This window comes from Acanthaster planci, unplaced genomic scaffold (genome assembly GCF_054643075.1).
Source record: "Acanthaster planci isolate LZ-2023a unplaced genomic scaffold, COTS_SCS Contig114, whole genome shotgun sequence".
Classification (NCBI taxonomy): domain Eukaryota; kingdom Metazoa; phylum Echinodermata; class Asteroidea; order Valvatida; family Acanthasteridae; genus Acanthaster; species Acanthaster planci.
Window position 1 is genome coordinate 1 of NW_028257736.1, and position 53,224 is coordinate 53,224.

The 53,224-nt window shown below is 39.3% G+C and overlaps 1 protein-coding gene and 1 long non-coding RNA gene across 3 annotated transcripts; one reads left to right on the forward strand and one right to left on the reverse strand.

Annotated features, from left to right (window-relative positions):
- Nucleotides 1-1,982: 1,982 nt before the first annotated feature.
- Nucleotides 1,983-7,485, forward strand: LOC147795236 (uncharacterized). Its single transcript, XR_015424052.1, has 2 exons — nucleotides 1,983-2,988; nucleotides 4,528-7,485. It is a non-coding gene; the product is annotated as an uncharacterized LOC147795236 (long non-coding RNA).
- On the reverse strand, nucleotides 7,378-41,117 carry LOC147795237 (tubulin delta chain-like). 2 transcript variants are annotated; one of them, XR_015424051.1, is made up of 12 exons: nucleotides 40,960-41,117; nucleotides 39,376-39,471; nucleotides 36,860-36,918; nucleotides 36,253-36,372; nucleotides 29,953-30,094; nucleotides 29,275-29,460; nucleotides 19,697-19,810; nucleotides 18,597-18,669; nucleotides 17,601-17,739; nucleotides 16,111-16,268; nucleotides 14,835-14,978; nucleotides 7,378-8,026 (listed from the first exon to the last, which is right to left on the reverse strand). XR_015424051.1 is itself a non-coding variant. In XM_087132174.1 (11 exons), the coding sequence occupies exons 1-11, from the start codon at nucleotides 41,046-41,048 to the stop codon at nucleotides 14,904-14,906; spliced, it is 1,251 nt and encodes a 416-aa protein (XP_086988300.1). In that variant the 5' UTR covers nucleotides 41,049-41,117; the 3' UTR covers nucleotides 13,784-14,903. The 2 variants fall into 2 exon arrangements, 1 of the variants encoding a protein (XP_086988300.1); XM_087132174.1 differs by lacking the exon at nucleotides 7,378-8,026 and having other exon boundaries at nucleotides 13,784-14,978.
- Nucleotides 41,118-53,224: the final 12,107 nt, after the last annotated feature.

Genomic DNA, 53,224 nt, shown 5'->3' on the forward strand with positions numbered 1-53,224 from the left:
AACAAAGTTGGTCAAACCCATTAGTCAAAAGTTTATTAACCTATATCTCAATAACTAATGTACCAATTGACATGAAAGTTTGGTTCAAGGGGTTTCTCAAGGAATCCAAGTAGCACACTGAATTATGTTCTAATCCGTGACAGTCAGGTCCAAAAGCATGTTCAATTGACACAGAATTACCCTTTTCTGAAATTCTTCATCATAAATTCTGTATTGTGTGGTATTAATATTTTCGTAACTATAGTTTCTTAGCCAGTTGAAGTAGAATTTCAGTTTTTATAGACTAATAAAGAATTGAATCGAATCAATGCCTTCTAAAACATGCATGCATACTGGTGAACAGTAAAAAGGCAGCAAAGCAGCCTACTGATTGAAAGGATGTTGATATGCGGACATATAATCTGTACATGACTGGGTTGATATAGAACACATATTGCTGTTCGGTATGGTTCTGTGTGAAGGACAGTTATGGTTGTGATTACAAAACCAACTGCAAGTGTTGTTGAAAGAGCTAGCCAAGGTTAGGAGCTGTCCACTTTGACAAGACAATACATAACTGATTCCATACCTTGCATGTAACTATGTAGAGGTACTAAGGCTTTTCCTGTTTTCATTCATTGCTTATAAATTCACACAAGTTATTTAAAGTTTGATTCAGTGAATTGCTGATATTTTCAGCCATCAACAGATAATATGACCAAAAGAGAGCGTACTGAATTTTGTATACAAGTACCTGGAGTATGTGCAGACAATTATATTGACATCGCTAATGCCATTTATAACGAATTTGTTCATGTATCGTCTGGTCTGACATCTTTGGACAATACCAACCTCACTGTCTTTTTACTGGCTCCTAGGCCACCTCCTCTTCTGTTCCCATGGGAAGTGTATGATGTATTGAGAAAGGTTAAAACATCCAAAGCCTCTGGTCCGGATGGAATTCTGCCTCAGCTTCTCAAAGAATTTGCATACGAGCTTAATGTTCCATTCACTCATATTCTTAATAGCTCATCTAATGAAGGAATTGTTCCTTTTCAATGGAAAAAGGCAATTGTTACTCCCTTTCCTAAAGACTATCCAGCAAATATTGAAAGGCTGATGCCGGTGTCCATGTCGGATGGCTTGGCCAAAATTGCTGAAGAGTTTACATGTATATCGCCCAGTATAGTAATGATAAAGGGGTTTCCACCTCACACTATCTGGTTAGTTTGATGCATTCTTTACACAGTGGAGGTGACTTTTCAAAAGGTTTCGATCTCAATTTAATAAATTTTAAAGTTAGGGGCAAGGAATAAATTATTCCTTGGATTTGCAGTTTCATTTCTAATAGGCAACAATGTGTCAGATAAAACCAGACATTATCTGAGTTCAAAACACCCAGAGGAGGTCTTCCACAAGGTACAAAAAGGGCCCATTTCAGTGCTTCATCAACGATTTTTTCACCAGATAATAATGTTGCTATTTGGAAGTATGTGGATGACTCTAGCCGAGAATTGTCCTAGTTATATCACTTTTAACCTTCAATTAAATTGAATTAGATCGCTTTATTGAGTGGAAAAAGGAAAATTACTTATGTTTAAATCCATTTAAATGTCAGGCTCTTCAAATTTGTTTCAAGAGAAATCCGCCCATACAAGCATTATATTGATCATAACCCACTTGCGTTAGTGTCTCCAGCAAAGATCCCAGGTGTCAAGATTCAAAACGACTTGAAGTGAAATCTCCAGGTTAGTGATGTGTAAAAGGAACCAAACAGACGTTTACACATGTTACGCACAATTAAAAAATCAACAGATGAATTGACAGTTGTTTATAAAGGATATATCGGACCCACGATAGAATATGCCGACGTGGTGTAGAATTCTCTACTTACCAATAATCAAGTTCATATTTTAGAAAAATTGCAAAAAGAGCGCGTAAAATTATGCTTGGTCATAATTATAATTCGTATCAGGACGCTATGGAAACGTGTAGCATTGAAACCCTTGTTGACCGTCGGCAGGTACATTGTTATAAATTTGCTCAGTCTTTGTCTTAGTGTAAACAAACTGATGAATAATCATCCTTTATGAAAAACTATTTAACTAAACTGTTAGGGAGTTGCTCAACTCCATTCTATTTCATGGCTACCCTGTAGGACTAACCATTTTGATAATAGCCCCATTCCAATTTATATTAATTTATTAAATTCATAATTAGAGAATCCGCACAGGCCTTCTTGTGGCTTACGGAATTATTATTATATAAATTATTATATATATTATTCAACAATAGAGAAACAAAACATAATTCAACCCGCTGAAGAAGGTTTGATGTTTTATTCATTTGTTTATTAGTTTTAATAATAATAATTATGATTTGTGGTTGTTTTTGTGCTTGCTATATTTTGATGTACTTTAAATGTATTTTACATCTATTTTAATTAGAATATGTAACATGCTTGTAATTTAGCTTGGGCCATGGTAAGAATGAAATAAACTAATGAATGAATATTAGAATATTAATATTGTTAATATGAGTAAATATATATGTACACTGTTCCAACTCAAGGTTCAGGTCACTTTAAGACCTGGTTAGATGGAACAGGTTTTCATATGTTACATGTTCTGATCTCTCTTAGGAATTTGATATGGAAAACCAAAACAAAATAAACATTTCAGATGGTTTCTGATTTTGATAATTCATCATCATGACATCACCACAATTTTCACTTTTCATGGTTGATTTGTTGACTAAATTTAGATTACAAGTTACAACATCACCTCTTTGCAAACGCCTCAGTAAAGCGTAATCAATTACTTGAGTTGTCCAAATCCACTCAGTTCCAGGAGCAAGGTTGAAATACCAATAGTGAAATGCCAATTTACTTCTCTTACACAGACTCTGTATTGGGATTAAAAAGCTCCTTGTTTTACTGGAGCTGGTACGACAGACTGAAGAGGGGTTCCGTGTACCAAAGCTTCTGTGTCTACTGGAGGAAGAGGCAGGGTGAGACTCAAGATACATGTCTGTCTATTGTATATGAATGGCTTGTTTTAATCTCCTCGTGCCGGTGTGCCAGAGATGTTGGCTTTATATGCACAGCCGGGGTGCCTGAAATCGGACAAAGGACCTGGGGCCTTGTAACGAAAGACCATACTCGGAGCAAAAAACTGGGCTGCTGGGAATTACCAACATTTTGTCAATACTGGAGGTAATCCGTCATTGTTTTGAAAGAGTATACGGATTATGACTGGGGACAAAAGCGCTCCAGTGATGAGTGATACAATACCACTGCATGCTAGTCTGGCCACATTCGAAAAGACGCCAGCAATGCATTGGGCCAGTTTCAGGAACAAAAAAAATTACATAACACCGCACAATCTGGGCTCTCTTTACAAGGCAGCAGGCCTGGCTGAAATACTCAGGCGTCCATAGATGTTGTGTGTCAGATTCTAATCTGAAAACCAGACAGTCTTTCGTGTGGGCGTAAACATCCAGTAAATGAAGTTAGGAATTTTTGGAAAATTTGGAAAACAGACATCTTGAAAATCCCCCGGGAATTCATCATGTAACTTCAAATCAAACCTGGCAGCAAATGGTTAATAACTACGATTATACAAATTAACAAGTAAAGGAGGGAATTGCAATTCTAGAGTATTCACATGGATATAAAACATCTGTTTCTTAACCCCTCATGACTAACAGCCCCCAAGCATGACCTTTTCTGCCAGTGTTTATAGGCCTTTTTAAAAATTCAAATGGAATTGATGGTACATATCATGTTTACATGGGACCAAATTTCCTGCTAACTTTTCATAGACTAGTAATGTTCTTGTTTACTCACGTGTGTGTGGTCTGTTCGTGGTAGCATACATGTGTATGTTCACAAACCTAGCTGGAAAGGGCCTTGCTAGATTATGTTCATACCTCTCAATGGGTCTTAGACGAAATGCTTATGCACTGTTCCTTTGAAATGAAAAGGTCTAGATAGATCTTCACCCTTAGACCACTTCAAGCCAGATCAGTCAGCTTTGAAGTGCTTATTAAGATTTGTACTTCTGTAGTAACATTCTGGCATTGAATTTCAGTTAAGTTCTATGTGCCACTGAGTGATGATCGAGAGTCATAATTGTTTGTGTTTTATTTCATTTGTCTTATGTACATGAACATGTCTTCCACTTTCTTTTTTTGTTTTAAATAACATGAAAGTTTATTATTTTACAAAAATTCACCTTAAATGATGAATAGTACCCTGGAGAGCATTCTTAAAATGATTGCAGACGTCAGACATGTTTGGATGTATGTACATATCTGCAATAAGACCTATATATTGAATTAACAATCAACCAGAAGCCAATGCATTGCACTCTGCTTGCAACAAATTTGGGAAACAAATATTTCGCTGGATCCAAGGGATTTCATAATAGAGTCAACTGTATATCCACATTCACTACAGTAGTGTCACAAACTGTCACTTTTACATAGACCTGTCCTACATCTTCCACAAACAAAATCATTTTTACTTTCACTTTTTGCTTCTTGCAGGTTGGAATGAAAAGTGGCATGCTGCAGAGCTGACTCACAGGAACAGAGTTGATTTTTGGAAACTGTATTATAATCTTCTTTTTATGAGAAGAAATGAAGCACAGGACCAGTGTCACACAACACCAATTCTGCAGTGCTGTGCAGTATTTTCATATATGCACCACTGAAACATTGTACTTTTAACAGTGCCAATTAGGTTGAAGACGTTTAACAGTTTCACACAGCAATCAGTATGCTTTGTTATACCTGTGTCACGACTTCTTTGCTACAGTTTCCTCTCCAAAATGTCTCCAATGTTGTCAAAACATTGACTATCTGTTGCACAGAAAGTTGTACATCATTATGCATCATTATGATTGCATCAGCTGCATGTGCTTATTTAAAAGCAAAAGAACCCTTGCTGTCATGCTGAGCAGACATCACATTAAGGAACATATTCAAGGAAGCAAACTTTAATTACATTGCAGCACTGGAACAGCTGATTGTAGGTATATTTGTGTGTATGGGTTGTGGCACAGTATATTGCAGTTTGCTGCTCCCATTACAATTTAGTGTGAAAGAAGTGCAGGTACCAGTGAATATGAGTTGTCTAGTTAGAAGTCCCTGTCTTACAGTTTGAACTGTATGGTAGGGTCTATGATGCATTTTTATTGACTGGTCATGTGATCATTCTAGGCCAGTGAACATTTAGTATTTAAGACAGGTGTGCAACAGTAGCCTATATTGTATAGGAGTTCTATGAGAGATTCTACCTGACACACTGTTGCAGAAAGCATGAACATTTGTTCGCAATTTTAATGTGAAAATCTCAGTGTTCTGTGTGATTCATGATGAATAAATTTACAAAGTAGGAGGACATGTATGGTAAAGATAGAATGTGGTGTATAAGATGTACATGTAGTAGTCATAACTACATGCAGAACAAGTCATTTAGGATAGGATGGTTGCTTAACGCTGGATGATGAGTAATCACACACACTTTTCCTTATTTTTTCCATGGAGGACGTGTACACACATTTAAAAATTCTGTTTTCATTTCTGCAATTGATGTATAAATGTGTTTTGCTTGATGGGTCAAAGTACGGAAGATGATCCTACACGCGGATGGACATGTACGCCACAATTTTTACCAGGGCAGTTGAAACACGGCTGAACAGAAGAACTTGGGGAAAAGAAAGAAGTACTGATGCCTAAACTCAGGAGTTGTGTGTCCTTGCTTATTTTATGGGTGCCAGAAAGAATTTGCAAAGAAAAGCCCACCCCCAGCAGTGCTTTCAGGAAAGAAAACCTGACATTAACTGGTTAAACAGTGTATAACTGTCTCAACAGTGTGTTTAAGGATGGTAAGGAATGTGGCAATGAGCACAATATGATACTAATTTTGCAGATGCTGAGTACTAGTAGTAACTTACATTTAAAAAAATGGTATATCCTAATGGTTCAGTTTGTATGGAAATTAATTCAGACAATGAATGATAATTTGCCAGAATTGAAATGTATTAGCATGCTTTAATTCTGGGCAGTAACACAAATTAAACTTTTATTATTTAATTACGGTTTTTAGATCCTCATATTAGTTGTTTAATTCATTTTTTCAGATATTGAAAACATTTGCAATATAAAAAAAAGTACAGAAAGTTGATGGATATTTGACTAGAAATTCTTAATATTTATTAAAGCTTCATTCAATACTTCAATTTCTGTACATTCCTATCATAAAGCATTTGTTCCAAATGAATAAAATTAGGACAAATAACATGAACACTTCATTGTTACAGTACATACATGTGCATGTGCATTGTAGCTTTTCTGTAGTACAGGTACAGGAATTGTAGTCTTCCCATAGAGCTCCCTTTCCATTTCACAGCATCACTTGAAACATGAAAAAAGCAGCTTCTTGCATTTTTCTGTGTACTTGCATCTCTCTTCAAGTCTATTATCCTATTATGGTACATGTAGCCATAACTACTGTTAATTCGTCCAACTTTTGAGACAGATAATCAGGTTGCATGCTAATTGAAATAGTGTAGGTTTATGCAGCATAACTTGCAATGGCTTGTTAATCTTGTTACATGTAGCTGTTTTGGGCAATGGCCAAAGTGGCTTCTTTTCCTTTTCTTTTTTCCACTTAACCACTATATAAAAGGGACTGATCTACATACCAGTGTGGGCCTTTTTCGTACCTGATTCCCTCAAATCTGGAAAACATTCAAACCTGGTTTCCTTCAAACCTAACATCTGAAGATTTATGCCAAACCATGAAAAAGACAGGTCAAATAATGGGCCATAAAATACTGACATTGCGAATCTTTAAAAATCCATATAAAATTAATTGTGAGATACTGCATCTTGCACTTTGTGACGTGATAGAGTAGATACAAGTCTTTCTTTTTTTGTGTATGTACGTGAAATCATGTGGAAGTGTCGGAGCTTGTTGACCAAATGGTATCTTACATTCCTTCTAATGCTTGTTTCATGTGTACTTAATCAAATATGACATGCATATATTTGAATTTGGTAGCTATCCAGAATTGTATTTCATCTTTCTTAATGTTTTCCATTTTTACACATAAGTAACTGAATGACCTTAATATCACTGGCCGAAAGATGTTTCACTTTAATGCAGTAATTACATATACATATAAAAAGACAAAATCCAAAGCTATGTTTCTTTTGTTATAGCATTCATGCCACAAATGTTAAAACCTTCATATTACCCATGTTGGTTTTACTCTTTCAGTAGAGGGGCAGATACAATCTACATATGGCTCAGTTTTTACAGCCCTGGTTATGTCTTTGCTTAACCTTATTTTACAGTTGTGACATTTTGAAAATCTACTCTTTATAAAAATATGTAAAAAGTACATAATGCAAGAAATTCATTCCTGTACTACTTCGATTCTCTTTTAAAATATTCTGTGTTGATAACTGCAAAATAAACAGTATTAAATGTTGAAACTGAAGTCATCAAAACATGAGTGTCTATTTTAGGATGTGTTAAATCTTTAGATAAGAAATTAATTCTGGCATGCAAATGGCCTTTAAAGACTATCTAGTATGGAATTCCATATCTCCCGTCGTCCGTCGCCTTTTGTTTTTTGTTGTGTCCCAATTCTGCCATTTACCAGTTCCAAACATGCCATTTTCCGTCGCCCGTTGTGCGTCGCCCGTCATGCATTGCCCATCAAATGGGTTGATTAAATTTTGAATGTTCAATATTATTTTTATATGGATTTTTACATATTTAACAGTGGCCTCCCGCAGCATTCTCTTTGCAACAGTAGCATAGTAAAATTTCGTCTTTAATTCGTCTCATGTGAGTCAAATCACATGAACCTTCCTTGAGGTTGAAACCGGAAGTGGGGTTATTGTTTCAAAGTGGTAATAGATTTTGACTTGTTTTCAATGGTGTGCATCTCTTGGGGTATTGTACTCTTCAAAACATCTACTGATGACGTCATGCAATTGTCGAGCGCCCTCTAGCAACAGGTTGAAAATTCTGAAAAATGAATTTTGAATAAATGTCTGTGGGAAAAGGTTTTGTAATCACCTGAAATTTGGTGGATATGATGATACTTACCCATTTAACATGTGTGGAGTTTGGGGCCAATTAAATCATCTGACTGGAAATTATAATAAAAAGTCCAATATTATTCAAGACTCTGTAAAAAATCAACCGTGAGAGGTATAAGCGTGAAATGCCCATCACATGATAGCTAAAACATTGGAGTCCATTGCCCCAAGTGCATAACTGGCTCACCTGTTCACACACAAGGCGCCAACAACAAAACACACCTTACTAAAGAAAATCCCATTTGTACTACATGTAAACGCTGCGTATTGGCTTCTATGCGGGGGAACACGTAATGCCTACCTATAACGAAAAAGTCACACAGTGTGGGGGGCATACTGGAGGCCATGAAACAAGAGCATGGCACTGAAGTGAGATCACTTTGTATGGAATGCCAAATGACCAAAATATCATTGCAACATGTGCCACTGATTTGTATGGAGTGCCAAAAGCACAAAATTGTTTAAATCAAACAAAACCCCCCCAAAAATTCCGCACTTTTTCTCAATGAACACACTGTCCACTTGTATTGTACACATCCATTTGGCTGCAACTTTGCAGGCAGTTATGGAGGGATGTGTTACAGACAATCATTAACCTTGCGTACGTGTATAGTACTGACATCAAGAGATGACATTACCTGACATTAAAGGTGCACTCTTTAAAACATCATATCTCGTGAAGTACAAGTCAAATTGAGTGCAAACCTAGTAGATACCTTGAGAAGGGAGTGCTTCAACAGAATACTGACCTGATGTGATGATGACGTCATCAATTAGTGGTAAATTACGTGACATAAAAGTGCACTCTTCACAGCACTATATACCCTGAAGTACATGGCCGATTGGGTTCAAGTCTTGGGCTGAAGCCCAAAACAAACATTAATGACCTGATGTGATGATGACGTCATTACAGGACAAGTGAAGTAATTTTAAAGGTGCAGTCTTCATAGCAATATATCTTGAGAAGGACTTGTCCGATTTGGTTAAAACCTTGCCTTTATCTTGAAAGAGGAGGGCTTTAGAAGAACATTGACCTGAGGTATTGATGATGTCATCATGTGCCAAGTCATGTGACATTAAAGATGCACTCTTTAAAGAACTATATCTCGTGAAATGCATGTCCGATTGGGTTCAAACCTTGCAGATATCTTGAAAGGGAAGAGCTTAATTAGACAAACATTGACCTGATGTTGTAAGAACTTCATCATGTGGCTAGTCATGTGACATTAGAGGTACATTTTTCACAGCCTATATCTTGTGAACTACATGTCTGATAGGGCAGGAATTTCGTAGATAAGTAGAATAGCTAGAATGAGTGTTATAAACAAAGTTACATGATGTAAAGGGTGCAAAAATTAATTCATTATATCTCCCTGATGTCCGAAAAGGTTCGACTATTTTGTCATTAATGTGGTCACCAAAAATATTATTAGAAACTTTGGGAACTCTTGGATAGATGTTTGAGTAAGAAGTGATAAGAATGTGGTAGTATCCCAATTGAAGGGAAAAAAAGAAAATGCGAAAAAGCCCTTTGCTCTGTCCTTAAGACAGACAAAACCTCTAGTTTTCTTTATTTTCCCCCTTTTTTCCCCTTTTTCAGACTATTTCTTCAGCAATCAACTTTGGTACCATAGTGATTCGATTGACTTCAAACTTGGCACAATTTTAAAGATCATCCAAGGACTGTCCTAGAAGAAATTTGGCAAGATGACATCATCAATTTTTTTATTATTGATTTTTGAATATTTAATTTATCCATTAGACTTTGTACACAGATTCAAGGCACCGTTTTTGTCACTGAACAATCTCAGATCTTCATCTAAGTTACAAGAAGGACTACCCTAAAGCTAAGAAGATACTGAAATAATGATGTCATGATGACATCATCATGTGATTTATCTTTGAATTTTGAAGAATTAATTTTTCTCCATAACTTTTGTTTTTTACACGTTTTTCTACTAGGGGTATTGCATATCGATCTTAATGAGAGCAGAACTTTGGCTGAAGATTACTAGGAGAAAGAAAGAGAAATTGTTTTGTCTTCGTTTGGTTACTAATATACCCAAGTGTCCAAATATCAAATAATATTTCATAACATTTTTTCAATATAAACACAAATCACGTGACATGACTATAAAACTGCAGTTTTTCTCCATAGGTTTTGTGCACGTGTTTCAAAAGCCAAACACTGTTGCACTCATACATCTGAGTTACTTTGTATGGGGAGCATACGTAGTCCGTGGGGCCATCAAAATAAATTCATCTCAGTGAAGTTATCGGGAGTCACATGACATGAGATTAAAGTTGCAGTTTTATCCGGAGGTTTTGTACACGTTTTTTCACTTCGCACTTTTATCGATCTTACCAGTGGTCACTTGGGGATTACAATATCAGAAAAATTTCTCTTACAAGTTGATTTGATCTGTTTTTCCAAAATGATAAAGATGAAAAACGAAAATTTAAAAACAGCTCTGTGGTTGTTCACAACCACGTCCCTCTAGTTTTTTATTGATTTTTGGATATTGTGACGCGACAGAGGGCGCTAGTCACTAGGCATAGTGCAAAGATATAGATGGCGCTCTGCCCAGTAACAGAGGCAGATGTTAGGCGCGCATAGCTGTGTGTTAAGCAAGCGCGGCACATAGGCTCCGCCTTGTGGTTGTGCGATAGGGCAGTGGAAGTCACTGCTTAGTCACGTGAGCACGTGCGCGGGCGTGGTCATAGCAGCGCGAAAGCTATAAAAGGCGCGCGTAGGCTAGGCTACGCTTAGTGGTCCTGATAAAGGGCTGATCCTGAGGTAAGGGTCGAGAATCCTGTGCAAGGGTTAAAGTCACCTAGCCTAGTGTGACTGTGCCTAAGTAAGTCCGAGTGGTGCTGTTGAGGGGCTCGGTAGGTTGAGGGGCTGATTGGTGGTGCGGTATAGTTCCTGATAGGAGCTTGCGGTCGATGCAAGGGCGCATTGCTATCTCGTGACGTGAGTTGCGTGTAGCACAGCCCTGACAATAAGCCCCGTAGACTTGCTAAAGTCCCTGATTCGGCACTGGATGCCTGCAATTAATTGTGGTGTTCGCTGCTCTGGGCGAAGTCCGGTCACGTATAATCACGCAGTTTCCCTGTCAATAGCGCCCTCTACTGGTGTATTGGTTGAGTGTTTTGATGAATAAACCAGCCGCTTGTGAATTGTTGTATATAAGTCAGGAGTCCAGGCGAAGTTTATTTCGAGTCAGGTCTGTCCAGGTTACGTCATTAAGTTTCGACCAATCAGATTAGCCATCATCTCGACGAAGACCAATCAGATTAGCCATCATCTCGACGAAGACCAACTTTCTTGGGGGACGGTATACTTCGGTCCCAACGGACTCGTCCCTAGCCGCTCAGGGACTCTCCGGCGTGCCGTCCGACGCACCGCGCCTCGAGGAGGAGGGCGCCCTCGCCTTCGTCGGAGGGGCGCAGTGCCACAATATTTACTTTTCCCCCATAGGTTTTGTACACGTTTTTCAACAGCCAGTCTTCAGCACTCTGGTCAATCTGACTTATTCTATTTATGTACACTCGTAGTCCACCATGGAGAGAGGGTCTCAGGATAAAATCGTCAAAATGACATCATAAGGGTCACATGACATGAGATTAAAGATGCAGGTTTTTTCCATAGGTTTTGTACATGTTTTTAACAGCCAGTTTTTGGCACTTTTCTCAATGTTACTGACTATATATTAGGTGTGCACTCTTACTCCAGCTGCTAGGGTCCAAGAACAACATTGTTACCACTCATAATCATATACAATTATCTGTTATATCTGTGATGCTTTGGTGGTAAAGTTGGGGAACTGAGCGTTCAGACTTATGGAGACTTATCACCATGGAGAGCAACATGTTTTCGCGCATGTTTGGCGAAATTTCCTCAGACAAGAGGCAAGATTCCTTTTAAAAGTCAATTCAAGACCCCAATTGATTGAAAATCTTAAGTTGTGGCACTCAGGTGAGACTGTGTAAAAGATAAATGAAATAATTATGACACTTTTGAGCGAGTTAGGGTTACTGCTTAATTAATGTTTTGGGGCAAATGGCAATTTGCGTGTATAATACATGTAATTCCTTAGGTACATGTATTATAAACCAGGAACCCGGGCTTTTTAATGCATTACACGCATACACCAAAAAAGAAAGTTAATGGATATATTGACCAGTAATCCTTTGAGTAATGCTACTTTCTATCCAAAATGATCAAGTTGCAATGTCATGATAAGTTGTAGAACTGTAGAATAAGTGTACTGACGCCAGAATTTAACATGTTGGATTATTTAATGGTGGATTATTTAATATGAAGTCTGCTTTGATACACCAAATTATTTATGCAAAGACACAAGTCTTTTGTTGAATTGCATATTTTGCTCTTCTCTTACTCTCAGAATTACCTTGTTGTTTTGTGAGTTAACATGGCTAACATGAACTGTACTCTGCAGGAGAGCAATCAGTAGGGCATAAACCAAGAACTGTTTGGGCTGGACCGCTGGATCTACTCTGTATGCCAGAGTGGATCAAGTCATTGGTGATTGGCAATCGGGTGAACTTGTATGTGTCCCCTTCATGAGGACAGGAATTGTTCTATTTGCATGATGTGCAACTCCGTCACTGGACTTTCCTCAAGTCTCCAAGCAGGAGTTATGGTATAGTCCTGGGCCTACTGAACCTGTGTGATTGTCATCAAAACTTCAAATGAAGTCAACTGAACTAGCTACTAGTAGTCTCGCCATGAGTACAGATTTGGGACTTGACTGTACAAGTGAAATCAAGAACTCATATTCTTGAATATAAGGGACCCTAAAGCTTTTTGTAGGCTACCTGTATACCGGTATTATTGGATTTGTGAAAGATAAAGCATTGTTTTTTTCTTGACGTCAGATTATTGGCAAAAATAAATACGTAGGACTATGTGTAAGTTTTTGCCATCCTTGTTGATGTTCTAGATTTTGATAGGGATTTTCCCTGTGCAAGTTTGTTTCAATTAAAGTTTGGCAGTTCAGCATTTTAAAGTGTGATTTATCCATCTGTCTGATACAAAGTGTGTTGACCCCCTCCCATGTGGGCCATGAGGCTTACAATAATAATAATGATAAATTTATAAGGTGCAGATTCCACATACTGTGTTCAAGTTCCCAGAACATTAATACAAAAGATAAAAGTTAAAAATGCCAAACAGACAATAAAATACTAAGCAACAACATAATAACCTCATTACAACTTCACAATATACAAAGCTACTGGTAATTCATTAAAAAGCAGCCTTAAAAAGGATGCGTCTTAAGTTTAGTTTTATAAATGTTAAAAGATTGAAATTTGTTCCATAATTATGGTGCTGGCATAAGAAAATGCCCTCATCCGGTCATCCCTAGTGTTTCAACATTCTACCTTGAGGATATTCTACTTGGAGGTTACTGTGTGACCACAGTGAATATCGAGAATTGGTTTTGAGGTCAGGTCAGTGAGATATCTCGGGGCTACTGGTACGGGTATACCATGAAGAGCCTTGAATGTCAACAACAATATTTAAACTGAACATGAAATCCCACTGGCAACCAGTGCAGTTGAAAAAGTATTGGGGTAATATGAGGTTGTGATGAGGCACCATGTACAAGCCTGGCTGCTGCATTCTGCACTCTTTGTATTTTTGGCTAATTGTGCATGGTAGAGACCATGAAACAAACTGTTGCCATAATCGAGACGACTGATTATAAAGGCATGAACTGAGACAGCCAAGCTACTCCTAGTCAAGTATCTTCTTACACACCTAATATTATGAATGTGATGAAATGCCAGAGAACATATTTTAGCAATGTGCTGATCCATGGATAATGAGAATCAAATCATGATCTCAAATTACATACATAAGATGATGTGAATATCTTAGCATTTCTAACTGAAAGGTCAAGAGTATGGAGTTTAGCTAACTCTTCTGAGTACCAATATTAATAAACTCAGTCTAAATTTATTTATTATCAATCTATCTTGCAACATCCACGGTCTTACATCATGGATACAATTCTCTATAGAAGTCAAAGCCTGATCCTGATCAATAGAATTGCAAGGTTTAAACGATAAATACATGTACAATTGGGTATCATCTGCATAGCAGTGAACATTAGGGAGGTGACAATTAACCACATCAAACAGTTTGGACGAGTATGAGTGAAGAGTAATGGACCCATGCAAGATCCTTGTGGGTCCCCACAATTAAGATTGAATTCATCAGATAAAAACTTTGCATAGCTACACGCTGACTCCTGACGTGTTGAGAATTCATTTTCATCAAGATGTCATTATGCATTCTAATGAAGTTAGTGTTAATTCGTATCGGTCACTGCCGGAAATGGTTCACACACTCAAAGTAAACAGACCCTCCCCACTCACACATAAACAGGCATGTGTAAACTCAGACAATCCTGGATGAAATTCTTGGGACACTTGCCAATAGCCGCACCCTCTCCATCCCCCTCCCCTAGGCTCCCCCAATCAATGTTGTTATGTCCCGCCAGAGCGCAGACCTTGCACATAGACCCTATGTTCTATGTTCATAGAACATTGAAAGGTGGTCTGGAGGTTGGAGGCCCAATGAGATTTGTCCAGGGTTGTAGGTCCTGGGCACTTCAAGGAAATACTGCTTTACAATTGTTTTGCACTGTTCATTATCATCATCACTCATTAACTGTAATCATGATACATGTACATCAAAATACCTGCTATTTTTCCAAGGTAATGATGGACTTTAAATTCCAACAGTAAGTGTTGTAGAGGAGATCTTTAAACTACCTCCTTGATGCTGCTGAAGTGTAGGCTTCAATAACATTCTCCATGATGTCAAATGATTCCACAAAATTACTCTGCACAGTGGAAACAAAAATAACAATAATTCAGAGAGAAAATTAAATAATTCCTTAATTACTCACATTATAATGGAATCATCTAACCAAAATGCACAAAGAATCCAGTGTAATGAGTATTTTTCCCTATCACAGTCTTGTGGGTAGGGGAAATTATGGACGACCCTTTAATCACAGTACCAGTAAAATCTGACACAATTTCCTGGGAAAGTAAACACCAGTATGAATCTCTCAGGAATTTTTCCATAGTATAATATGGGAGATTTGCAATACATATCACCAAGCAAGAGGTTGCAAAAGAGCTCTTCACAGTGAACTACGGGAAATGGTCAACAAATTCTGCCAGCTTTACATGGAGAACTTGAATTGTTCTCAATGTTATTTGTCTGTGTAGAAGATTCGTTAGTGTATATTCTGCACACTCTACTCTCTTTTTTCCAGTCTATCAAAAATTTCCAAAAAGCGTATACTGACATAAGTTCAAATGCTAATTGGGGCAAGTCAGTCACGTTTTTGTTGACTATAAACTTGAAATATAGCCTCACTGTGACAAGCTCTTTGTGGCATATTGTATAGTGATACACTGGTATCTAATTGTTGTCACAAACTGAAACACAGGTACTAATATGATCACTTCTTGAAATCACAAAGTTAATCATTTTGGTTTGGCGAACTTCCACCTGGATGTGCACCCGCACTGCAAACACTGACAAGTTGTGGAATAATTTTGGTTTTCACAAAGGGACACACAAGCAGTAGTGAATATACATTTTGGAGAAAAATGTTTTAAAGATTTCGTAGAAATTTACTCCACTCATTTACACGTATGGCAACTTTTTAACGCAGAAAATTCAGAAAAATTGACTTTATGAAAATGCACTGAATGCGTGTGCACAGTGCTTGCTTACAGTTTGTGAAAACCAAAATTACACAGTTCTATACACTTTGTGGGAGTGGAACAAAGTCAAGTACAACCAGTGGCGTAGCGAGGGGGGGGGTGTGGGGGGTGTTGCACCCCCCCCAAGAAAATGCCTTCGCTACGCAACAACCAAGCATTATGTCATGGTGCCAGGAACATATTCTCCCAGAATAAGTCAAGCACTAACACAAGTTAGAAAAAGTAAACATATACCTCATCACATCCCCACTGTTGATACCAGTGTAGATAAGCTTTAGAATGGTACATCACTTTGGCTTTAGTCAGTATACACTGTGCATACTCAACAAAGCTGCTTGTATTTGCACATACTGTCAGAGAACACTCAGTACAGCCAATCATATTTTCCTGCCCTGCAAAAAATATACAACATTTTTTACAAATACAACTGATTTAATTTCCACTGATTTACAGCTTACTTTAATAAAAAAAGTTGTCTCGTATGCCTTTAGCTAATCGGTAAAGTGTCTGTCAATTTTACCCCTCCAACCTCTTCACAGCAAACTTCACTTACAGGAAACTGCAAATTGTTTATGATTTATTGAAAACAATTTAAATCTATTTAATCTATTTAAATCCATTTGCAATTAGTTAAGTTCAATTCACATTTAGTTTATGTCAAAGGACAAAACAGCAATCCTGCATCACAGCCCATGGGCTTACTCTTCCTATTGGTCACTCAAGAACAGTTTGAACCCCAAATGTGACAAAGTACTTTGTCATAACTCAGAAACATTGTACAATTATGCCGGAGTATTTCACAGTCAGGCAAGGTGTACCTCAGGAAACATGACAAAACAAAACATGATGTCAAATACATGCAGACATAATCCACACAAAACAAGTAACAGAGTACTACCGACATTTGCATTTGGTGATAATCCAGCGTTATTTTGAAACCCGTAAACCAGGGTTTGGGGCATTGAGAGCAAGCGGATTACCACCAGGGACAAAAGCGCTCCACCACTGCAGCTATGAGCCACACAGCACCGCTGCACGCTAATCTGGCCCCTATTGAAAAGAGGTCAGCAGTGCACTGAGCCAGGTTCGTGAACAAAAGACAGTTGTATAACACCGCACAATCTGGGCTCTGTTTACAAGGCTGCAGGCCTGGCTGAAATACTCGGGCGTCAATGAAGGTCACCTGTCAACTTAGAGTAGTGCCTGAAGATTACTTGGTGCGGCTATAAACGACTGTTAAATGGAATGATGAATTGTTGAAGGATTTTGAAAACGGAAAAAATGATAGTCATGCCGGCCCAGCATCATCAACATTGAAAAATGCCCCGGCACGAAGTGGTTAAAAATGCTCAAAGTAATTGCTCAACCCATCATATGGTACCTCAGATACATACACATATGTACATTAGCTCCCGGACACTTCTTAAGTAAAGAATTTTTAGAAACTGAGGTGGGTATATTTGGAAAATGTGAACTTCTGCTTAAACACTGCATAAATACTGTACTGTGCACACATGTGCACCTGTGCTGGGTTAGGGTAGTACCATACTATGGTAATACTCCTCATTACAATGACCAACTGATTCGACAAATTACAAATACAGAAATATGGAAGGGCTGCGTGGTACTGTGATCAGAATTTAAGACTAGACAAGAATATAATATAAAATCAGTGCTCTGAAACTAGCTCGGCAATTACATATCACATACAAATATACATGTACCTGTCCATAAGTCAACAGGGAATGGATTCCACCGGACACAATTGTAACCTGCCTTCAGTTTGTCTTCAACACTTTTGAAGGAGTAGGGAAATGAACTTGTATCACCTCGAACCACAGCTAAATTAGCTAATGATACAGACTGACCATAAAGCAGGTTAAGGAACATTATGCAATAGTGAGTCAATATATACATATCACACTCTTTTAATCTCAGACTGAAATAAACAGGTTCATTTTGCCAATCAGTAATGAAACAATCCACAAAACACTTTCCAATTCATGTGTGTTTAATTATTCTATGAACAACATCCTAATGCAAAACACTGAGAAAATAATGAAACACATAAGAGTGCACTAAAGACACACAACAGAACACTTATCTGAAAAGTTAGTTGAGTGGATACTTGGCAAACTGTTCTCTTTTGCTTCTGCCAAAAATAAGGGAAAGTACTGAGAAACACACTCTAAAACACTGTTTTCAAAGTCCAGCAATGATGTAGGAAATGGCGAAGTCACAACACCAATATTTATGACATCAACCTACACAATACATACCAATTCATACATCTCTATAATGAGAAATGCAAGAGTTGGATCTTTTGGTACAAAATTCATAAATATTAAAAAATTACACGCTTGGTTAGAGCATTTGATTTATCAAACTTTAATCAGATATTTCCTTCTATAACCAGGCCTTAATATATAGTGACAACCGCACATACACACACATTGGTACACACCTATACAATCCATGCACTTGGATGACCAACAGCTTGGTCACTTACTGATAAATGCTGGTTCATTCATGACACATTCCTCAGTGCAACTGAAAGATTTTTATGCTAATAAAAATTTGGGGAAGCTAATTAAGGACAATTTCTGAGCTCCCACACACAGGAAAATTCGTAACCTTCAATGTCCCAAAATTTATGACGTTTTAAAAGGTCAAAGAATATAAATATTACACTTTAAACAATCTTAAGAAAAAAAGGATACTGCATTTCCTTGTTTATTATATCTGGTGAGTTGGTTGACCACACTCTCTGCTGTAGCTTCCCATGATGACTTGCTGGAGACAGAAGTAGAAGAGTACATTCATCTACATAAGCCAATAAACATCATAGTTGACAATTGCAATGAAATAGTAAATGACGATGAGGGATTCCCAAATTCTGACATTTCTTTCTGAAATGTTAAGGAAGAAGTTTACACACATGTATGCTTGTGTGGAGGTACATGTATGTGTACATGTACTTACTTATACAACATCATACTCAGACTCAAACAAGGACTCGACCGTCAATGAAGGTTGCCTGTCAGATTAGAGTAGCCACCAGACAGTCGTTCATGTGGGTGTAAATGTCCAGTCAATGAACACATGAATTTTGGAAGAATTTTGAAAACGGAAAATCTTGAAAAGGTCCCGTCATCTCATCTCGCTGAAGAAAAATCCACCCAGCAGGTAGTGGTTATACGACATACAGTGCTACTGCAGGTGTGAATTACAAGAACTACAGTACAATGGGCGGTAAGCCAATCAATCGCACTGGACCAACAATGGTACATCTGAATTCAGAAAAGTAAATGCAATGAAAATGTTGAAAACATAAAAACCAGCAAACAATGTGATAAGATTTAAGGTAGATATAAGGTAATAATGCTAATTTGTCTATGCATTTTGATTTTTAATGAATTTCAATGGATTTCAATGTAAAAAATGCTAGATTTTTAACATAGCCATCAATCATCGCCTATGCACAAATACTGTGCCCAAGGTACATGGCTTACCACAAAAAATAATACATGTTCTCAAAATACGGGCCTTTAGTGTATCAATTTTCTTAACACCTAAATTCTCCTTCAATTTAAGTCACTGTCATCAGTTTTAACAAAAACCAATTCCAGTATTCAGTGTTAAAGGTCATGAATATTTTGGGAGGTAAATGGAGTGTTCAGGATTGCTAAAATTTTCGGTACAGGTGTGTTTGTTGTGGTGGTGTTCTGCTCTATTCCTACAGGTGCATTAACCCTAACCCCCTATCATGCATATGTTTGTTGGATTCAGAATGGTTATAAGGGTTAAAGGAAAATCTTACCTCTTACAAACACATGCAGTATGCAGAAATTTATAGGCTGGCATAGGACATACAGAGCGTAGCATCTCCCACAGCTCATTACCAGTGCAAATGCCATTATCAGTTGAAAGGTAACTGTTAATAGGAAAACATGGCTTTTCACTGACCTTTCATATATCATTGTCTGACCTGTACATAAAGTGAAGCATCCCTGAGCAGAAATTTGGTAAGTGCAAAACCATGTCTGACATATTTCTATAAAGTCATTTGGAACATGATTTGCAGCAGCACAGTGTAAACAGTTTTGAGTGACGATGTCATCTCCACATCATTTCTTGCATTTGGCACACAGCTACATCTATACATGTACATGCAACAACTGGTCACAACAAAATTATCATACATGCATGTCAAGTTTATTTGGTGTGCACTTATGATTTCTTATGAAATAAAGATCAAGCTACAGGTATTTTGATTCTTTAGCCAACTAAATCACAAAATCCTACCCACATGTGTGGGACGAGTCTGCTAGAGAATACCTACCCCTACAGTCAATATTATATGCAAATTTCTAATGCACCTATTGTTATTTGCTGAAAAGGCTTGATCATCCATAGTGTACCATGACCTCCCATAATGCATTGCAGTCATGCCACCATGTTTGTCCTTTTAGAAAACAACTCAGGGCAAGGGAGCAGGGAGGATACATTCAACCTACCCAAACAGTCAATACATATGCAAAATAGCACCAGTCTTAGTTGAGAAGTTGGCTACAACACATGCACTGAAAATGATTAATACACGTATACATTTGTGAACTGTAAATAATAAAATTATGTAAATCAAATATTGGAAAAATTGCCAGAACCTTAGTGCACTCAAGACAAAGATCTTTACTCCCTCCACTTTGTAGTTCCTTACCAAATTTCCGCCCTCCTAGAAGTAATCATGGTCTCTTTAACCCAATTTGCCATACTTTCAAATACAAAAAGTTGGCAGTCCCCCAAATGGTCAAAATAATTAATGCCATTAATTTTTTTTGTAATTGTTATCCTTTTAGTTGACAATTTAACTTGCTCCTCCTAAGTGCAATACATGTATTTGTTGTTGGTGTTGGCATCATTGATTTTGTGGCTGTCATACGTGGTTTATTTGGAAATTTGTAATAGTTTTGACTGAATTTTAATTATTAATTATTACAATGGTTTTAATTTTTGTAAATCAATCATTATGATTCCCTCGACTCATAAAGATTGAATTGATATTGTTTTTAAACCGAAATAAATAAATAAAAAAATAATAATAGAGCAGGTCAAACATCAGATTTATAATAATTAGGTCTTCAGGGTGACTTGCCATCTGCCCGGTCTGCAGGATATTTCCTTGACCTAAGACCTCCTAAAAATAAGACCAAGACATACATGTAGATACTGCCCTTAATTAAGTCATGGACCCTGATGTAGCATTGACGTTGTTCATTAGGACGTGATGGCCAGTCTGGGTTGGCAAATTGATGGCCGAGACTGCTAGCAGGCAATGATATCTCCCTTGGCTGTTGGTCTTTGCTAAGGCATGTGGTCAAAATACAGACAGTTTAGAAAAAGTTCAACGGTAGGTATTATCCCCCTTCACTCCATTGCTCACTTGGTTTTGGACAGTTCAAAAGTTTGAAAAGAACGTCTGCCCTGACAAGCAACCCTGACAACAATGGAGTTTGTGGTTTTAAACACAGCCCTAGCAGTGAACAATAGATCCTATTCAAGGAGAACTTCAGTGGTCAGCCCTCCTCAGCTGGCCTTGGCCGTAGGATTAGTGGGTAACACCTTGTGATAGAGATGCAAAATCAACTGCATTCTAGGCTACAGGCCTTGTTCTAGCCTCAGAAAAGTTTGGAGTGGGTAGTTTATGATAAAAAGACATCGCCACAAGACTAATATTTGTCTTTAAGTGTTTTTTAGACTGGGAAATAAAGAAGTTTATATGGGTGTGATCGGAATTGCCACACAGTTACCTACTTTACCACTTGATATATCATCTGTGAAGAGAAGTATTGACATAGACATGATATGAATTCATTTTGAAATTCAGTAAGGTGTACCAATTTTCTTTGAAGGTAATAAAAAAGTGAAACTCCGTATCAAATAGTGCTGCAAGTAAGTGTCAAGGTTCAGTTTGGGTCGGACACTGTTTGGAAATTTTTTGCCGAATTTTGGTTCGGTTGGAGCATACACACATGTACATGTACAGCACACACTGAAACACTGAAAAGTTTGCTACGACCGTGCCACATAGGCCACAGACTTTCTGTGTATAAAATATGTTAGTGCAAGTGATGAATCTCCTATCTATCTCCATCCGCGAGCAACATTGATTTGAATATATTTTTTCAAACTGTTTTGCCAGAGTTCATTTACGAGTTAATTCCATAACAAATTACTGCCAGAGGTGTGACAGTTCTGACCTGTTTTGCCAGCCAGAAGTGGTTGTGTGAGGACCACGCTTGACTCAACAAAACGATCCTAAGATATGTGCATATAGAAAAAACAATATGCTCAATTAGGACTTTCCTCCTTCAGTACGGAATACAAGAACAAATTAGATTTCGAGAAAATTGTGTTTTGTTTATTTTTGCAAAATAGATTCAACTACGAAAAAGGATGGCGCCCACATGACCAAAGGGGCAATTTTCCATCAGCCTCTTTCAGAGGGATAACAGCATTTTGTTATTTGAGATCCGGCAAAATTCCATTACTTTGCATTCCCACAACGATCAACCCCTTCATGATGAAATGAAAGGCAAGTTAGGCCACCCCGCGAACAAAACTCTTCTCGCGTGTTGCGCTGAAGCGCTGCATGGACCGAGCACTTGGCAAAATTTCCCTCCGGAGATGCCTTTGATCGAGCACGAGTCTGACTGTGATCAGCATCAAATCAAAATTTGTTTTGCAGGGCCATTTATGACATCATTGGCCTAATATGAAACGTCATTAGCCTAAAATGGAATGTTAGGGCTTGGCTATCGGGAGATTGGCAAATATAACACTAAATCTGAATATACATGAGGACGATTGGATGAAGTGAGAATTTAGAAATGTTACGCAGTGGCAATGCTGCAAGTTGCATATTCTTGGTTGATACAGCTATCTCATGATGCGGGGCCATTGTAAGTTTCAGTATGTTCATGCATGCGCATTGTGCAGCATGCCGTACAATTCGTCATCCATTTTTTGTTGTTTTTTTTTTTTTTAGTTTTCTTGTATGTACTCCCCTGTGCCTTAAAGAAATGCCATATTAAAGCAGAACATCTGAACCGAGCAGTTTGGTTCGGTTCAGTTCGAAAGTGCCTTGTTTGATGATTTTTAGTTTGGTTTGGTGGTTTGCCTGCAGCACTAGATTAACTTGTGTTTGTTTTTATTTACTGTGCATTAAAGTTTAATAGATAAAGTCAAACACCAGAAATTAGTATAAAACCCAACATGTTTGTTTCCCAACATGAATTTTGAGCAGCAACAAAGTATAAAAAAGCACAAAAGAGCCTTACAAAACAAAATGCAACGTGCACGCATGTACTATTGACTTAAAGCATGTATCCTTAAATCGTGCAGGTGCAGGCTGGAAGTGGAAAGCATGTAGTTCATGTACGTGTTTCATTGATCCTACACATGCGTAATGCTGAGTCCCAGTTTGCACACATGGGCCAAAAAGAGGTTTTATCTACAGCTATGCGTTAATGAACAGAACACAACGTCACGTATGATTCAGGTAAATACTGTTTCGAGTGAGCATATTTGATTCTGCAGGTATACAGTTCGGCCCATGATACGGAGGAAGAAAATACCAAGATTACAGGGTAGCGAGTCCTGAAAAGACTTGTCTGGAAACCGACAGCACAGATATTTCACACTTTATTAGCAACACAACTCAATACACATGCTCTATCAGAAAGTTAAAACAGTCTGCCGATCTAAATCCTCCTGCGGAGCTGCAAAGTAAAGAGCTATTGTCATGGCTCATCCACGAGACTGCAGAAGCCCATGCTGCGGTAATGCGATAAGCAGTTCATTGTTTACTGGAAGCTGCAAAGTGCAGGGTGCACTCAACTGCAAATGGTTTGGCCAACCTTGCTGAAGCGTTCATTTGTTTGATGTTGACTGTCGGTGGGCTTAGCGTTTACAAAGTGTTGAATCCTTTCAAAAGCATTTCTATTTTGACCTCACGCCTAAGCACCACTTCAATATGTGGACCGGGCACAGGAGTTTGTTCCTTTTGACTCCAATATGAGGTTGTCAGGGGCACAAAAATATCCGGTGGCTCAAACGACAGGGTCCGATTCTTCGTCACAAAATCGATGGTCAAGATCAGGCAGACACCATGCAGCTCCCAGCCAATGCGACCTTCAGCAACAGAGAGGGCTTGCAGTTTATTGCCCTGTCTGGAAGTGGCCATGGCTAGGAGGAAGGTTAACTTGATGCTGGTACATATGAGGGAAATCACTCAAAGGGGGCCCAGTAAGCATGTGGAGGACTTTGCTTAAGTTGCAGGACATGACTAGCCGCTTGGTATGGGGGCATTCGATGAACATACCATGCAAGAGATGATGAAGGGCCATGTTGTAAGAGATGGAGGAGGCATCTTCAAAGCCGATTTTTTTGTATGCATTGGGGCCAAGGCTGATCCGTGATGAGATAGGTGGAAAGGCATAACTAGTAGACCGGTCCAGTTTAGCTGTAGAGCATCCATGGCCCATGCACGTGGATGCAGCATTATGGTGCAAAACACTGAGAGTTGCACTAATGCAGAGAGATAGAAGTGATGTCTCTATTGCCAAGAAGAGTTCTCTGACTATGCTGGGGTGCAGAGTCAACTTGGTTGGGTGGATCGCGTCATGGCAGAGCACGTCCACTGTCGTATTTTCAGCCCATCAATGTGGACTGCTTGAAGGTTATCACATGGCTTTTTGTCCAATGTGAGATTTCAATCTTAGAATGCATAACTGGGGAAATGTATGCCCCTTGAAGGCTGATACAGGCCATCGCCATTGAATTATCTGACAGGACCAGGATGTTCTTCCCTTCAATGTACATGTATATGAAGAAATGATGTAGCTATTGAAAATTGAAGTTCCAGGACGTTGATGCGATTTTCCTGAAAGTGGGCATCCCAGTTCCCTGAAACTTGATGTCAGGGAAGGGAGGCCAAATCCCAGCAACAACATATTGGCAGTAATCACTATGTATCTCGGGTTTTGCCCATGAGTCCAGCATTTAGGTAATCTTCTTTTAGCCACCATAGCAGATGTTGGTGAAGATCCTCTGATACACTGATTGGATGGTTGATGGGATCTGTCTTGGGACGGTATTGAGAAAGAAGCTGGAGTTACAGCAGTCTCGTATGAAGCCTGCTCCATGGTACTAAGTCCACCATGTTGGCCATCAATCCAAGGGGACAGAGCCAGGTGAGAAATGGGGGCACTTGAGAAGACTGTAAGTGAAACATGTGTTATGTACAGTACATGTACATGTATACACACACATAGTCTCTGTACTGTGGCAGATTAGGTAATAGTACCACACACAATTCTATGTGTGACCTGCATTTGACCCCAGGCCACAGTTAAAATGACCTCAATGTAGTCCAGAATATTCTTGTTGTACGTCCGGGAAATTTCTTGTAAGCTGACGATATTTCCAGTTATCTAGTGTATGTTCTGTGTAAGGTTTCTTGTAACGTTGAGTAATGTTGAAGAGTCTATTTTAAGAAACTTACATAATGAGAAGAAATTTCTAGAAGAATTTTAGACTCTAAAATAGGGGCTCTGCCAGACAAGGACAGGAGAGCAAGAGAGACAAACACAGCTAGACAGACTTTGAAAGGCAATTCTACCGTACACAGGCTGTGAGAAGTCTTCTGCACCATTTCAACCTGTGGTGGCGAGTCGTCTGTGGAGCAACACTTGTAAAAAAACTTCCTCCAGACCAAGTGAAGTCCTGAGCTGAATCTTGTTCCAGAAAAGACAGTTTGTGAACTGAATCCAGTTCCAGCCTGTGGGATCATCAAGTCCCAAATCTGCGCCATCATGGCCATCATGCCCTTGCCATTTCATCTCGAGCCCAGTCATTCTTATTGGATGTGGTCTTCGTCCCAGTGGCAGCTCATTTTTTGCACCGTCAAGGACTGAACTGCTTTTCGCCATCTGTGGAGTTCAGCATTCTCTACAATAGTACCTGCGAAGCTCTTGCCCGTAAGAACATCTTGTTTATATAAAACCTTTTCTAGATTCTCTATCCTTTCACTGTAAACTACCTCCAATCAATATTTTCTTTGTTATCCTTAATTTTTCACAAGTGTACCATTCTCATTAAATCATAACTGTTTATTTGTTCATTATATCAGTGTGATCTTGTTTGATTTCTTTGTTGCATCAGAGAAATTTCAAGCTTCAGAATAATTCAATAGTTTGGAGTTTTTCAAATCGTGACATGAACTTCTACAGATTGGCAACCCGTCCAGTTGTCGGGGTGATGATGCCTTTGCAGAGGTCAAGCATTGCCCCGATGTAAGGTGGGAGCTGGGATAGTATCAGCTTTGACTTTTCTTGGTTGATGAGGAACCTGAGTTGGGTAGTGAGGTCAGAAGTATGGTGAGTTGACACTACAATCTCGTCTTGGTTCCGGCCGACGATCACACAGTCATCCACGGACTGAAAGATCAAGACGTCCAGCTGTCATAGAAGGGCAGTGACGGTCCTTGAAACCTCGGTGAAAACTCTACGCAAAGTTGACAGACCAAACGGAAGAGCTCAGAATTTGTATGTCCTCCATTTGTACAATGTACATGAAGCGGAGGAACCTGTAGTCACATTTGTGAATGGGTACATGGAGATAGGTGTCCTAGAGATTGACCGTCAAGGCTCAGGATGGGATGGGTAAGAAGTGTTTTACCATCAGAATGTCTCCATGCAGAATTTCTTTGGGCAGATGAATCTGTTCAGCGGTTTCAGATTGGTAAAGGGACACCATTTGCTCCTTCACTTGGCTGGGTTGAACTTGAAGGATGGCATGATTTTGTAGTTGGGAATTTATCTCTGACTCCAGCACCAAGCGTTGGTCTTTGTTGCCTGGGACTGGAGTCAGCTGCAGTATCACCTCAGGTGGAGGGGTGCTTGTGAACTCGAGAGAGTATCTGTGAGAGTCGTAAGTACATGTACCCATCTGTCCTGTTGAAGGATTTGAATCATGTCCCATCAGAGAAGGCGGCTCTTGGAGGAAGTGAGACAACTGACAGAATCAATCTCATCCTTATTTGAAGACATGATCAGCTGATCTATCTAGGGTATGGCTGTTCCACAGTGCAATCTATGAGTGCTCCAAGTGGGAGCAGGTGTTTGACTGGTGCGAGTCCTGGTGGATAATGTACATGTATCTCACCTGGTGTCATTGCAGTTCGCTGCCATGGAAGGAGGAGGCTGGCCCCGTGGGAGCGGGTCTGGGTCCAGGGTGGTAGAGGCTGGAGGAGGCTAACTGTTGAGGTGTCGAGCTATGGAAGTCAAGGCTTTATTGATGGACTGGAAGACCGACATTCATGTCGTGGTAGAAGTATCCTGATGTTCAGAGTAGCACCTCTTCTTGGACTTCAAGGTGTTAGATGAAGAAGAGGAGTGCTTGCCCCATATATTTCTTAGGCAATCCAGTGGCTGAAGTGGTGGATGAGGCTGGAGGGGTCGTATCACAGGAGGAGCCTTCCTGGTCTTGATTTGCATGAGCTTAATCATTTCAGGTTGAAGTTCCAGTCCAGGCATGGTGAGATGTTCTGAAGATACCAAATTGAAACCTGGGATGCAGATGGACCATGGTGGTCTAAAGCCTTGGTGGCATAGCAGTCCAGTGGGCTCTGTGGCACCTGATAAATCTTTTGGGTATCACAGCACTGTGGCCCGACGGTGTATCAGATGGGACGGATCCAGCAGAGTGTGGGGAGCCGGCTCTGGTGTCTTGATTATCAAGACGAGTGGAAGTACGCTAGGTTGATTTTGCGAAGTGGTTTCTCTCACTGATGTAGAACGGCAGCCGATGCCCGCTGGAGTAGGCAGGGGATTCTAGTGCTGTCATTCAGTGGGTTCTTTTGGGCCAAGTTGGTCTACGGACGTGGGTGTACTTCACAGTGATGACGGGACAAGCACAGGAGATGTCGGGTGAAGCATGCTCTGGGGAGTTCAGACTGGCTCAGTAGACCCGATAGATTGACAAGGATCCTAGCCAGCTGGTGCCCTTGCTCAGGCAGTCTTATGCAATGGTCCTTGGAGCTTCCCCGTCAGCTCTATGTAGGGCCAAATGAGACAGGAGTCCTAGCCAGATCCTAGGGGGTGCCCTTCTTTGCATGGCTATGGCCTTTATTCTTATCCAGCTTGCCAGCAGAAGCAGAGATCCTAGCCAGATCCAAGTGGGTGCCCCTGTTCAGCTCTGTGTAGGCCTGTTAGTAATGCGGTAAAGTAGTCACAAGTGCAGCTGGAACGAACCTCACAGTACAAATAACACTCTTACCAACAAATGTGATGTGTCACTAAATTCAATGAGCTGAAAGTCATAATTTTCAAATATTGAGATATTGGTATTTTGAATTCAGCAAAAAGAGAATTTTCCAGTGGTATGTACATGGAACACTCAGAGTAAAAGGATAATGTGAAAATGTGACATTATTCTGGCAGCTTTGTGTCTTTGTTTCCGACACTGTTTCGGAACTGTTTCACCATTTCAGACCAGGCACAAATAATGCTGTCGTCAAAATTGCTGAGAAAATGACATTTATGATCCTGCAAAATATTTGGAATTAAATAAAAGACAGGTTACTCTTTCCAAATATTACAAAACCAAAAAAATTGAATTCCTCTTCAATATGACTTTGAACCCTCAAAACAGATGAAATTTTTACTCTCATTTTGTCGTGACGGGTCACAAATAGGTGAAAATCAAGGTAATCCTTTATTCAGAGGAAGGATTGATGACCAAATGATCAAATGCATGAAAAGACACATCCATTATATTACAGTACTGAGAAAAGAAGAGCAAACATGGCAGCGTGACCGCAATGTAATGTGGGAGGTCAGGGTGCACCGTGGATGATCAAGTCTTTTCAGTGAATAATAATAGGTGCATGGGAAATTTACATATTGCATTGACTGTTTGGGTACATGTAGGTTGAATACAGAGGACTACCAATTTACTGAAGAAGTAGGAGTTGAAGGTCCTGGTTCCCTTTTTGATACTTAATTCATGTACCATAACAGTCATCCTAAAGCACCTATCCTGTTCAAACAATTCAGCTATTATACAAAAGACAGATGAAGGCTGCTTTTGGAGTAAAAGTAATCAATGAAAGGCAAATACAAACTAACACTAGTTCCCTGTTATCACTTCACAGCACTTGCCGGTTTCATTTAAATGATCTCAATGTCTTATCTCTCTTGAATAATATCTCACTATTTATTGCAAAATGCATTTTGATTTGTTCCTTTTTTAATTTCCATGAGATCTTGTTATTTTATACATAAACAATTCAGAGAAATGAATCCATTTACTGATTGAGGCTGAAGGAATACCTACCTTTTTTCATTCTTCTTCAAGTTCGTTTTAAGTGGAAGACACATTCCAGCTATGCAATCACTGATGTAACAATTCATATCAGCTAAAGATGTCTGCTGGGAATTTCTCGTTTTGTTTGCAGCATTTGCTCCCATTGTTAGATGGAGAATTTCATCATTTTTGAAGAGATCAACAGCATCAGAAAACCTGTGGAAATCATCAATGTAATACATAATCTTAGGAGTGCTTGTGCAAATTTACTTTGCGATTTGCAAACAAGCTTGGGCCATACATAAAATATATAATGGTTAGTTTCATTTGGTTATTCTATATTCACGCTGAGCTAGCTCAGTATTTCAAAAAAGCAAAGTCGTTCAGGAACAAAGCATGCATGTGCATGACACTCTCTACGTGGAGTGGAGTGCCCTCAATTTTTTTCAGCTATCAGCCAGTCAACATTCACCCATATTTGGTAGGAATCAATGACTACTGTTTGCTGAGATGTTGACATCTAACATTTTGTCTTGAATACATATACACAGATCTGGAGGTCTTCTGAGTTCATACAGATGTTATTTTAAAATCAAATTTTTCCACACAATTGCAAACAAATGTTTAACCTCAGGTTTGTTCTTGTGCAACATTCGTGCTTGGAGTTGCCTTGTTATTAAATAACTTTTAACAAAAAGAAATACTCACCTCTGAAGCCATCCTAATGAGAGAATGGTATTGTAATTTTGAAGAGGGCTTTCCCCAGAAATATGTGGAGCAACAACTGCAGAAAGTATGTAGGCCATTGGATACTCATCTTTTATGTTCTCACAAAGACGAGAACCTTGCCCTATAGCAAGAGAGACATCATCACTGTGTTTATTATCAATTATATCACAACAATAAAAAAATCTTTTGACAGTTGATTTGACCTTTAAAATTATTTATTCTAACAATAAGGCAGCATCAAGCAGTCTTAAATAAAGTTTAACGACAACTGAAACAATATTAAATTTACTAAAGTGATCATTACATGTACATTTTCGAAACGTATACATGTAAATGTGAGGACTATGTCTCATACACACACATTCACCAACCCATCCATGTACACCCACACACACATAAATAAATACCACTTGAATCCATATGTGAAGCATATCTATATATATACAAAATGACTACAGTGTGATTTGAATTCTGCGACCACCTAACTCCCCCCCCCAAAAAAAATCCGAAAGCAGTAAACCACCTCCCAGGTTTGCAAAATTGCTCATTTTGCTTCCATTATGAGTTTAGACATGATCCTTACATGTACATGTCGCTAAATATTGCATACCAAATATACCAAATACATGTAGCTTCATGGGTGTACAGATTTTGGGATCCTGACTAGTGCCAAAAGAAAACAAAGATATTGACAAATGGGAGGAACCAGCAACATATAGTCAGTTCAGTAGGTTGAGAACAGGCATTATGTGTGCAGTGCAAATCCCCTCTAGTCATTTTATTTGTTCACTGTTACAATGTGTCTTGATGTGCAGTCAATGTACACAAACATCAAACCTGCCCCTAAGCAAAGTTATACATGTATTTCCTTATTTTTCCCCGAATAAAAACTAGTTCAAAATTTCAAAAAGGCAAAGTCTAGAACAAAACACCAGACATAAAGCAAGCTCAAACATGAGCAGTGAATGGGAGTCAGGGTACGGATACGCTTCATTTTCAGAATGTGTAGTTGAAATACATGTACCAAACAGGCTCAAATCCATTTTCCCTCAACTCTATAACTCTATTTTCAAGATGTATTTTTTTTTTATAACTCTAGCGTGACAGTGGAACATAAAAATGGGGGATACATGTACTGTATATCAAAGACAAAACACAAGGATTGAGACCCAAATGAGGGTGGTTTATCAGTCGTAAGTGAAAACACAGAGAAAACACAAAGATATTAAAGTCGTTCCGTTCATGTACATGTATCTTATTGGCCATGAGGTCACAGTCCAGTCATTTCCTAAATGTTTTCGCAGCTGAGGCAGACTGCATCATCCGTCTGATGGTAAGGCAAGATCTTCATCTTTGCCCGCTAATATCATGTCAGAAATGGAATGATTAAGAGGGCCAAGTAGTACCTCTGAGGGGCACTGAGTGTCTTGCTCTCTCCAGCATAATAGAACAAACCCTACATGCTATCTGTAGCAGTATCGGACAATTACTATAGTGGCCCATCCCTAATGTACGGTATGCATATGTATCCCAGCATGCATCATTCATGTCATGGCTGCTCCCATGTCCGTAAGTGGACACATGTCAGTCTAGAAATAAAGCCTTGTGTTACTCGACACAACCCGAGTCAACAACATTCTTCATGGTATCATTAAGTACCGGAACTGTTCTGTAGATACACCATGGCCACTTTTGGCAATATTGGCGAGTTTTGCGAGAAGAACGAGACATGGAAAATGTACATTGATTACCTCGGCGAATATTTTGAGAAGAACACTACCACCAATTCAGTTGTTGGCTCACAAACATACAAGTTGATCAGTGATCTTCACAGTCCCAAGAAACCAAATGAGGCTACCTACCAGGAAATCGTAGACAGACTAGAAAAGCACTTCAAGTCCACAAAGTCCAGCATCATGGCGTGTTTCCAGTTCAAAAGCCAATATCGCCAGGCTGGTGAATCAACTGCAGCACTGAGAGCACTCGCAAATGATTGCCACTTTGGCTCAAACCTTGACGAGATGTTGAGAGACAGGCTTGTGTGTGGCATGCAGAATGAAAAAATTCAAAAATCTCTTCTCACCCAGGCTGAACTTGAGAAACTCGACCTAAAGTGTACCGTGGAGCTTGCACAATCAATGATAAATCAGCCAAAATGTTGTCGGCCTCTTCTGGTACCTCAGGGGAGTCCAGCTCAAGCATCAGTGCTGTCCAGAATAAACAAGCCCAGCGTTTCAAGCCAACCCATAGCCAGAAATCTACATGTACATGCAGTATACATCAGCCACGGCCCAAAAAGCCCTGTGGAAATTGTGGCACTTTCCACAACCGATGGGAATGTCCAGCTTATAGCAAGACATGCTACAGCTGCCACAAACAGAAACCATTTTGCCGACTACTGTCGCAGTAAGCGACGCGTCCATGTTCTCAGCCCAGACCAGTATTCAGATGAAGACGACTACACCACAGTTGAGCAAGAATCATTTCATGTTCAGGCCTTAGATGACACAGACCTGAACTTGAAACATGATGTCCACTCTACACTCGTTGTGAATGGCACACACATTCCAGTCCAACTTGACACTGGTGCACATTGCAACGTCCTGCCCATGTGCCTTTATAATGTTATTGCACCACCCAAGCCTACGGATCGCTCTAAATCGACAACACTTGTAGCATATGGAGGTAATTAACTATCCACAGTTGGACTAGCCTCACTGTCATGTTGCATTGACAATTCACAAAGTGACAAACTGAACACAAAATTGACTTCCACACTGTTGATGCACAAATGAAAGCAATCGTTCGTGTGCTGTCCATCAGCAACATGGTATATCATGTATCATGTGACACTGCGTCAACCCAGGTCTTCAAAGACTATTCTGACCTCTTTGACGGATCCCTTGGGTCACTTCCCATTGTCAACTCCATGACCTTGGACCCAATTGCTATACCAGTCGTTTGCCCCTATGTTGCATCCCAGCTACAATGCAAGAAAAAGTCAAAGCCGAACTTCAATGCATGACCAACCTTGGGGTGATAACTCCTGACTCTGAACCGACCGACTGGGTCTCATCTATGGTCGCAACCCATAAGAAAAACAGTGACGAGATACACTTGTGTATTTATCCTCGAGACCTCAACCTTGCACTAATAAATGCCCACATCACCCCACAGGCACAGTAGAGGAAGCTGCTTCCAAGATGGACGTCCCCCCACAGTATTCTCATTGCTAGATGCCAAATGCTCATTTTGGCAAATTCCCTTGGACTACAAGTCATCACTGCTGACACCTTCAGCACACCACACGGCAGATATCACTTTCTTCACATGCCATATGGTATTTGCTCTGCCTCTTAAGTGTATCAGTGTACCATGAAACAGCTTTTTGCAGATTTTCCATGCTCCATCATAGTTGACGACCTACTTGTGGGTGGATGCACAAAAGAGGAGCATGACGGAAACCTGAAGTCGTCCTTGACCATGTATGCAAAATGAACATGCATCTCAATCCTAAAAAGAGCCACTTCGGACTGCCACAAGTTTCCGGTGTTGGTCACATCTTAACCACAAATGGACTCCAGCATGACCCTGCCAAAGTCAGTGCCATTACTGACATGCCCCTCCCTGACAGTGTCACTGCCTTGTAATGCTTCCTTTGCATTGTGACTCAATACCTGGCCAAACCTGAGTGAACTAGCTGCTCCACCATGCGAGCTCATGCAGACTTGACCAACACAACACAGCATTCCTCTAGATCAAGGACAGGATTGCTCATGCACCTACACTCAAGTACTTCAACGTCCACCAGCCAATTACAGTGACCTGCGATGCCTCTAAGTTTGGTGATTTTGCTTCACTTGACAACACAAGTGCCTCTACCATCATCGAAATCCTGAAGAGACAATTTTCCATCCATTGAATTTCCTGCACCGTCATCAGTGACAACGCAAGACAGTATGATTGCCTTGTCTTCAAACAGTTTGCACAATCTTGGGGCTTCCAGCATATCACAAGCAGCCCTCACTTCCCGCAATCGAACAGCCTGGCAGAAAGCTTCAAGCAAGCTAAACAACTCCTTGAGAAGACAAAACACACACGTTCCAACCTATACCGGAAAAATCTCCTGAAAATCTGCAACATTCCATCCAACCCCAGTTTGGCTCCCCTCCAAGAGACTCATCACAGAGACTCGTCACAGCACAGCAATGAAAGTGACGCCACCACCAGAAATCTTCTTATGACAAATTCGCCAAGCCACTTTCCCCACTCGCCCCGGGCCAAATTGTCTGCCTCCAAACACCCAAAGGACACAATCAGCTTGGAATCGTCACAAAACATTAGGAAAACCCCAGATCATACATTGTCAGTGTCTGAGGCACCCTCTACTGCCGCAATCGCAGACACTTGTTGCCAGTCCAGGAACACCCTCCCAAGCAACACCACTCGCCCGACTTCTACCTCCTACCAACCCCATCAAACCCGCCTTGTCATCTACCCAAGCACAGACACCACAGCCAGTCATTACATGCTCCAGTCGCATATCCAAGCCAAACCCCAAAAATCTTAGACTGTTTAATGTAACTGTTAATGCTCTACCTGAGTATTTGATCACCATCCACTAGCTCCATCTTTACCCACACTGCCTATGAACTTTTGTTTTATCCCCCTGCTGACCTGGAACCATCCTTGAATATTGGACTTGTATACACATAGTTTGCCTAGCCCACATGTGCTGTACTCTTTAAAGGGCAGAATAATCCCTTGTGTACACATTGGGTGCTGGACAGTCTACTCCAGAACCCCAGGCACAAAGATTTTTGTTTTATTAACTTTTCTGTTGTTGCCACTTTCCCCATCATTTAAAGGTAGTGTTTACCTTTGACATTTGTATTCGCACATGCTAAAAAAAAAAGTCACCTCAATCATTAAATAAGCACTTCCTTAATAATGTTGCTTATTTTATTCAAAGTGCAAAGACAAAAGTTAAAAGAGAGGATGTAGCAGTATCGGAAAATTGCTATAGTTGTCCATCCTTAATGTATGCATATGTATCCCAGCATGCATCACTCATGTCATGGCCGCTCCCATGTCCTTAAGTGGACACATGTCAGTCTAGAAATAAAGTCTCATGTTACTCAACATAACCTGAGTCAACAACATTCTTCAGTATCCATGTATTCTGTCTTCAGTCCTGTGGGTACCAGAGGAGTATCCACAAGTCTGATTCCTGAACATGCTCTGCAGGCTGAAATTGTACTTAAGAGCGACATGCTGGGTGGGTGGAGCAAAAGACCTCTCCACCGGATCCAAGAATGGGACAGTGCTGTAATGAAGATGCACTTTTCAAAGTCACCAATAAAAGCATGTAGTATTTACTCAGAAAGGAAAAGTAGCTGTGAGTAGAAGCCTTGTGAGGATAGCAATACTACTGGGAGGCCCATGTCCAATTTTAGCCAGGGCTGAAGAGCAATAATACATGTCGTGTCAAGAATAATGCCAGATCCATTCAAAAATGTTCCTACTTATTTTGCATTATGACTTAACAAAGAGATATACATGTATAAGACGTCAGAGACTGGAGTGGAAAAGAAACTGGAAAAAGTCCATATCTACTTTTGTTGGTTTGAGAACACCTCCATCTTTATAAAAAGCAAATGTCAACTGATTGATCAGCAATGGGACTACAGCATGTACCGATGACTTAAGAAATTTCCTGTACAGTCAGAAGAATCTCACTATCTATTAAACACCATAGGAAAGCATACAGGTAAACAAAGTGTGATGTCATCAGTATTGAAGTATATTCACAATTCTGAATCTACAAAGTTTAGGACGATTATAGTACACTGTCCAAAGTTTCCTGAAAACAATCTCCCTCCAATAGAATTTTATAACCAGTGCATTTTTTAATAGATGGAAAATCTCACACTTTCAACAGGAAACGTCAATTTCAGACATTTCCTCTACCTTCTATGCTTCTTTCACATTCAGCATTCACATACATGTGTATGTATAGTGTAGTGTATCAGTAAATCATAATAACGTTGGTATAAAAGAGTAATCAACTCAACATGGGCCACTATTCAGGAATACCAGAAAGGTCAAGAGCAACCCTAAAAAGAGCTCATTGTTTATTGTACATGATAACACTTACATGTATGAGCACTCCCTTGTGCATGCAAAACCTGATTTCATTTCATGCGCTCTTGCAAGCACTTGCTTTTCATCACTAATTTTTCTGAGTTCCAGCTTCATTCAGAAGGAGCGACAGCTTACCCGAACCAGTACCTCCACCTAAACTGTGAATCATGACAGTACCGCAATAGCTGTCACAACGCTCTACTTCTCTACGCAGCACCTCAAGTGTATGTGACAGGATACTATCTTCATGGTACCCTGCATAGAAATCAAAATTTAAAAAGGTTATATGGCACTGCTTGAATTTCTGTTTTTTTGAACAAGACTTTCATGTTTGTCATGGTTAACAGATTGCTGTGGGCCATGAAATATAAAAGATAAAAGGAATAATGTATTAATGAGTGTTCAAAATTTCATTCATTATCAAGAGAGTAAATAGTGTGCCTGGCTGGTCTTAGATCATTTGTGAACATTTAAGACTGGCTCAAGAGAATGGACACTGATGATACCTCAGCCCAAGGGGCATTATAAACGACCATTTATCTGATTTAGTCTTCTCTGCTAGGAAACATGAAATAAGATTTTCATTGCATTATTTCTGTGTAAAACAAATTACGATCTCAAGAATGTCACTTGTGTTGATTTTTCATTTCCAGGATAAGTACATGTACATGTATATAAGATTATATGTGTCCATTGACTCTCAATATCAAGATTTTTTTATAGTAATAAAATCTGTACTTACCTATAGCCCAATTAGTTCCTCTTCCATACTTCCCACTCACAATATTCGATTCTCTTAAGCTGTAGAACAGGGAATAAAGTCAAACTAAACTGTACATTCATTGAATTCTAACCAAGGTCTAGATATGAGAACAAGTGTAAACATGGTTAATCTAATTCCATCTGCTGTGTTCCAAAGACTCTTAAATTTCTGGTGGCAACTTATGAGAGACCAAAGGGGTAAACTTGGCTCATCCAACTTGTTTGTTTTCTCTTTACAGAGATACATGTACCTTTGCCCTTTTAGCTTCTTTCCCCCCAGTTTTCCAACCTTGACCAAGGAGGTGGGCAAATCTGGCCCATGCAGGCCTACTGTGTATGTACATGTGCATTGCATGCACCAATTCACCATGGTCTAGCCCATGTGCGGTGTACACGTGCATGCCTTTTGCATCGTGTGCCAACAGTCACTGTGTGCACTCTTATATTATATTATCTTATGTAGTTAAGTGTTTATGGGGACAGGCTGGGTCACGTGGGGTCCATCAAATGGTTTAGCGGTCGCTGTGACCAAAAAGGGCAAGGATATGTAGTTCGTTAAACATGTACTTGCTGTGCACTTCAGTTATGACCTTGTCAAGAGTACATCCATCCCAAGTCGGTTTGTCAACAAGGTGGCAGAATTTTGTGGGGCAGTATCATGAGAGATCCAACTATCCGTTTTTTTTTTCATTTACTGTGGCCTAATGCCATCTCTGTACATCTAAGATGACCTACATGTACTATGCCAAATGAAATTGTCCATGTGGCCAATTAACTTACATTAAGTTCCCACCGAGGCAAGCTACAGCCAGTCACGAGTTTTCCATTTGATCGCTCATCATTTCAAAATTTTACCCTTCTAGCATTGCATTATTGGGTATCATATACTCAGCCATCAGTTTTGTTCTGGAGACTCCCAACCATGAAAACAGAAGGAAGGACATTTAAAATAAGAAAACAAGTGATGAGTGAGTGTGGGCAAAATGAAATCTGTTTGTCTAGAGTGCAGGCATGAGATTTGATGGCAGATTGAGGGTATGCTTGGCATGGTCCACTTCAGAATCCTAACCCTCTGAAGGTTTAACTTCATTGGTAGTTTGGCACTGATAATCAGTCCTGATCTCGACCTTCTTGGCCAAGCTAATTGGGGCCAAATTTGGTAGAAACAAGCCATATGTCTATCCCAATCTCAGCAACCTTCAGCCTCTCAAGACAATCCACAGAATAAACCCGATGGCCACTAGGTTTAGCTCATTCTGTGACAACTTTAAACCTAACACGACCTTCAGAAAACCTGCTTTTGGCCACATGATGCATTGAGATTGAGTACATGTAAATCTACCCGACCGTAAAACGGGTGAACAGATGCACTGCGTAACACTGTAGCGAGACTGCAGTCCAGGTAAACCTTCCTATGAATACAATCAAAGCGTGTAGTATTGTGTGGTTGTACAGTCCACTATAAGCACTTGTTCCAATAGTGTACTGTACTACCATACAATAAAATAGAAGTTTTGGGTGGAATAAATTCTGTTATTGAAGCCAGTTTGTTATACGATGCTCGGAGCATTTTGGTGAAAACAAAAACAAAAACAAAACCTAAAACAATCCTTGAAAGACTAAAAAGCTGAATAATAATTTCAGTGTTGTTTGAGGACTTTGGATTGAAATCTTGCAGAAAATTTGTTATTACTGTGAAGAGACAAGTGACAGTTATCTTGCACTAAGTAAGAAAGCCAACAACAGAAATAATTATTTTGTGAGAAAAAGTCCATTGATTGACTGATTTTGTACAACTACATTTCACAAAGTGACTGAAGATCAATTGAAGCTCATACCGGTATGTGCTTTAAAGTTCGATTCTCCAAATGCTGCACAAAGTGTAAATTTTGTAATACAATTGTTTTGATATTGTACAACTTCTATTTTTGTTTCCTTCATTTCGGGTTCTTTTGATACACCCGAATCAGGCTTACCACTGAAAATAATCACAAGCCTTAAATTCACGATTTGATTAAAACTCAGAGTCTCTGGTTTAATTTCGGTAAGTACATGTAGCTACATGTACACATAACTCATATATGGAACAGGCTGTGGAGTTTTCATATCATAGCAAAAATGCAAAACCATCAGGAAATCAATGCCACTATGACTGCAACTCACTGGAACCCTAAATGTGTCTTTCACGTTTTTTCTTACGACTTAGCACTCAAACAAACACAACAAAACTTGCTTTTTGCTGGGAAAATTTAACCATGTCATGAAAAATCTGGCCATGTAAATGATATCTTAAAAACTGGGTGGATAAAATGCTCCTAAATCAACACGGAAGATTTAATTTTCAGAAGAAGATTGTTGTCAGCAAAAGTCAATATGGCTTAACGTTGCATTATTAACCTTAATCAAATAACCTTACTTGATCCATACTTGATTAAAGTAGACCTCCTACATAAGTACACTTACACACATTTTTATTTCATTTCTTGTGTCACTTACCACTTTTTGTTGGCAAAATAAAGACTCTTGACAACCTTTGCTTCACTGTCCACATGAATACATCTCCATTTCCCATCCCCGTCTGCAAATATTGGTCTGCAAAAGAAAATATGAGGGAAAAATGGGCAAAAAACATATCTGCATATCGTGAACCACTGTATTAATCAGCAGCTTGTTTTGTAAGAATTTACTGTAAGGAAAGGTTGAATTTAAAGGCTGGAAATTGTCATGATCAAACCTGCAACAAATACATGTATCTGTAACATCTGACACAATATGATCTTCATCCCAAAAGAAAGTCAGACACCAGACCGGTAGGCATTTGAACAACATGTAATCACAAGACACTTTGTTTGTGCTTTCCAATGGTGCTTATAAATACATGTACAAGCATGAGCCCCCACTGGCTCAGATGTACAGTATAACAAAGTGTGATGTCATTAGTGTGTGCAGGAGTGGCAAACATAGTGTGCACCTCTGCACAAAAGATATTCCCATAATGTAGGGTGCTATGGCATTGTGTGGACTCACACAAGTCCACACAATGTTGTCCCCTCTCTGACAAACAGTTTCAGAGGCATTTTGGGGTCAAAGTTATTGGCAAAATGAAGAGGAACAGTCCAGGAAATCATCGTCAAAAATCCAACTTGACGGAGTTATACAAGTTGGAGAAAAAGGAACATTTTCCTCAAGTTTCCTTAACCACAGGAGAACAAAGGAATGTCCACACTTTGCATGTAAAACAGATATGGGTGTGTTGGTGGGTTTGCCACAGGGTGTGGGTAATGTGTCTAGTGCAGTAGTGTTAATGTAGTTTGCTTTCTACCATCTGCTGCTGCTGCTAGCTAGCCCCATCAGGGTGAAAGGGGAACTGAGCGTGTAAGTCTTCCCCTGATAGTACACAGCCTTTCTGTCTTCAAGACTACTACAGTGCCTCCTCAAGGCAACACACGGTAACTGGGTATCTTGCAACCCCAGGCTGAACTGCAGCAGATCTCGAAGCGGCATCAGCCCCCAGAGTTATTGCGTGCAGGCCCACCGGTGTGTGGACACGCCCTGGTGCCATGTCAACCATCACTCCAGCTATGGGTTAAATAGTAAAGCCACGACAACAGGTGGTGGATTCTCCTTTCTGCTGTCTTCGACATCTCGGGGCAGCGACAGGAGGACTTCACCCAGGTGCCTTCAACGTCTTTAAAGCAGCACTCACAGTGACTTAATGCCTATTAATCCACAAAGTTTATTTTACTTATTCTACTTTTAGCACCCTATGAACTCATCTGAGAGGAAAATGCTGAAACTATTAAGGATTATTTTTAGGCAGAGATCTTATGAAAGAATGTTGTCAAAACAGATCTGGGCATATTAGTATATAATTATACCTCTGCTAAGTAACATGTAGCTCACAGGCAACACACATTTACATACATATAACATGTATGTACATGTAATCTCACGGAGGCTCTTCAGTTGAAGATTTGCTAGTGCAATTCTTTTACAATTTCAAATTCAGCAATTCACAAGTTTCAAAGTCATCCTCATGTCGTTCTAGGGGATATAACGCAACATCTAGGGAAATATTACCTCTGCTCTTGAAGTTTGCTGACTGTTCTGTAAAACTCTTTGCCAACTTGGTTGCCACACTGCCCAACTTGTACAAACACCGTAGACATTCTTTCATAGTTTAGACTGACCTGTCAAAACAAACGTTTTGAGTTAAATGTACGTAAAGTTTTAATCCTCTGAAAGACTCTTATTATACTTTCCCATTAACAACTGTTACTAAGACAGAGCTTTTTTTTTTTTTTTTTTTTGAAAAGTTACGATTATTTTGAATATTTTGTTCTGTTGAAGTACACCTTGGGACATGTGATCTTAGGTGGCAAAGTTGGTATTTGTGCCTTCCAGCTAATAAAGTCAGTTTTGAAAGCATCATTTTTGAAAACAGTTAATATTATAATCAGGGCCCATGTGTTCTCAAGTATGGTTTGAGCTTGTTTCTACTTTTATTTTTGCTAGGATGGGCAAACAAGGTAAAACACAATTTGTTCCAATTCCTTCGGCATATGTGGAATCTACACTTGTGCAAATTGCATTGAGGGCATCCCAAGAATGCTCTAGCCTTACCCAGTTCAGAAATGAGTCACAGTCAGAAGTCACATTAATTACCGGCAAGTTTTTCTCACACTTAGAAAACTGTCTGAGGTCATGACCTTTGATTCAAGTGGTACCAGTAAATGAGCTTTTAGTCCTGTTTAACTTGGGCTCACTAGCAAAGTATGTTTTTTGCCAACTTTCTCCCTAAGTCGCTCTAATTGGTCAAAGTGGAAGGGTACAGCAAAACTTTGGAGCAAATTATATTAATATTAATTAATAATTAAAAGTACCAAATCTGGTAGAGAAATAAATTAACATAATGCAAACAACACAGGATATTGATACATTGTAGACCTGGGATGTTGTAGACCTGGGACAGTTACGGCAAGCATCAATTTGTACAAATTGCCTAGTTGTACAGAGTTGTACTGAGTTAACACTTTGTATAAGTATGTGGAATGAGACATTTTCATCCCCTCTCTTCAACATGATCACGTGTTTGGAGGGCAGAAGGAAATAAACAAGATTATATTTCCGTTTAATTTATCTCTTCAAAATTGTTAAAACGAGTGTCAGCATGGAAACAAACATACACGTACATGTACATCATGTATGCAGTGAATTTAGCAAACAGAAGCATATTTAAGTTCTTACTGTCCTAGAGCAGTGTCCTAGCAAAGTCCCAGGCTTTCCAAGAACATATACATATCAGATAAAGAGTGGCAATCCCTACCTCACTGGCGCTAAGAATACTTTAATTCAAGCCATGAAATTTTTTGCATCAATGGTTTCTAAACTTCCTTTTTTGCAGATATGATGCGACAGACTATTTTGTACACTTAAGGACAGTTAAATACACAAACAAATATGCAAAATGCATTTTCTTATTCATTTCAATTTCACGTGTTAAGTTTAATTTCACACAACCATGTGTTGGTTGTATTGCCACAAGGTGTGTGTTATGCATCCAGTGCATGAGTGTAGTCACAGTACTGCAAACCCCGCTTTGTACATGTACATGTACCTTCAGCTGCTGCCAGTGGGTAGCCCTACCCAAGGGTGAAAAGGGGACCAATTTTCCCCCTGCCACTACAAAACCTTCTTACCATCAAGGCTTCTGCAATGCCTGCTCATGGCAGCAGGAAACCGGGCATCTTGCAACCCCAGGCTGTACTGCAGAGAATCTCTGAGCAGCAAAAGGGTCCCGGAGACATGGTGTGCCGCCTAAGGCCCACTGGTGTGCGGACACACCCTGGTGCCCCTGCCGGGTTAAATAGCCCCAGCTATTACGAGTTAAATAATGAAGCCATGGCAAAAGATTGTGGATCTCCTGTCTGGGCATCTGTAGCATTTTTGCAGTAGTGGCTGGCAGTAGCTGTACTCAGTCTTTGACCAGACTTCAGAGAAGTCACTGCTCTGACCAAGGTGTCAGGATTTGTTCATGCATAGAAGGCGCTGATTGAGGCACAAGAAATATTGCCTTATCAGTTTATCCAGAATACAATCAGGAAGAGATTTTGCAACTCGAGGCTGTTGGCCACATTCATGGCTGCGAACCGAAGGAGACAACAAAACAATGACTAATTTTGGATTTTTGCCCTGCCCGACATGTATTACAACACCGTATACTCAGTGTTTTGCCCCAAAGGCTTGTAAAAACCCACAAGCGGGACTCGAACCCACAACCTCCTGTTTTCTAGTGCAGACGGCTTAACCACTCGACAACAGAGATATGCATGCTGATCTGGAAAGTTGAGTCCATCCTATGATGTAACATTTTTGCCAAGATTTGTCTGTTGCCCTCATTGACCGATTTTGGTAAATCTTTGCGAAGAGCCCAGGCTGAAACTGAAGAAAGCCCACAGAAAACGCCAAGTTTTTCTGATTTAATGGCATAAAAGAGGGTCTAATCCAACTTACATGTATTATTTATAAGCCTGACAGTTGAAAACTATCATATAACGTGAATTTCATCCTACATGGCCCATCCCCTTTATGTTTGGAAAGCATTTTTGTGGTATCTTCACATAAGGTGAACTATTAATCTTGTTTCTCTTGAATAATAATGTGGATTGGAAATGGGTGACCTTGTATCCACAAGTGATCTGATTTAGACAAGACATTACATGTTGCCTCAAAATATTTTTAACTGACATAGTGAAAGAAAAGTGCAGATGCCAGCTAATGACATTACTCTATACTCCCATTGTGCACATGTATGGACACCCACGTGCAATAAAAGCACAGTATCTTATGTCACTGAACACATGCCTGGCATTCGGGTAGGCTGAATTAGTGTAAAATTGTACCATGGACTGGGTGAATTGAAACAAAGTTGGAATAAAACATAAAGTGAAAAGTGATGAAAGTGTTGAAGACATTGGCTACTGTCCTGTTGGGCTACCATTTTTGGAGTGTGTGCTGGCCTGAATACTTTTTCAATGGCCCCAGGCCAGCGAACAAGAGTTTATTTTGATTCCTGTGCTCCCACCCCGATCAGTGCTTAAGCAGACATTGATGCATTCTACACGCAGCTCAAGAAAACTCTGAGCTCAATCCCAAATATGGACAAAGTCATCAGATTTTCAAGAGGTACTTTGCAGCAGGAAATGTTAATTTTAATCACAGGGTTTGCCCTACCTGACGTATATATATATAAACACTGTATACCCATTGCATGTCTGAGAGCTTGAAAAAAAAAATTTACAAGCTTACTTGGGTGGGACTTGAACCCACAACCTAGACGTCTGTGCCTCCTGCTGCTTAGACGTCTGTACTAGTCGGCAGGAGGTCATGGGTTTAAGTCCCACCTCAGTAAGGCTTAAAATTTTTTCGCAAACTTTCAGACAAACACCGAGTTACAGTGTTTATGATGGGAAGCTTGTAATTAAACGTCAGCATACTGGGAGAAATTCAATGCAAGGGTTGGAAACAATTGGGCCACTGGCTGAAAGTGCTGGGAATCGTGGATGAGTTCCCTTAACACCAATGGTGAGCTCCTTCTGCAATTGTGCAGTGAGAGTAAGCTTGCCATCACGAACAGTTTCTTCAACATGCCAATAACCAATTTTCCAAGAAACACCCTTGGTCAGTCACTGGTTTACATACACATATGCCAAAAGCAGAAGAAGGATGTCTACACTCCCAAGACCACGAGAGAAACTCCCCACCAAGAAAAAAGATTCTAACACTAAAAAAATGGGAAGCACTCTTCTCACACAGGCTGGTTTTTGTGGTGCCATACAATTCGGCCTTGTTGCATTTTCTTAGTGCTGGGGTAAGAAGGCGGGAAATCAATTAGCTATAACCTGAGTACACTTCAGTCAAAATTACTCCAGCTTGGCAGTGTCTGTTGATACATGCTTGTTTAATACCTTCTTCGGTAACTATGGAAACCAGCTGCAGGTGGAGCCAAACAAAATGAACTTTAGCCTGTCTTTTTTTTAATGCATTACTGAATTCTTTTTCTTAACAAGTCCTCTCACCTTTATTGTCGAGTGTAAAATCCAAAGTCACCTTCAAAATATGACTATAATATATCATTTCACATTGGACTAAGAGGGCCACTTGAAAATTCAGTTTAGTTTTACTTTACATAATATTGGTAAAGTTAAAACCTACATGAAATCTGGGTTTCATTACGAACTTTGAATAGAGGTATTTGTTGAGTTTTAATTTAGTTGAAATCCAGGTTTCCTAAAAAATTTCCAATAGTTTAAGGTATCATGTAGTCATAACTTACAAGAAATCGTGGTTGCTTTACAAGCTGTTTGGATCAATTTATTTGCATGTAGTTAGGAACGATCCTCTTCACATAATTAATTCTGGACTTTTGCCCTGCCTAATGTGTATTATAACACTGTATCCTCAGTGTTTGCCCCCCAAAACCACAAGCATACTCAGATGGGACTTCACTCCAGAGCCTTGATGGGGTTTACTTTCCCAATGCTCTTGAAGGCACTGGTACTGTTACAGCCACTGAATGCAGGAGTGGCAGGAGTGCTGTGCAGTGCTCTGGTGTGTACTTCTTTGCCTTTTCTGTGACACTGATGAGTCATTTGTAGAGTTACCTTTTCCAGTTGTAAGGCATAATACAGGAGAATGAAAAAGACGTCAGCGTCAGGACTTTTGACTCAAATTAACTCATAACCCTTCACCAGCCCATACATACAGCAGAGAACGACCCTTGAATGTTTCTTCCCGGTTTGATTTAAGACTTTCAACTTCCGTCTTTTTTGTGGTCTGCCCATCTGCTGAAGTCAGCCTGTAGGCCACTCCTTCAAAGATGAATACAACCTTTCTGTCTCAAACTTTCCAGCATAGTCATCTTTGCTCCACACCTTCAAGATCACTTTATGAACTGTCGTTGTCTTCATTTGTAAGAAATGGTTTCCCAGATCGCTTTGTCTTTTCCCCTCTGATAATTCGAATTTCTCCACAACCTGGTCTCTTTCATTCTCCAGACTTGTACACACATGTATCAAAGCTGAAAATTACATCAGATTTGAAGGGCATCATGCTAAAGATTTTGAAGCTGGTTTGCAATCTCTAGCTGGGTAACACAATTGTGCCGTTTTGTAAAGTCGTGTTAATTGCTGCTCTATTAACACAAGCCAAGCATACTTGTGTGCTCACTGATGACAAATGGGATGACAGAAGGAAGTGAGAGCAACCAGCCTATGGCTTGCAGGAACAGACTTATCACCCTTTTTGAACACAGGGGTATATATTTGCACATTGCCAGGCACTAAGAATTTCCCCTTTGCAAAGAGATGAGTTGAACAGCAAACACAGTGGATGAAAAATGTGAACTGCAACCTTATTTAAAATTCCAGAAAGAATACCATCAGAGCTGGAAGATTTATTGGTAGGTAGGTTATGGAGAATGCAGAGCATTTGGCCCAGTGACACATAAAGCTCAGAAAGCTCAGAGATGAGCAACAGACATGTTAGTGGGTTATCAGGAACAAACCAGAAGTGATTATTAAAAGTGACAGAAATAGCAAAAGGCTGAGTAAGCTGAACATTGTGGTGAAATGCAGAGGGAGGGGGGGACTGCTTTCAACTTCGGACAAAAGACCAAAATCTACATCTGTTGTCCTAAGAAGAAAACATGTCATTAACAAATACCAGTGAGCCTTCTGTGTTTGATTTTAATTTCATTGCAAGCATGTTTGTACAGTACCCTGTCACTAAGAAAACCAGTTCAGTGGGCAAGTGTAAACAATCTGTGTTTTTTGTTATATTTTCAGTTCAGGCATAATCATGGCAAAAAAATGGGATATAAGTCTTGTTGATGTTAAATTATTTGACTTGTCGTTCACAATTTGTTCGTCTTAATAATTCCATCAATTCAGATGTTATTGTTTCTAGAACTGGAACTCCACAGGGTACAGTTTAAGCACCAATTCTTTTTACTGTGTATACTGCAGACTTTCCACTGATGTGAGCTGTCCATTTGTAAAATATGCAGATGATACCGCCCCTATCGGTTTAATACAAAAAAATAATGAGTCTATTTATATGGAGCAAATTGTGGACCTACTGTCTGATATGTTGGGCTGGTAATGCGGATAAGAAAGTGAAACAGATAATGGATGACATTGCCAAACATGCTAGTAGGATAATAGGTGTGTGGTTGCTGTCAGTGGACACAGTCTACGGTCAACTGCTATATGGTAAGCTTCAGCTGGTGTGGGGAGATGCTGGTCATCCTCTTCACAGTCAGTTTGAGGTTAATATTATTCCATGCAGCGGTAGACTGAGACCAATAGCTGCACACACAAACCAATATCCTTCTTTGTTACAGGAAGGTATTTTAATGAGAATTTTAAAAGATAATTTTTATCTGATGGACTGTTTTTCTGGTAAGAAGTACTTAAGAAATAAGGAGTGCTTATTTGTGTGTGTTTTTGTACGATTATTTAATTTTTAATTAAATTTTTAGGTTTTCATTTTTTGGGCGTTTTTCTTTTAAACTGGGTTGGAAATTATGTTATTTATTTTTGTTTACGTTTATGTGAAATTGTTTGCTTCAATGAGCGACGACAGCAATGAAATTTTCCAGTTTTGGATTTTAATAAAGTTTATCTTATCTTATCTTAGCTTATCTTATCTTATGTAGGGGAACGAGTCCCATATGGAGGCATCCTATAAATCGGTGAAGGTGTCTGCAGTAGAACTGATGTCTACAAGCTCTGTAAAAGCTGACCAGGATATCAAGTGGATAAGATTTCCGACATGATCAAAGTCCCCACATTGAAATTGAAGAAATTAATGAAGGACTGCTGGGTGCGGTGGTGGTTTGTGCAGGCAGAATGTTACTAGTACAGCAAGCTTAAGGTAGTCTAACTCAACAGGGCTTGGAATAGGGGTAACTGAAGCAATTCCGTCATGACAACTGAAAAAACCAGATCAAATGTAGAACCCACTGAGAGGTTATCTCGGCCACAGGGATGGATCAATGATGTAACAAGCTGTTCAAGGATGAATTCTGAGACAATTTCAAATAGTCTAAAACAATTTTAGCTGCACTGATGAAGAGGGCTGATGTCAACATTACAGTCACCCAAAACAAGGCAACCACCGAAGTTCTTCATATTGGCAGACTACATATATAATGCTTCCTGGAGTTTTGGCCAGTACATGTATGAAGTAGTCGATGACGGTGGACGATACAATGGACCAAGTAGCCAGGATACTGTTGACAATCTAAAGGCGACTTTCCATATGCACGTCAACACTTGCGCCAAGCGTTGCATAACTATTCGGACTTTAAAAATAGCAAATAACATCACGTATTTTATGCACTCATTTCTGATAACAGAAATCACACACTGCATTTGAAAAATTTCATGACTTTTCCACGACTTTAGACATTTTTACAAAATTCCATGACTTTTCCAGGCCTTGAAAACAAAAACAAATTTGCATGACTTTTCCAGACCGCGGGAACCCTGCTGCAGGCGGTGGGAGGTTTGCTCATGTGTGTGCAGTGTAGTGATTATGCATAACTTTATAATTTATGCATTTGCATGCTACACCAGTATTCTCTAAGGCCTTAAATATTTTAGCATATAACTGCGTATGAATCGAGAACTCCATGCGCATGATCAATTTTATGTGACATATGGGCCATGCAGGTACGTAGCTCAATGGGTTCGTGGAATTAGTCGGTCTCTGCTTGTTGTTAGCCACCACGTCAAGTTGAAATTTTCAAAAGCATCCATGCAAGCTCTCTGTTTTTCAAATTACTAGCAGTTTGGTACATGAATTGACTTTTAATGCTTTGTCAGAAACCTGTATACATGTATAGGGTGGTTATGGTCAAGTTTCATGGAGTTCTCACTTGGTTACTTTTCATGCTCAAAGGGGTCTTGACCCGATACAGCACTGGATAAAAGTCCATGTCAAGTGCCTTGCCTGCCTGGTCACTAAATGACCAATCTGGTGAAATTTATTATTTTAAATCCGGCCTATAGCAGCTGAGTTGATCATATAATTGGGTCATGATCTGGCAGCTGGTTTGCCCCCGAGATTTCGAAAAGCCAAGCATTCCTGGTCCTGCGACTGTGCTGAAATGCAAGCATTTCTGTCAGCAAATTCTGTACTGCATACTGAATCATCAGTAGTGTTGGAGTATTCTGAGATCCTGTTTTTTCAAATTTTCTTTTGCACAAGTGTTGGCTCTCTGTTTTAGGCGAGTCTGAGTATTACTTTACTCATTCTTTGAATTCTTCTCCTTTTTTTTTTTTTGCATTTACGTGTGTACTTATTACCAGTTTATTATGACTCTTCCAAGGAAGTCAGAAGAAATTGCCATCCTGCTACATCTTTGAATGGCAGAATTTTGTAGTTTAGACATTTTAATAGAAAGATAAGGACTTTGTTGAAATTGCCTTGATGTGCCATTTGCCCCTACATTTACATGTACATGTATATATGGAGTAAGATTGATATTTTGGGAGGAAAATCATCCAAACTGTGTCATTTAATTATCAGCAGGCCAGATGCCTTGAAATATGTACATGTATTTTCTTCTTGACTGTTGAGTTATCATTTTGAGTGATGCTAAACTGATGACAAATTCTCTGAACTTCATTTGGTAATATGTACCAAGTTGAATTGTGTATTTTCTTGATCTATTTACAAGGGGCAAGCACTACATTAAGCCTAAACCATCCAGGTAGAAAGGAACTGTTGGGAACAGGACTTTGCATGGGGGACTGTGAGAACATGTGGACCTGGGTTTCAGTGGAGGCTGCCACCTTTCCTGACCTATGCCTTCTCTACCAAAGATAGAATGGGCAGGAATCAAACAGCTTTTGTTAAGTCTGCAGTTCAATATTTTTGAATTGTTGGCCTGCGTATTGACTTACTCCCAGAGCCACATGTTTAGTGTTGCATCAAGATCGGTGATTATGCTAATATTCGAAGCAATCTGTAGTTGATGCACGTACTGAACACACAGTGCATGTATGGTTTTAACCCAATCTGAAATGCACTTCAGAAGATGCAGTACTTTTACTAGCAACACAACAGGGCAGAATCAAGTTCGGGTCTGTAGGACCACTATATACTCTCCTTGCTACAGCCATTACACTACAGTACACGCTATTTCCTTTCAACACATGAAATCTGCCTGCCTATTTACCAGAGCATGACAATACACACCTACATGTTTTCCCTGCGATGTGGTTGGAACATCGCCAATGGCTTCAAAACAGTGTGGCTCCATTATACACATTACATGTACAAAGCATATGGCTCTTACCACTACAGCTCATACACCGTCAAGTTGCCAGCATCAGCAATGTATGGCAATTGTTTTTCTTTTCTGGTGCACAGTGTATATGTGTAACTATTTAATACTGGAGTGACATGAGGCTGGGGAGGCCTATATACATGTAAAAACCTGCTTTTAAAAAATCTGGATGTGTAGTCTCAAAAGAAATATACATGAAGTTATAAATGCAATAATATTGTTAACATAAATGCAACCATCACATTTTTATGAGGACTAAACTGATGGTAATGGTTGTAAATGGGATATCAAAATGTGACATGGCAATAATGGCAGATTAAAAAGTCTGTAATAACTGTTCTAAATATTGTTTGCTTTTTTTGTTGTGCTGCTGTTGTTGTTGTTATGTATGTTGTTATGCCTTCTGAATGCTCCTACATATGTTCAGTTGAATAACTGACAGATCGTGTATTTTGTAAAGTCATCTTTGTCTACGGTAACGTTCATAACATATTTCTTCATTAGAAGCCCAGTATAAGAACTTACAGACACCATATTGCCATTCTGTTCTGTTTATTTGGCAAGCTGTGTGTTTACAGACCGATTTTTGGATGGTGACATGTGACAATGTACGAAAGTCGCTCGGCGTCCTGTCTTTACTAAAACCCATTTTTCCGTCTAGATGTCACAAATTTGTAACCAGTAACCACACGTGCACATATGAAAAATGCAACAAGCCCAACTCCTTGAACAATGGATGCAGATAATCAATCTACACATATTTTGCCATCTGCAACTTCACACTGTAACTGTAGGGATTAATTTTTTAGCAACTGTTGATGAATTAAAGATTTTTTCATAGGAAGTTCAGGTCAGATGATGTCATCAGTCCAAATATTTGCACAAATGTCACAGGCATGGAAGTCATTGTATCTACCAATTTCCAAGCAAATCCAACAAACTTCGCTACAGACATCTATTCAAAATAGATTTTTGGATTATTTAACTTGTCACCAGAGGCGCACTCAAGTGTTGCATGACGTCACCGGTGCATGTTTTGAGGAATACTATTGTGTCAGAGACTAATCTCTAATCTATTTTTAATTATAAAGCACTTCCAGTTTGGGCCGGGTCAAAGGGTCAAACGATTTTATGTACAACTTAACAAGTAGGCCAAAGATTACTCTATCATTAATTCTGGTGCAAAAAGCGAGCTGCGGGAAGATACAGTTGATTTTACATGGATTTTAAAAGATTTAACATGAATAAAAATTAAAGCGCTTGTACTGGTACATGTAATTTGAAACATAACGATGTCATCACACAAACATATGGCGACAATTGAATTTTCAAAATTCTACAATAAATCAGATGATGATGTAATGATGATGTCATGATCAATTTCTTTAAAATATTCGTATTCATAGACTTGCATATACAGGTTTTAACAAAAAGACATCCACTTCACGAGATATAGTATTTTAAAAACTGCACCTTTAATGTCACGTGACTTGCCACGTGATGATGTCATCATTACATGACATCAATTTTCATCTATAACACTTCCCTTTCTAAATTCATGTACACACTGTACATGTACCTGCCAAGTTTCAACCCAATGGGACACGCACTTCAGCATTTAAAGGAGGCACCTTTAATATCATGTGACTCGTCTCCTGATGACATTGTCATCACATGACATCAATCTCCATTTTATAAACTTTCCCTTCCTAACTATATGTGCATCCATGCACACAGTAGCCAATACACAGTATGTGAATGGGATTTTCGAGTTCGCAAGTATTTTAAGGTGGTTTTCGTCGTCAACACTTCATCTGTGTAAAGATGTACACTACTTATGTACTTAATGCAGTTGACTTCAATGTTTGAGCCACATGTATCATCTAATGAACAATTCATGCTTAAATCTGTTATGGTTGATTTTTTACCGAATTTTAAAGAGTAAAAAGGACATTTAATTATAACTAGCGGTATGATGACATCATCAGCCCCAAATTTAACACATGTCATGTCATGTCATGCTATCTTAATGATTGACACAATAATACACAATGTTGAATGCCATTAAGTGATGAGGGCCCACTACGCACTTTTCATAATACACAGACAAATTTAACTGTTCAGTTAGTTCAGTTTAATTTATACGTGAGACAAAAAAATCAACACTTCTTCAATATCTGTTTGGAATAAGATGACCTCGATTACAATCTCAGATACAAACACAATATGTTTCCCATGCCTACATTAAAGCATAATGGGCAACAATTGATTTAATGAACACTTATTTCCAAATGCGAATGCTTAATTCAATTCACTCCGAACTTTTGCCTGAAATTATCAGTGAGGCAATACAAAACGTGAAATTTCATCAAGTGAGGGCGCACTTCAGTTTTTCCAAAAGGGGATTGATTGCCTGAACGAGGATATACTGCAGTACAGTGTACATGGTGTACAGATTTGCAACCGTGACCATGTAAAGTCGTCGGATTCAGATTTGCGACTGTTAAGGCCATTGATATACACAAACTAAAAAATGTTGATTTCAAAGACGGGAAGAAAAATAATGCAAACATCAATTTCACACAATTCTTTCTAAGGTACATCTTATTGCCTATTTGACAGTAACTAGACAAAGTGATTACTTTTCACAACTGTATCTGTGCGTGCACAGCAGCACAAACTCTAAATGTGGAATTTAAGCATGAAGAACTACAGAAGAAGAATGTTAAGAACTACATGTTTACTCAAATTATTGAACATTGAACTTGGTCCAGAGGTTGAAGGAGTATCAAAGTTAATCTTAAAGTGTCCTTACTATTTAAATGTCATTATTCAATGTCCTTGGGTCGAACAAATGGCCCCTACGCACCAGTCGTTTTTTGCTAATTTCTCAATTAAAAATATTAGAGAAAACCTGCATTTGTGCGTTAGGGCACAAGAAAAGTGGTGCCAAGAAAAACTGTGTGCAAAAGAAACAGAGTTTTGGAG

Bases quoted from the DNA above. Each gene is read 5' to 3' on its own strand.
- LOC147795237 (XM_087132174.1), bottom strand. From the start codon at position 41,048: ATGTCTACGGTGTTTGTACAAGTTGGGCAGTGTGGCAACCAAGTTGGC. The intron at 36,919-39,375 runs GTAAGTGACACA...CCTGTTCTACAG, and splicing joins TATTTTGCCAACAAAAAGTG to CTTAAGAGAATCGAATATTG. The intron at 30,095-36,252 runs GTAAGCTGTCGC...CTCTTGCTATAG, and splicing joins AGGTGGAGGTACTGGTTCGG to GGCAAGGTTCTCGTCTTTGT.